We start from the raw sequence: 71,417 nt of genomic DNA, 5'->3' as shown, positions 1-71,417 counted from the left end.
AAAAAAAAAAGCTAAATGTAAAATCAAATTTAACAAGCTGATGCCAATTTAATAAGAAACTGATGGTTAAATTTAAGAAGTAAAACTGGTCTTTATTTTGTCTGTCCTCTATAATCTATTTCATGTTGTCCATGCTTTTAACCAGTTTGCACCAAATGAACTGACCCAAATCTTACACTTCAAAAGTCTGAACCTTTGGTGAATTAGGCTGGAATTATGCGAAGTGTATAATTAACCTTTACCTCCAGACACACAGTATAAGCCATCATAAAAATCATGTCTCTGACATCCTATCCACATTCCTCCAGGCCTTTGTTAAAATGGGTCCTATTCAAGTGCCACTTTTGTGCAATGAACTTAAGTCCACTGAGCTATTCCCAGAATGAGAGCCTTCACCACTATGGACCATGCAGCAATGCTGGGGACACACCCACATACTTCTGAGGCTCTATGCTTGCAAACCTACCTGCCAGAATCCATTTCTCTTCTAGAGAGGGATGAGTTGGTTGCAAGGAACAGAAATTATCTCAGTTAACTTATGTGAAGATGGGTTTATCATAAAAGAATGTTGGCAGCCAACTCAGCTTCCAAAGTGGACTGTTGAAACAATTTATTGAGTCTGGAGCTTTTCCTGAATTAACAAAAGGGAGGAGCCATTAAAGGATAATATAGCTTATTTATTATTTCAATAGCTTCCCAGGCAGAACAGGAAAGAAACCAGACCTCTTTTCTGCACAATAATGGGACCCACTAACTCTGGGGAAAAGGCAAGATGTCCTTCTAATTGAGGAAATATATCCTTTTTCAATATGAGTTTAGACTGTACTCTCTAAAAATTAATGTCTGTTCCTAGGAGCTGTGCATGAGCTAATATAACAACTCTATTAATCAAATGAACTAACCTGAATCCTGCTCACACATATGGGAACAGCAAAAAGGAAATCTAGCCAGGAAAATCTAAACCCGCAACCAACTACAGACCCAGAGGCTCTTCTCCTACCTATCCCACCCCCACCTGCACCCCCATACACACAATTTTGGGAGACATGAGTGGCAAGAGACATCATTTTTAACTAGCCTAAGTACTGAGGATCCTACTTCAACTTGACACATGCAAAATTAAGACACTGGGATAGAGTAGGAGTGATGAATTAGAGAGAGAGAGAGAGAGATCTAAGAAGTAGCATCCCTTTTTGTGAATACGTATGGGATTTTCTCCAAGCCAATTAAAGTTTCTAAGGTACTAAACTTAAAAACGAGGTCCAACTTAAAAACGAGGTCCAAGGAAAGAGAAAACTGTAAATCTAAAAGCCAGGGAGCTTGTGAAGGATCTGAATCTGTAGGTACCATCCGTGTGAGAAGTGAAGAGAAGAATCGAAGTTAGGGGTGCTTTGTTCTCTCCTTGACATTGAAGCACCCTTCTCAAATTGTCTCAACTCTCCAGTCCAAAGTCCCAGACACTCTGATACCCTCACACCACACACCCACTCAGGCTACCCACTTCCCTTCTTTTCACTTTGATTTTTTCTCAAATATCTGGGAGCCAACACCACCTTCACCAATTTTCACAAAGAAATGCACTCTGTAGATTTTGAGAATTAGTCATGGGAAGTGTGACATCAATGTCACAGATTCTATCCCTACACATACACACAAACACACACTTACTTCCTGACTTCCTTTTCTTCCTCTCCAGAGTAATCGGCAAATGTTTTTCCTTTCTCTTGAAGATGTTTGGCCTATTGGTTTAGTCAGATTTTTTGCTGTTGTGACTAAAAGACCAGACCAGCACAACTGTAGAGGAGGAAAGGTTTATTTGAGGGCCCACAGTTTTTGAGGTTCTAGTGCACACAAGGCTGGCTCCATTCCTCAGGGCTCAAGGTGAGGCAGGACATCAAATGGAAGAGTGTGGCAGCTTACTTGGTGATCAGGAAGCAGAAAGAGAGACTCTGCTCACCAGATACAAATATACGCAAGGTTATGCCCCAATTCCCACTTCCACCTTACTACTTCAGCTACCATTCCCCATCAGTGGATTAAATCAGTGATTGGGTTAAGACTCTCACATCCCAATAGTTTCTCCTCTGAACCTTCTTGCATTGTCTCACACATGAGATTTGGGGGCCACCTCACATCCAGACCATGACACCTATGCTCAGTTTCCTTGTTTTATCAGCTTTTACCTAAAATGAGCTTGTCCTGAAAAAACTACAGTATGATCAAATCTGGTAAGTATTATTTCCTCCTTCTCATAAACCTAGGGTCAAATGACCATCTTACAGAATCTAAGGACAAGAAAAGTCTGCAGACTAGACTAAGGTCAGAGAGCCAAGCCTCTCCCTCTGATCCTCTAGAGCCTTCTGACCTTTTATTCCCCTCTCTTTTCTATGTGCCTGCTCCATTCTGCTTCCTCTGAATCTGGGCTTCCTGTGGCTACTTTCCAACAACACATGGTGTTAAAATGGCCATCCTAATTCAGCAAAATGCCTACCACCAAATGATTTCAGTAATTGTGTCTTAATAGAATTTCTTTTCTTTCTCTTTTTTTGTTTGTTTGTTCGTTTTGTTTTGTTCTGATTTGATTTTTTTGTTTGGTTGTACCAGGAGCATGCTTAACCACTGAGCTATATTCCCAGCCCATAAAATATTTTTTATTTTAAGATCTCATTAAGTTTCTTAGAGCCTCACTAAATTGCTGAGACTGGTCTCAATCTTGAAATCCTCTTGCCTCAGACTTTAGTTGCTGGGATTACAGGCATGAGATAACACACCCGGCCTTTTGTAGAATTTCTTGAGAGAGGAAGAGAAGGAACATACAACTGGAAGCCTTGGCTCAGATCTAATCAGCTGTTGCCAGGGGGTGAGGGAAGGAGATAAATATGGTATATACAGTCAATTCTTCCAGAATCTGTGGGCAAGGTAGGTACATGGAAGTTTTCTTGATCGAAGTACCTAGCCTACTTATCCTTAGTTTTTGAAGGATTTGGGACTCTAATAAATTAGACCCTGCCCAAGTTCTGAACCAATTGAGGGGGGAAAGAAAAGCAAACGAATAAGACAAATGAGAGATTAAGATAACATTACTAATAAAGTTGATATTAACAAACATGGCCTACATCATTTATCAAATGGATTTCATAATCTTGAACCCCAAGATTAAGAAGACTAACTCATCTACTCACAGAATGTACAAGAAAATTATAGCTGTCCTCCCCTTTCATTTATATAGATGAATCAATACTGATCACGAATTGATAATTATTAAGGTGGGTTATGAGTATGGATCTTTATACTATTGCATCAGTGTCTCTCCCATTTTAGTACTCTGCACCTAACATCTTTTGGGGAAAAGTTCAATCATCCGCTTATATCTCCTCCTTCCTCTTTCAGACAGAAATATCTGAAGGATTTCTGTTTTTCTTCAAAGTTTAGAAAGTTGCCATAATGCCATCTAGAAAGGTCATTAGGCCTTTTCTAAGGGATTTTTCATTCCCATCCTGTCTGCTCAAATTTTTCTAAATTCAATATCTATTGAGCCCAAAGCTGCTGGCACTGGATTACACCCCAAATACGTGCCTGTCCTGACTTCCAAGACTGGTGCTCTGGAGTGTTGGAATGAGAGAAAAAGGCATTTTTCATTCTGTTCCCTAAAGTGGCTGCAGCTACTACCTCCTGCGAGTAATTCTTTTAGGCTCAAGAAACCTGCTTCCTAGGGACGTTTCTCCCTACTCTCTGCATTCATTCCCACTAGAGAAAGACCGTTCCCAATTCCTGAACTGAAGATGCTGTTAACATTTGGGAACTTGGGCCCCAATTAGTAGGGTAATTACCTTGGATACAAGATTTCCAGCGCTAAAATGAGGAAAACCTGAATGGATGGTCAACTAGCTCAGGCCTAATAAATACCTGTTAGTAACTCAGCCATGATCTTCCTCAAGACAGTGTCTTTTCTTGCCTTCTGATTAGTCCAGGCCTTGAGAATCAGTTCTTTCTGCCACTTGGACATTTCTCCTCCTCCTCTTTCCTCTTCTTCTTCCTTTTCTTCTCCTATACTGGGGACTGAACCCAATGGCACCCTACCACTGAGCTGTATCGCCAGCTCTTTTAAAATTTTATTTTCTTTTTGGTTTTGAGATAGGGTCTCACCAAATCATCCAGCTTAACCATTGATCCTCCTGCCTCAGCCTCCCAAAACTGAGATTATAGTCACATGACACCACAACTGGCATCCACATTAATGTTTTATCTTGAATATGCCCTTTCATAGATTCCTAATTCATAAATATTTCAGGCATAATCTCTCATATCTAATCTGTTTATACAATAACCATGTTACCCAGAAACCTCTGACAATACTTTAAGTACTTTACAATGATCTTCCTGGTCTTTCTCTCCCAAGTCTATTCAGTTTTTCTGTAGCTAGCAAACACATCTGTTGTCTTTAAGGGGTAGGTCCCCATTCACTCATGCTATGATCACTTCCTCCCCAATGCTGAGAAAATGTAGCAGTGCCCTAGATCTGGACCCCTTTTGAGTGAGCTGTTCCAGTCAACTCTGAAATCTAGACTTTCTTATCTTGTTAGATTTACTTGGACCCTTATCGCTATTTCTGAGTTAATAATAACTCAGTCATCTCACACTTATATGAAACCCTCTTTAAAAACAATTAAATGGGGCTGGAGATGTGGCTCAAACGGTAGCGTGATCGCCTGGCATGCGTGCGGCCCGGGTTCGGTCCTCAGCACCACATACAAAGATGTTATGTCTGCCGAAAACTAAAAAAAAATAAATATTAAAAAAAATTCTCTCTCTCTCTTTAAAAAAAATGAATGATTTAAGAAAATAAATAAAAACAATTAAATGCATCTCTTTTTCCTATTTTTTTCTTTATCTATCTTGACATTATCAACACATTGTAAGAGACAGATCTTGAGTCTGAGATAAGCAATATGAATCCAAGGTTATTCTCTCCATGGTTGCCAGCCAGGGCAACTTAGTAAGACCCTGTCTAAAAATAAAAAATAAGAGGGTATAGGTATGCAGTTTGGTGGTAGAGTAGTGCCTCTGGGTTCAATACCCAGTGCTGCAACAAAATAATAATAATAATAATAATAATAATAATAATAATAATAATAATAATAAATTTTTCAAGTAAACTTCAGCCGAGTATGTGACACATGCCTATAATCCTAGTGACTCAAGAAGCTGAGGCAGAAGGATTACAAGTTTGAGGCCAGCCTCAGCAGTTTAGCAAGGCCCTCGGCAACTTAGTGAGACACTGTCTCAAAATAAAAAATAAATAAAAGGGCTGGGGATGTGGCTCAGTGGTAAAGCACCCCTCGGGTTAATCCCCAGTACCAAAAATTTAATAAATAAATAGAGTGAACCTCAGAAATAGAGAGGGGCTTGCTCATCTATAGATCTTGCTGGAAAACTGAGATCTCCCTATTGGAGAAAGCTCCTTTAAATTATCCTACAGAACACATGTTTCTGTGGTCGTCCCAGCTGCCAAAGAAAGAATTAGAGGAACAGAACCAATATGCTCAGTTTGTTCTTCCCAAATTTATCATTCAGCTGTCTTTGACTTCTCCTCTGCAGAGAGAGGCCAGGAGTATTACCTTAGAGGAGCTCCTTCCATGTGAAATGAACTCTTGAGACTGGGGGAAAGCACTTTTCTGTGCAGTGGTCAAATGACTCATCCTAGCCAACACTAGGATACCCTTTTTTTTTTTTTTTTTAATTTTTAATTTTTTATTGTGGGTTGTTCAAAACATTACAAATTTCTTGACATATCATATTCCACACTTTGATTCAAGTGGGTAGGATACCCTTTTCCCTTCCTGTCGTGTGTCATGACATGAGAAATGTAAAATGATTGGTTTCCAATCTCCAATTTAGTGGAATCATTTTCATGATCCCCTAGTGGAAATATCCTTGACTTTGGTAGCAAAATAATCTTGGTGTCAAGAAGCCAATATATTTTTAATATATATTTTTTTAGTTGTAGATGGACGCAATTCCTTTATTTTATTTATTTTTATGTAGTGCTAAGACCAACCCAGTGCCCCACATGTGCTAGACAAGCGCCCCTCCACTGATCTACAGTCCCAGCCCCAGGAAACCAACATTTTGAGAATGACTTTTGAAGTATAATTATGAATGACGACACTCTTATCTTCACTTCCCAACATAGACCTGGGTGTACAGACTTTGGGAAAGAACACTAAAGAGAGCGATTGAGAGAGAGAGAAATCTGACAGAACATAAATCACCATCAACAAGATAAGTTGCCAAGCTCACAAGAAATTGTTCCCCAGCTTTTGTCTAAGCTGAGCATCATTTTTCTGTACCACCAGTGACTTCATGATAGATCTGTATTTGCTTTTCAGGGCTACCATAACAAAGTACCACAAAGGTGGTAGCTTAAAACAACAATTCAATGGATTTAGTCTCTAAGTGTGAAGGATAAACTCCAAATCAAGGTCTCAACAAGGTGCACTGTCTCCAGAGGCTTGAGTGAATCCTTCTGTGCATCTGGTGGCTCCTGGCAATCCTTGGCATTCTTTGACTGGTAGTTGTATCGCCTCAATCTTTGCCTTCATCTTTACATGGCTTCCTAACCTCTGTCTCTATGTCTCCAAATCTCCCTCTACTTATAAGGGCACAACTCATTGGTTTGGGGGGAACCTCCTTAATCCAATATGACCTTATCTTAACCTGACTTCATTGGCAAGAACCCTATTTCAAAATGAGGTCACTTTTAACAGTCACCACAGTCAGGACTTTAACAATATCTCTGGAGAGACATAGTTCAATCCTTCATAGGTTTCATGCTGAAATCAATGAATGGCATGGATATTGGTCCATTTTCTTCTTTTGCTGTGAAATAATTTCTTGATAGAGCTATGATACATTATTTCTAAAAATGAACCCAATTTTTTACCCCTCCCTATATCAATGCCCTTTGAAATGTGATTTTTCAGTCCTTTCCATCAAGAAATAGAGCCTAGCAGGGTGCAGAGGCTCATACCTGTAATTCCAGTGGCTCAGGAAGCTGAGACAAGAGGATCACAAGTTTAAAGCCAGCCTCAGCAACTTAATGAGAACTTGTTTGAAAAAAAAAAAATGAGCTGGATATGTGGCTCATCCCCAGCTAGGTTCAATTCCTGGTACAGGAAAAGAAAAAGAGAAGGAAGGGAGGAAGGGAGGAAGGGAGGAAGGGAGGAAGGGAGGAAGGGAGGAAGGGAGGAAGGGAGGAAGGGAGGAAGGGGGAGGGAAAGAAAGAAAGACTACTTCCTTGCTCAATGAATCTACATTGGCCTTATTGCTTGCTCTGGGTAATTGAATGCAGCAGAAATGGCATTGTGCCAGTTCTAACCTACGACACAAACTTCAGTCTCTCTTTTGGAACCCTGATCCTGCCATATAAATAAGCCCATGCTAGCATGCTGCATGGGAAGAGACACATGGCCCAGTCTCCCATGTCACTGCAGCCATCAGCCAGCCAACCAACACACTTGGGTGAGTGAGGTAATTCTAGACCAGTCAACTCCTAGCCAACTCAGATGGCCCACAGATTCACAGTCAAAGATATATGGTGGTTGTTTTAAACTACTGTTAAGTTTTGGGGTGGTTTGTTACATGGCATTGGGTAACTGATGATAGGAGTTAAGAGATTATGTGATTCTATGGCAATAGATAAGGCCTTTAGTTAGTTCACAGATATCAGCACTGGTAGAATCATGACAATTAGAGAAGAAATACTCAAATTCAGAATAAGTGTCTGTTCCTATGAGGAATTCTGGACACTTACATAATGATGTTTAAAAAAAAAAATCCAACTGGTACCAGTAGCTGGCTGCCCTTACAATGCTGCCCCATAATATGAATTGAGAGTTTGTCAGTGTAAACTGGCAATTTGGGAACTTGGCAATGGCAGCAGCCAAATGAGATTTGGCCTGGAAAATTCCATTATGAATCCAAACCTAATTAACATCCCTGATCCCATTGCCAATTTATTCATGAATCCACTGAGCAAAGATTGGAAAGGTTGGAGAAGGAGGTTTGATTGATGTAGCAAACACATCGTGTCCCAATCCACATCTTCTTGTCTCATCTTTTTCTCCAGGCATTGGAAACCAGCTTCCTGCATAGAGAATCTATCAGCAGTTTGACTCAGCTTCACTTTTTGCCCAAGGAACACTCCTGCACATTCAACCTGAAAGCTAAAGCAGCTAACACCCAGGGGCAAATCTTGACCAGTGAAGAAGAAGCCTGTGATCAGCTAGTGCAAGGAGCACTTTATAGCTATTCTCAGAAGATCCTGGAAGATTTAGCTCAGTTGCTCACAATAGTGATTGACTCAATTATATTCCTAAACTGGCTCTTCCTCCTGCTTCACTGTTCTCTGCCCTCACTCCTGCTCTGGGATCACTTCCCAAATCAATCTCCTCCTCAAAAGTCCTCATCTCAGCCACGGGATGGTGTATGGTGCAGGGAGAGGCACTGAAACTGAAGGCGGAGGAGGATTCCCAGAAGAAGACAACTAACCCCCACAGAGTGAGTCACTCTGCCTACCTACTCATTAAGAATAAAAACCATATGGAAAGCATTCGTGAAACAAGAATATGTTTCATCTCTGTGCCTATTTTGAGAGATTTACCCATAAATACCTTCTTTTAATCTTGTCAATTCTCCAGTCTTGCCCTTCTCAGTCTCTGGTTATCTGACAAACCCATCAGACACCACCCAGAAATCAGTGTCAGTTCATCCCCAGGAAATGTGTCACTCCAGACTGGGAAAATGGGCTTTGCCTCCCCTACCTACTTTTTCCTGGTGGCTGTGTCCTGTGCAGGGGTTCTGCAACTTAGGCTTGAGTCTTCTCCTCTATCAACAGATGGAATTTGAGGGAGGGTGACAGGAACTCTCATTTGCTTTAATGACAGAAATTATAAGGAACACTTAATCACATCTTATTTAATCAATCCCCTATCTGTGGTATTTTTTGTTGTTATGACACTGATGCAATTAATACCATCAAGTAGCCCCCAACTGCCTCAAGAAACTGATATTTCAGTGGAAGAGACCAATACTAAGCCAGTTACTATGAAAACAATTACTTAGTTATAATTGTGATAAATACTATGAAAGAAAGTACTGAGTGTAATGATAATGAATTACATATGTGTCTGACCTCATAAGGTAGAGAGTGAGTCAGAGAAGGTTACCCCAAGGAAACCACATTTACACTAAGACTCGAAGAGTGGGTTGATTGGGCAGTGGGTAAGTAGGTGCAGATGAGGAGAAGGGCCAGTCTGTGAAGGTTTCCAGGAGGAGGGTGCATTGCCAGCATGGCATATAGACAGGTGTGCAGGGTCAGGAAAGGTCAGCCCTTAGGAAACTGCCAGAGGCCCTGTCTGCCTGATCTTTAGAATGAGGTGAGGAAAGGCTAAGGGTGGCAGGATTTGTATGTTTAAGGACTTTGTGTACCACTATGAAGTAAACAGTTGGAGGCTAGTAGAGAAGTTTAAGGAAGGATTTTTCTGAATCTCACTCTAGTGGCTGTTTGGAGGATGACCTGGAGAGGAGTAGGCTGTAAATAAGAAAACTAGTCACATAACCCCTCTGAGCTCCTGTTTCCTTCTCTGAACATGCAGGTGATAATTATTACCTTAAAGATTGCTGCTCTGATTAGCGGTATAAAATATTAAAAGAGTTTAGCTGGGTGCAGTGGCACATGCCTGTAATCCCAGAGACTCTGGAGGCTCAGGCAGGAGGATTGCAAGTTTGAAGCCAGCCTCAGCAATTTAGTGAGGCCCTAAGCATCTTAGTGAGACCCTGTCTTAAAAATAAAAAGGGCTGGGGATGTATCTCCATGGCAAAGCACCTCTGGATTCAATCCCCACCACCAAATAAATACATAAATAAATATTACAAGCATTAAATGTTTAGTAAATGTTAACACTAATTATTTTTCTAAATTCCTCATTCTTCCTTACCCTTCACATCTACTTCAATACAAAATTCTGCTTATTCTGCCTCCTCAATTGCCTTCAAGATTTTTTTTTCTCTTCTTTATCGCCCTTCTAAATTCTCATAAATAAATTCTAACTTGATCAGAGCCCCTTCCCGCATTCCCTGCATCCTGCCCCTCTATTTAACTTACTGAAAATCTTACTGGTTGTTCGTTTGCTATAGGACCATAACCAAAGCCCTACATATGGGTTATAAGGTTCTTACTGATCTTCCCCCATATACATCTGTCATTGTCACTCCTCACCATCCTCCCAGTTCACCCTCACCCTACTTCCTATACCTTAGATATTTTGGACTTCATGAAAATCCCCCAGCACCCCAAGCTCTTTCACATACCCTACATCCTTACTCACACTTTTTTTTTTTTTACATTACTAGGGATTGAACCAAGGGACCCTTACCACTGAGCTACATCTCCAGCACTTTTTAAATTTTATTTTAAGACAGGCTGAACTTGCAATCCTCCTGTATCGGCCTCCTGAATCCTGTGTTTTTAAGCATACACCACTATGCCTGGCCCTATTCACATTTTTGCTTCTGCCTCAGACACCTTCCCTCCTTTGTGCTTCACTCACAAAATCCCTGCTTGTGCTTTTGGACTTTGCCTCAGTGTCACTTCTTTACCTTGAATATTCAAAACCTCCTCAAACTGTTTATATAGTTTATTCCTGGGCTCCCAAATCATTGTGTACATCCCTGTACTACAGTCCTTATCATGTTTATGGTAATTATTTTATTTACATTAAATGTTCACCTCCAAAACTATAGGCTTCTAAACAGTAGTGACCTTACTTAATCACCTTGCATCCTCAGTGCCTAGCATAAATTCTATCATACATGGAATGGGCACTTGATGAACAAATGAATGTATGAATGAATCAAACAAAATCATACTGCATTTGGAGCTAGTCTGAGTTTGGCCTCTAGAAGCTCTGTGTTTAGGGGATTTGCCTTAGGTCATCAAGCCTGATTCTTTCTTGCCTCAAGGGATTCTGGTCAGAGGGGCAAGTAATTTCCTCTGTCTCCCACATCTCACTTGCTTGCACCTGGACCCCACCTTGGGACCTAAGCCAATTGCCCCTCTGAATGTGGAGCTGCAGTGCCATCTAATGGTGACTAGAAGGCCTACATGTCAGGCTGAAGGAGGAAGAGGGAGGAGGAAAGAAGGCTGGTTATTCTAGCCGTGAAATCTCAGCTACTGGACTCAACATTGGGCAGTTTTTTCTACCTATATGAGTCCAAAATTGACGGTCAGGGTCCCTTATTTAGACTTCCCATATACTGAAGACACTTAGTCATATCTCGATGACCAGAGCCCTCTCTTCAGCCCTCCAAAAGCCAAGACCCACTTCCCTGGTCTCCTCAGAAGCTAGTGACCATGACTCAGTGACCCAGTCATCCTCTCAGTCCTCTCAGTACACAGTATCTCACTAAGGACCCTTGAGCACACTCAATAATTTGTGACAGGAGCCTCTCTCCCACCCCTCAGTGGCCAGGGTCCTCACATGGCTCCCTCCATGATCGGAGCCCCTTCCCACATTTTGTAAAAATCTTTTATATAATTAAAGAAAATCTCTATTTTTAAAGATTATTAGTTGAAAAACATATGGGAAAACATCGTGGAATAAACCTGAACTTTATTGGCCTTCTTTGCACATTTTTTTATGGTTTATATTGTTTTATTTTGAATAGCATGTGGAAAGCAACCATATCTTTAAAGTGTTTAGATTTTTAATTCTTGATCCAGACACATGCCTTGGGGACCTGCTGCCCATCACTCAGGATTCCATGGAAGTTCTTTAATTAAGGTCTAGTGAGCATGACAAGAATTAGACAATCCCTTCAGACCACCCAACTGCCTTCCCCTTACCCCCACCCCCATCCCCCAAGAGGTTGTTGGAGCCTCTTGCTTCTGGGATTCTGCCTCCTGCCTTGTCTCTGAGCCCTTTGTCCAGACATAGGCCACAGCTGTGCCTAGATCTCATGAGGAGGTTTCGGCCCCAGGCCCAACCCACCTGCATTAGGAGTGATTAGCTAACCCTCTGAAATGCTTTTGTCACACACTAATCCACATGGACAGTATCACAGATAAACAAACCAACTTCCACTTTACTCCAAATCCTCTGGGAATACAGCAGTGTCCAAAGTAAATATGATTTATGGGGAAAATTGGAGGGTTGAATATAGAAAATTGTGACTCATTATCTCCATTACCATGCCCAGCTGTCCCAGAGCCAACACTCCCTACTCCAATCCCCTGCCCCCCAATTTTGGCCTATGCTAGGATCTCCTGCGCTTGACTGAGCTGCCGTGAAGTCCCTTTAAACATTAACCATTGTTCTTGGTCACCAACTACTCCAAGGCCTGTTTTTTTCCCTTTCACAAACAGAGCCTCCGGCTTTAAGGACTCTTTTCACAGAAACAAAAACATTCCCTGTTTTCAAAGGCATAACAGGTCAATCATTCAGTCCATCCATCTATCCATTCATTTATTCATCCTTTAATACATCTTTACTGAGCTCTACTATGTATTGGGTCCTGTGCTAGGTTTTGGAGATACAATAGTTACTAAAATAGAATCCTTGTCCTTGTGGAACTTACTTCCAAATGGGAAACTAGGATGCTAGGCAAAGTACATGGTTACTTACTTATTGCTAAAGAGTATGATGCATGCTAAAAAGAAGGTGGAGCTCACATGTCCCTAGGCCTGTCATCTCTCCTCTGGGTGATGGAAAAGAAATTAATATAGCATAAATATACTGTCAGTGATTTAAAATCTAGGTGAAGAGACAACTTGGAACACCTTGAGGGAGAGGAAGTTAGAGAAACATCTTTCGAAATAAAATTCTTGAGGCTATCTCAAACTTGTGAGGACTGAAAAAGACAAAATATTCTGGCTAAAGAGGGCCAGGAAACAGTGCCCAGGGGTCAGGGCTGGCACACTAGATTAGTACAAATAGACCAAATAAGAAGGCAGGCTGTGTTTAGGAAATGTAGTTGCAAGGGACTAGAGTGGGGCTCAACGGTACAGCACTTGCCTAACATGTAGGAAGCCCTTGGTTCAATCCCCAGCATGGAAGGAAGGAAAGAAAGAAGTAGGAAGGAAGAAGATATAGTTTCAAAGGATTGCTGGTACCACTGACCAGAGAAAGAAAAAGAAATAGAGGAGGGGGAGGATTTGTTGGAGTCAGAGCAACCAGGCTTCACAGGCAAAATGGGTTATGGGTTTGTTCACTGACTTGTTCAATCACGTATTAGTCAAAGTCAGGCACCGTGTTGAGCAATAGAGACACAATAACCATGTGTCTTTTTTGAACAGAAAAGTTTTCACAGGTAAACAGACCCATGCTAAGACACAAAACTAACTGTTATTAAAAATACCTGTATGAAGCTTAGTGGGGCCCCACTATTGAAGTTATCCCTGTAACAATATCACTCTCACTAATTTGGGAGAGGAAGGAATAGCATCAAGCCATCATTCAGGAACTGCTTCTTCAATGCCTGTGCGACATATGCAGCCGGCAGGAGTGGGCAGATTGCTAACACACCAATGGTCGTGCCAATTTTGAAGCATCGATTGCATTGTGATGTAACAGTTATTTTTACCATTGGCTTTGATTTCCTGCAAAAATTCTTCCCTGGGTCTAGTTAAAATTGGGCTTAACCTTTCCAAATGTGTATGAATATGGATATCACACGTGGGTAGTGGAGAAAAGATTGAGAATGGCCGACACACACGGCTACACATGGCTATGGATGGTTGAGTCACGATCCTCAAACCAGAAAGGAAGCTGAGTAGGAGGATCTAGCAGCAGGGAGCAGCAGGTGTGAATCGGGATTTGTGGCCTGCAGGCAGTCATGACAGGTGTCAGCAGACCTCTCCACTATGGCCTCCCTTGAGATGCCCAGACAAAGTCAGGCCTGGAACCTGGGGGTGGGGGTTTTCCCTGAAAGCCAGGGATGGGCAGGGTCTCCTTGTCTCCTTGTCATAGCATCTGAATGCTATGCTCTGGAAAATCAATCGGTAGTGAACTATTTATATATTCCATTTATATTTTCTATTTTATCATCCTCTGTTCTTCAGAAAAACTTGCAGAAAATGCCTTATATCTATACTTTCTCCAATAAACATGTATCACTTGTTTAATCTTTAAGGTATTTATTAAAAGTCATATTTTTTAAAAGACCTTAAAATGAAAACTCCAGTTTGAGATGAACCAAAGAAAGTTTTGCTCATTTCCTGGCACAGTTGTAAAAACAAGAGCCGTCCAATTCCAGTTAGGAGTAGGGAGCAAGGGTAGGCAGGGAGTTTTGTTAGCCAATCCCAAAAACCAAATGCTGAATGTTTTCTCTGATATAAGGAGGCTGATTCATAGTGGGGTAGGGAGGGGAAGTGTGGGAGGAATAGAAAAACTCTAGATAGGGCAGAGGGGTGAGAGGGGAAGGAAAGGGGCAGGGGGTTAGAAACAATGGTGGAATGTGATGGACATTATTATCCAAAGTACATGTATGAAGACACGAATTGGTGTGGATATACTTTGTATACAACCAGAGATATGAAAAATTGTGTTCTATATGTGTAATAAGAATTGTAATGAATTCTGTGTCATATATAAATTTTAAAAATTAATAATAAAATAAAATTTAAAAGAAAATTCTAAAGCTTAATTAAAATGAAAATGAAAAAAAAAAAAGAAGAAGAAGGAGGAGGAGGAGGAGGAGACAACCCTGAGGCTTGCTGGGGAGGTAGGTAAGCAAAGGGATGGGTGAGCCTGGGTCCTCAGCGGGCTCCCTGCTCCTCTTAGACCACAGAAATCTCCTTCCGAATGCCTCCTGCTAGACCTCCCTGAGGCTTCATGGCGACATAGGGAAGTTGTTTCCATTGCAGATGGATAATGGTGGCTAGAGAGACACCAAGGAGACAGTCCAGATCTAGGCCTCAGAAGCCCTGCAAAGTCAGAGGGGCCTGGGAAGGGCTATGATCACATACACTCGGCCTGCCTATGGGCGCTCAGTGCAGCCTTTTGAAATCAATTTATGGGATTTTTTTATACAGCTGGCCAAATATTTTCCTAGATGGTTTACTCTTTTATTTAATTACTTTTTTTGACATGCTAATGTATAGAATACCATAGCCTAATTGGTTAATCTTTTCCTTTGTGAGCACTTCTATTGCTTCTAAGTTGGAAACATTGCTTCCTTCCAGAGATTTGATAGTGTTTCTGTATTTGTTTGTTTGTTTGTCGGTCTGTTTAAGCTCTCTTGTCCCTCTGGAATGAACTCGGTATACAACTCGGTATGCAAGAAGAGAATCTAGATTATTTTTTTTCTCTGATGAAAAGCATGTATAGAATAAATTCATCCTTTTCCAGTAATTTCTGACCCCACCTTTATGGTGTATGAAATTCATTTATGTCAGGGCCATCTTTTTTCTGGGCAACCTATTGGGTTCCAAGCAAAGATTATTTAACACTTGATTGTGCATTCTGTGTTACTCTCTGCTAATCATACTCTAAATCTAAAGGAGTTTTACTCCTGATTATTCATTCAACAAGACTGAACCTTGGCAATGGTTGATTGTTAGCAATAAAGAATAAGGCAGGTACATTTTCTGCCATCACTATGCACATAATCAAATAAGTTATTATGATAAAGTATGGAAAGTGTTCAGCAGCAAAATGTGCATCTTAGAGGTGCTGAGCAGGAAGTACTGGAGGTCTTCTGGTCTTCTCTCTGACACCTGAAGGACAAGTAGTACTACTAATGCAAAGAAAAAGAGGCAACTGCGTCCTGGGCCAGGCCACTCCTATATTGTTCCAGCCGGGCCCAGTGGCACATACCTGTAATTCCAGTGTCTCAGAGTGCTGATGCAGGAGGCTCACAAGTTCAAAGCCAACCTCAGCAACTAACTAAGACCTTAAGCAACTTGGTGAGATACTGTCTCCAAATAAAAAAGGCTGGGGATAAGCCCCTAGGTTCAATCTCTAGTGCAAAAAAATAAAAATAAAAAACAAAACAAAAAAAAACCTTGTTTCATCAAAAGGGGAGATCCCACTGTGCTCCATGGCAGACATCATGCCAAGATATATGTGTAATACTCATTTAATTACCAGAATCCTTCTCTAGATTGCATTACTTACCCCACCATATAGATGGGGAGACTGAGGTTTGAAGTGTTTACATTACTCACAGACTCGGGGCCCCTGTCACAGCAGGATGAAGCCCTGAAGCATGAACATATCCACTTTGTCCTACTCTCTTTCCCCCTTCCTTGGGGGAAGTTTGCTATCCCTGAAACTTTGTGCTTCCTGGTCTCATGTCACATGCCCTAGACCTAAGTCTTTATAAGGTGAAGTTGACACACCAGAGTTCTTGGACTGGCAGGGGCCTGGGTCAGACCTGGGACTCTCCCAGTCCATGTGACTTTGACCTTTCCATTCTCCACCCAGTCACCTTTATAGCTCAATGAGCTTGTAAAGAATGGGAAAATAAACAAGGAGAGAAATGAATTACAGTAGATAGGGTAGAGAGAGAAGATGGGAGGGGAGGGGAGGGGGGATAGTTGAGGATAGGAAAGGTAGCAGAATACAACAGTCACTAATATGGCATTATGTAAAAATGTGGATGTGTAACCGATGTGATTCTGCAATCTGTATTTGGGGTAAAAATGGGAGTTCATAACCCACTTGAATCTAATGTATGAAATATGATATGTCAAGAGCTTTGTAATGTTTTGAACAACCAATAAAAAAAAAAAGAATCACCAGGACCTTCTGGTTGATATATATATATATATATATATATATATATATATATATATATATATATATATAACTTCAGTACAGTGCAGGATCACAATCTCACTGGGTATCTTTTAGGACTTTACTTCCCATCACTCTGTTCCTTGAAAGCCATGGCCAAGGCCCACCTATATGGTCATTGTCTTTCCATCTTCTGTACCCCTATGCTCTGTTTTCCAGCTTCCTCACTCCCCTGCCATACCACCATGAATATGATGACTACCAGTCTTTATACTAGCACTTCTCAAGGTGTGGTCTAGAGATCAGCACCAGGCCACAAATTGTTTATTACCAGCTCATGATAAGTTCAGAAATTGAAAATCGGTACTCAGAAACTTTTATAGCAATTTGATAGAATAACAGCATGTCATTTGAATATAATAATAAACAGCAAGTGAATATAATACTAGTATCCTGAATTGGATCCTAAAATAGAAAAAGGACATAAGTGGGAAAACTATTGAAATCTGAAGAGTCTGTAGTTTAGTTATTAGTTCTGTGCCAATTTAATTTGTTAGTTTAACAAATTCGTGGTTGATTTGTTAGTTTTAACAAATGTGTTACAGTTATGTAAGATGTTAACATTGGCTGGCCACAAGGGCACACATGCCTGTAATCCCAGCAACATGGGAGGCTGAGGCAGGAGGATGGCAAGCTCAAGGCCAACCTCAACAACTTAGTGTGACCCTATCTCAAAATAAATAAATAAAAGGGATGGGGAATGTAGTTCAGTAGTTAAGTGGCCCTGGATTCAATCCCCAGTTCAAAAAAAAGAAGCAAACATTAAGAAATCTCGGACAAGGGTATGCATCACTATCCTTGACATTTTTTTTTTTTTGTAAATCTAAAACTATTCTAAAATAATTTTTTTTAAAAAAAGTAGATTTTTATTTGATGTCTTTTTGCAAAAACATCAGTGTGCAATGAATTCAATATGGAAATTTTGTAAATGAAACTAATCTGTCACTGGGGATCAGTTACTGCACACTACGGATGAAGTCATAACCCAAAATCCTGTCACTTTTCAAATGTAGGCACATTTGAAAATATAGGCTGGGCACGGTGGCACATGCCTGTAAGTCCCAGCAGCTCTGGAGGCTGAGGCAGGAGGATCACAAGTTCAAAGCCAGGCTCAGCAAAAGCAAGGCACTAAGCAACTCAGTGAGATCCTATCTCTAAATAAAATACAAAATAGGGCTGGGGATGTGGTTCAGTGGTCAAGTGCCTCTGAGTTCAATCCCCAGTACCAAAAAATAAAAAAGAAAGAAAGAAAATATATGGCTTTGTAATGTACCTTGTACTGTCACATCTCAGTATCTTATCACATGCCAGCTGCCACATACCCGCTACTGTCACAGTGCAGGTCCAGGCATGAGCCGAAACAAGATCTGAAAAAGTGCCAGTGTGCAAAGATTGGCAGGACGAGCAGGGTGTGATGGTGCATGACTATAATCTCACTACTTGGGAGTCTGAGGCAGGAGGATCACAAGTTTGAGGGCAGCCTGGGCAACTTAGTGAGATCCTGTCTCAAACTTTAAAATAAAAAGGGACGAAATGTAGAATGCCCCTGGGTTTGATCTCCAGCACAACAGCAGGGGAGAAAAAAGATTGATAGGACAGACCCTGAGTTCTGGGATGTGCTTTCATGAGTATGACAAAGCCCTGCTCTGTGTCTATATCTGGGGTAAGACAAGGCCCTGGAATGTGATGTGGTTCTGGAATGTGACCCGATTCTAGGATGTGAAGTATTGATGAGTTCTGGGTTCTGACAAGTTCTGCTGTGACAGGCATGGACTAATTCCATGTGGGTTTCACAGGGACTGCAACAGAGAGCTCTGGGGAACAGCAGCTCTAATGTTTGGATGGATCCTAGTTTGTGTGGGATCTTTGGTGTAACAAGGCCACTCAATGAACCTAGAAGTAAAAATGTATCTGGGTACTTTAGATTACATTTTTATTCAGGTTTGTTCTGAGTTCCAGGGCTATTGGCAGCCTGCTCTTTCTCCTGGGGCATAGAGCAGACCCAGGACTCCTAACCCAAGGCACAGAATTATCTGGGGCTGTCTTGGGCTGTCACCCCAGAGAATCTGGTCGGGGTTCATTTAACACCTGTGCCCTGCAAAGCCCAGCAGCTCCAACAGCTATCTGAGTCTGCACCTGAGCCTGTCTCCCCTGAGTTTCTTCACCTACTTGCCATATACCTGCTACTGTCACAGCTCCGAGTTCTGAGTTCAGACCTCGTGTGGGACCATAGTGCCATCTACTGGCTAATGTGAGCAATGCTGATCATGACAGTAAATGCAGGACTCACTGGCAGTACTGAGAAGACGTCCCAATCTGAGTTCAAGATTAATAGAGGTGACATCTTCCTCAAGCCCCCAGTGCCCAGGGCCCTCATTCAGGCTTCAGTGATGACAGCCCCTGATCTAGTCCTTTATTGAACACAACCTTTTGGTCAACCTTCTCAGGGATCAGGTCCACTCACTCAGTCCCCACTCCCACCCCCAGTGACCTCTTTTCAGGCCACATAATAACCAGAATCCTTCACTCAAGCTCCACTGTGGTGAGGACTCCTCACTCTAGACTCCCTCAGTCGTCTGGCCACTCAATGATTAAATTCTGGTCTGAGTACTAACACTTAAGTCATTCAAAAACTTAGCACATTCTGAGAGTCTATTGGCTTGACCCTGTGAGGATGTGAGAACGCAAGTTTGATGAGACCCAGAAACTGAAGAGTTACCCATTGTAACAGGGGTTACAGTGCTCCAAGATCTGTGTTTTCCTCTTGACTTCTTTGACATGCAGCTGAACTAGGTCTCCCAGCCCCCATGCTCCACGTATGCCAAGGGAATCTGGGCAGCAGCAGTGCGTATTACTTCCAGGCCTGGTGCACAAACACTGATTCCAAGCCTGGGTTTTCTGCATGCTCCTCCATCATTCATCTCTCCTCCCCCCGCCCAAACACACACACCTCCCTCCAGTATGACATCTCAATTTCAATATTTTAATACCCAGAGCAACTTCAGGAGGCATGATTTGAATGTGACATAACTTCTGTCCACATGGCTCTCTCAGGTCTCTCACCATAGATACACTGGACAGTGACAGGAACAAAAATAAATCTGTATTGTGCTTCATCACTGACGTTTTGAGTTTTTTTTTTAAACAAATAGTATTATTTATCATGACCACTGGGAAAAGAATCATAGTCTTGCAAATCCAAAATTGTTTCCCTAATCAGCTGGCCTTTGCATGGCACTATTTTCTAACTTTGCTCAAATCACTAACCTCTTATCCCTTTGCTAATCATTTGTCTTCATATTAAAGTGATGGAAATCTGTCCACTCAAGGCAGAAAAATCAAAGCCTCATTCTTAAGCTAAAGAACTGGACTATTTCCTTAGACATTTTTTTAGAACTCCAGCTGTCTCCTTAACCAGGTGAGGAGTAGAAAAGATAACTTTCTGTTTATTTCTTCTAAAATTACTCCCTGTGCTGGGTGTAGTGAAACATGCCTGTAATCCCAGACATTGAGGAGGCTGAGGCAGGAGGATCACAAGATTGAGATCAGCCTTAGCAACTTAGAGAGGCCATAAGCAACTTAGCAAGACTCTGTTGCAAAACAAAAAATAAAAAGGGCTGGGGAGATAGCTCAGTGGTAAAGTGCCCTGGTTCAATTCCCAGTACCAGGAAAAAAAATTTAATAAAATTACTTATTGTGTTGTTGGTATGCTTTGTAGTATCAACACATTTCCTACCTTTGCAACAGTGTCCAATCCCTGATGCACATTGTCTGTGAGGTTTACATGACTTCTTGAAATCTAAAGCTATTTCCTAAATTGAAATAAATCTTGAGATCGTATAAGCCTGTCTCTGACCAGCAAGATTTTTGCAATAGGGTTTGGGAAGAGAGAGGGGCAGTACAGAATATTTGAGAGAACATGATTGGTGTTTGGACAACCAGGAAAAGATCCCCAGATTTGATTCCACCACTTACTGGATATGGGACCTAAGTCGTTTAATCTCTCTTAGTTTCTTGAAAACGGAGGATAATTATAGTACCTAGTTCATGCACTTGTGATGATTTGATTCAAATTTCTGATCCTTCCAGTCTTCTTATCTCCATTTTTAACTGCTAAAATATGGGTCCCACTCCAGAATCTGCTCTCATACCCTCTCCAGACTATGTGGATTGAATCCCTGACTTCAGTAATGGAAGAACTCAATCATTTTTCATCCAAAGAAATAGTGGGAAAATGTGAATGTATTACAGGTTAGTTAGTCAGATTCCAGTGTCTAAGGGGAAATAGCATAAATCCAGCAAGGCCAGCCAGAAAGAGGGCAAGATTGGGGACTGAGTGTCAGAAATAGTGTCTAGATCTTATGGTGCTATTTGAAGCTGAGAGTAGAACTATGATTTTGCTAAAATGGCCCAGATTTCTTTTCTTTTATCTGAACCCCTCACTGCTGAGGTTAGGAGTTGACTTTAAAACCAAGGTCTTTCCACCCAGGAAGGGATATAGATACATATATATGGAGAAAAAATAATCACCTCATGATTGCAGCACCTCCTGCAGGACAGGAACCAGGGGTCAAAGTTGTGAGGGTTCTGAAGAATACTAAGAGGAAGAGAGATGGGAGTGGGTTGGGGGTAGGTGTGGTGTTTGTTGGGGGCACACTGGGTGGTGGTGGAGTGGCAAGATTGAGGTGTCAGAGCAGCCTGGAGAAGAGAATGCTGAAGAATTGAAGATAAGGAGAGTCATCAAATGCATGAAATGAGTAAGTGAGAAAATGGAAATAGCATGTGAGAGGAGCTTTTTTTTTTCCCCCTTTGGTACACGGGATTGAACTCAGAGGCACTCGACTACTGAGCCACATTCCCAGCCCTATTTTGTATTTTATTTAGAGACAGGGTCTCACTGAGTTGCTTAATGCCTTGATTTGCTGAGGCAGCCTTTGAATTCAAGATCCTCCTGCCTCAGCCTCCCAAGCTGCTGGGATTACAGGCATGTGCCACCATGCCCAACAAGGGAAGCTCTTTTTCTTTTTAATTTATTTAATTTTTATTCTAATTTGTTATATATGACAGCAGAAAGCATTACATTTCATATTACAATTATAGAACACAATTTTTCCTATCTCTGGTTGTACACAAGGTATAGTCACACCATTCATGTCTTCATACATGAACTTAGGATAATGATGTCAATCTCATTCCACCATCTTTTCTACCCACACGCCCCTCCCTTCCTCTTCCACCCCTTTGCCCTATCTAGAGTTCATCTAATCCTCCCATGCATCCACCCCAACACCACTATGAGTCAGCCTCCTTATATCAGAGAAGACATTCAGCATTTGGTTTTGGGGGGGTTGGCTAACTTCACTTAGCATTATATTCTCCAGCTCCATCCATTTACCTGCAAATGCCATGATTTTATTCTCTTTTAATACTGAGTAATAATATTCCATTGTGCATATATGCCACATTTTCTTTATCCGTTCATCTACTGAAGGGTATCTAGGTTGGTTCCACAGTTTAGCTATTGTGAATTGTGCTGCTATAAACATTGATGTGGCTGTGTCCCTGTAGTAGGCTGTTTTTAAGTCCTTTGGGTACAGACCAAGGAGTGGGATAGCTGGGTCAAATGGTGGTTCCATTCCCAGTTTCAGGGATCATTTCTATAGTTCATTATCGGGGGGAGCTCTTTTCAGACACTTCCCAATAAAGATTGGCCTGCATTTGTTTAGTGTTAATCTGATTTTTTTTTTTTTTTTTTTTTTTGGGTACTTGGAATTGAACCCAGTACCAAAGTGGCAAAGGAGTACTTTACCACTGAGCTATATAAATAAATTTTATTTATTTATTTATTTATTTTTAATTTTTGAGATAGTCTTGCTGAGTTCCTTAGGGCTTCATTAAATTGCTGACACTGGCCTTGAACTTGCAATCCTCCAGCCTTAGACATCTTATATCTTGAGTCACTAGGATTACCAGCATATGGCCAGGGCACCTGACTTTTTTTTTTTTTTTTTTTTTTTTTTAAGATGGGGATCTCACTAAATTACTGAGCTGGCCTGGAATTTGCAAGCCTCCTGCCTCCGTATACTAAGTAGCTAGGATTACAGGTTTGTGCCACCATGCCCAGCTCATTCAGGACTTCCATTGTTATGCTCGAATTCGAATTCAGGACCCCCAAAGACCACCAGAGACCCAAGATCGATGTAAGCAGCAAAGAGGTGTTTATTGCGAGCTAGCTCGGTCCTCCGCGCACACACACAGCAACTGGTGACGCTGAGAGGCCCCGAGCCCAGGGTTTGCAGCAGTTTTATACACTCTTTGGAGAGGGCAGGGACTTCACATACATCATAGCCTCTTTTAGCAAATCATCACATACCGCGGGAAAATCAAATAACAACTCTAAAACATGATTAGCACATTCACTGGCGGGAACAAGTTGGGTAGGGGTGATTGGTCAGTACAAAAGGGGTATTTATTTGAACTGATTGGTTTAAGCCAAGAGGGGTGTACTTGCTGAACTACATGGTTTCCCAACACCATAAACTACTGGGAGGGTCATCTGGCATCCCAGGTATTTCCCTGTCTCATGCTGATTGGTGGCTGCTAGGGGACTGCTATGGATCCCCACCTAGCCTGACTGAGTCAGGGACACCTGGCGCAGCAGATCTCTCCTGTTATTTGTAGATAAACAACTTAGCAGGGTGGGAATGTGCTTAGGAGTGCTCTGTGGGTCTTTCCAAGGACAAAGGCCATGTGCCTTCCTTGGACAGGTTTTGCTCTGAGATAGAGGCTGGTTTTTCACCATAAGATCTCTATGGGATGTGGGGGTGAGGGACACATCTGTAATCCCAGCCACTTGGGAGGTTGAAGCAGGGGGATTACAAGTTCAAGGCCAAGCTGGGCAACTCAGCAAGACCCTGTCTCTAAATAGAAAATTTAAAAGGGCTAGGGATATAGGTTAGTGGCAGAGTGCTCCTGGGTTCAACCTCCAGTATTGACCAAAAAAAAAAAAATCCTGGAAACTCATCATGGAACTTAATATTAACTAAGAAAGGGGGCATAACTAATATAGTCAAATTCCTGAATAGAATAAATGAGGAGGAATATAAAAATACTAGCCCTTTGCAGAAGGAGGAACATTACTCTGCTGGAAAGGACTCCACCACTTGCTGGCTGTGTGATCTTAAGCAAGTTACTTAAATCTCTGTATGTTTCATCATTTGTAAAATAGGGTAAGGGAAGATACATACAATAGTAGAAAAGGCATGTGCCTGGGATCTTTTGAGACCAAAGTATTGCCAGATTGAAAACAACAGAGGCAAGAGGAGCCTAAGAGCTGAGGGTTTCTGCAAGAGAATCATTTTTTTAATGTTTTTTATGGTTTTTTTTTATGTCTTCTGGGACATAGAAAGGGGAAAGAGGGTGGCTACAAATCAAGTAGGCTTTTAATTCATTATAACAAAACAAGGCAATTTCTGTCTGGATAGTTCCTAAATTATCTCTAAAATAGAAGCCTAAATCATTAGATGAGAGGAGGTGGTATGTGGGCAGAGGAATCAGAGATACCAAAACATCTGCAAAGTTATGAAACAATTATTATAGAAAAAGAGAAAGAAGAACAGAAACATCGCCAGACTTGCACTATGTGCCCACATGAGGCAGGGGACCATGACTCACATTATCCCTTTCCACACATTTTTTCTTTTCTCCTACTTGGGTTCAAGAGTAAAAAAGGCATGTGCCTGGGATCTTTTGAGACAAGGGTTCTGCCTGATGAAACCAACAGAGGCAAGAGGAGCCTGGGAGCTGAGGGTTTCTACAAGAGAATCATTACAGTGTTAGATTATTGAACGTATCTTTACATGGACACAAAGCCAGGAGATGGGGGAATGAACAGAAAGAAAAGAAAATACTGGATGTATGATGACAACAGATTGCTATTGCAGAAGGGGTGGGCACCCATCCACGCATACCACCCATGCACACAAACATACTTTCACAGCCACACCCATTTGCTTTCTAGATAAATTCTTGAGTTTGGGCTGAAAAGAACTCCAATGCTTAACTTCTTCAGAGACTAGAGATAGTAAGAAATGTAAACCTCTATTCTAGGGTCTGGATTGCACCCTTATTCAGCCCACGTAACTATGGGCCCCAGCATTCCCTTCCACATAGGTTCCCCATTCTGTATGTCAAAGATCTCCCCATCTGGTTGAGTGGGGATTATGAGTCTCTGAGTCATTGAAAACCAGGTGTCCACATAGGACAAGGTGGTTGGGAAAGCAGTGTTTCAGGACACAGAGAGGTGCCTTTTAGTCTAGATAAGACACAGACAGCTGTGCATGGAAAACCTCCTTCCAGGAATCACTAGAAGATCATCTGCCAACGCTGCTGGAGGCGTGGGGAATCCATGGACTGTTGATAGAAGGCCTGCGGGGGGGGGGGGGGGGGGGGGGGGGGGTCAGCTGCTTGCCTCTTCCTCCTGATGGATGATGTGGGTAGGATGGACTGCTCACTTATCTTGCTGACAACCCCAATGGAACAGTCACTCCTGGTCTGACCGGCTCACTCGGGACATTCCAGCCACCTTATCACTACCACCTCCTCACTCTCAGAGGTTCCTGGCTTCTGGTTTCTCAGAACATGGGTAGAGATTTGAATTACCTGCCTAGCCCGGTTCTGTTGACAGCTATTATAAGGATATAAATTCTATGCCTTGATCCCCACCACCACCACCTTTTTTTATTATTCCCCAAAACTTGTTTGGACATGAACATACACTCAGATACACATGAGCACCACTCAGCATTAGCTACATTCCTATCTCTACAACAACTCTTAAGTTATTCTTACTATGACTATTTCCCCATCTAGAGCAGGGCTCCGCAAACATTTTTCTGTAAACGGCCAAATCACAAACACTTTAGGTTTAAACGGTCATGCTATCACTGCTAAAACTGCTCAACTCTGTCATTCTAATGTAAAAGCAGCTAACAAATGAGATGGCTATGTTCCAATAAAACTTTATTAACAGAAACCGAAAACTTTATTAACTTTATTAACAGAAACCAAAATTTAAGTTTCATATAGCTTTCTTTCTTTTTTTTAACTATCCTATCAGACAACTGTAAGTCTCATTTAATGCCAACTGTAGCATGATTCTGGTTTAGAAATACAAGAATGTCTTGAAATTTAGGAAATACATCATAAACAGCCCAAGTTGGGTATTGATATATTGATCTTATTTACTGTTGATATAAAATAATGACTCTGCTTATGTATTTATTTGTTTATACTAGAGATTGAACCAGGGGTACTTAACTACTGAGCCACCACACCCAACTACTATACAAATATTCAGATAATTCAAAGCTAGTTTTCCATTTTTTTTTTTTTTTTTTTTTTTTGTACCAGGGATTGAACCAAGGGACACTTAACCACTGACCACATCCCCAGACCTTTTTATATTTTATTTTGAGACAGAGTCTCACAGAATTGCATAGGGTCTCACTAAGTTGCTGAGGCTGGCTATGAACTCACGATCCTCCCTCAGCCTCCAAAGCCATTAGGATTACAGGCATATGCCAACGTGCCCAGCTCAAAGCTAGCTTCCTATCCCTGTGGGTGCAGGTCTATTCTGAATTTCATATAATTTTCATGTATCACAATGTATTACTCTTCTTTTAATTATTTTAAACTATTTATACTTTAAAAAAAATTATTAGGGCTGGGATTGTGGCTCAGAGGTAGAGCATTCACCTAGCATGTGTGAGGCACTAGGTTCGATCTTCAGCACCACATAAAGTAAAATAAAGACATTGTGTCCACCTATAATTAAAAAATAAATATTAAAAAATTATTAGCTTACAAACTGTACTCAAAACATGGTGGTGGACCTGATTTGGCCTAAGTACAATTGTTTGCCCACTCCAGTCTAGAAGAAGAACAGGCAAAAAGAAAAATACACACACAAAGAAAAGTGTTCTAAGATAAATCACTTTATTTTATTTTATTTTGACAGTGCTGAAGATTGAACCCAGGGCCTCATGCTTTCTAGACAAACACTGTGTCACTAAGCTACATTTACAACTCTTGCTTTCAAATGTTTAAATATATTAGAAGTTGCTTAGTACTTCATTCTTCAAGTTTTCATGGAAGGGAAGGACTTCAACTCTATTCTCCAAGAGAAAATCTATTAGAGAGCATTTCTGGCTCTTTGTCCTTTTACTCAGCGTATGATTCAATTGATGAGCTAGTGCACAGCAGTTGCCAATGCTGTAAAGAGGTTGCATTGGGAAATGAGTTTCTGCAAGGTCCTAGGCCTCCTGCAGAGAAGACAGATATCAATGAGTGGTTTTCTTGACACTCCTTCCCAACTTCTGACATATGCATATACACACCATGCACACACTTAGAAAATCATAGCACTTGCTCCCTTGCTTTCATGACAATCATGGAATTTTTAGACTTTTATATAGGCTGAAGGTGGGTGTTAGGGTGACGGTCAAAGGCCATGTTCACTAGACTTTTACTTAATCCTTTGGTTACACTCACTGTCTAAACTTAGTACTTTTATCAAAATGTCAAAACATGAGAAGTCCCATTCAACATTCTGTTACATATAACTATCAATACATTGTAAAAACATTCTAGAAGAACACACAAAAAAGAAGTCCTGGTCCTCACCAGGGAAAGATAGGAGTTAGAGATAGAAAGGTAACATCTTTTTATTTAAAGAATACCTTTAAAACTACTAAAATGTGCCAGGTGATGTGATACATGCCTGTAATCCTAGGAACTCAGGAGACTGAGGCAGGAGGATGGCAAGTTCAAGGCCAACCTCAGAAAATTAGCCATAACTTATCTCAAGATAAAATTAAAAATGGGGATGCAGTTCAGTGATAAAGTACCCAATGCTGATCCATAATGGGGAGGGCATGGGAAAATGGAGGAACTTTGATTGGGCAAAGGAGAGGGAGAGGAGGGGAGGGGACTTGGGAGCAGGAAAGATGGTGGAATGAGATGGACATCATTACCCTAGTACACGTATGACTGCACATATGGTGCGACGCTACATCATGTACAACCAGAGAAATGAAAAGTTGTGCTGCAATTGTTTACAGTGAATGAAACTGCATTCTGCTATCATATATACCTAATTAAAATAAATAATTTTTTAAAAAGAAGAAAAATAGAGGAAGTGGAGAAAATAAATAAAGGGAGGCTTTGGAAAGGGAAACAGTATTTAAAGGAGAAGTTTCCTGGGTGCTTTGCGTGGCTATAACAGAATACCTGAGAATGTTCCCTTATAAAGCATAGAGATGTGTGTAGCTCACCATGTTAGAGACTGAAAGTCTAAAATCAGACAGTTCCTTCTGTCTGGTCTGTGGTGAGGACCTTCTGGGTATATCATAATATGGTGATGGCATCATATAACAGAAGAGTGTGAGAGAGTTGATACCACGGGTTACCAGTGACGAGTTCTGCTTCCTCATATGTTGAAGTATAACATTAGAGAAGCACGCCAAAGCAAGCATATACAGCAGGGTTTATTTAAAAAGGGGTATCATAGACTTCTCCCGGGAGAGAGAAGGCAGCCATAGATGGTATCCTGGTATCCCAGGAAGTAAAAGCGGTCTGCCTTTTTTATATGTCCTAGGCTTCCTTTGTTCTTTTGCTCTCTACTCCTTATCTCTCTCCTTCCTGTGTAGGTGATTAGGCCCACGAAATGCTCTGATGGGATGACCAAAATATGAGAAGCAAATGGGCTGGAGGAGCTAAGGTGCAATGATGCAGGGCAGGAAGTGGGGTCCAAGGTGCATTAACTCCCTGTAGGGAGGGACAATCCCTGGGACTGGTGACTTTAACAACCCATTAGAGAAGGAGTAGGTTATCTTGATAAGGTTGGAGGAAGGGCTCTGAAGGCATTAGCATTTCAATCCTTCAGGGGCAGTCTCCATCCACCTCCAGTTTTTTTTTGTTTGTTTGTTTTGTTTTTTATTGGTTGTTCAAAACATTATAAAGCTCTTACAGTTTTTTTGATCCAACTTGATTTACATATCTAGACTGACTGCCTGTCTTTAATGCTGGCTTCAGAGTGACAAGTGACATATGCCAATGAATGAGAGGTCATTTGTCGAGAGAGGAATGACAAGAGACCAGGGAGGGCCAGACTTACTCTTTTATAACAACTACCTCTCCTGGGAACTAATCCATTCTTACCAGGCCTAATCCACTCCACAAGACCAACATTAATCCCTTTATGAGAACAGTCATGACCCAATAACCTCCCAAAGCCTTCCACCATTCAATACTGTTACACTAGCAACCAAACTTCCATCATCTGAACCTTGCAGGGGTGGTGGTGGTGGGAGGGCTGTGATAAAACTATACCCAAACCATAGCACCGTGAAAATGTTAATAAAAGTTACACTACTCACCAAGGATTTTGGAATTGAACATGTTTGGAAAAACTGAATCCGTCCTTGAAATACAGAACAAAAGTAGAGGTTGCCATAAAGCAGCCTGTCACATATGGGTTATTCCTGCTCCTCTCCTCTCCTAAATTGGGATCTCCTGTAGAGCAGAGATATTTATTTTTTGCTAACAGGTTTATCTCCACCTGCTTGATCAGAACTTGACACAGTGGCACAAAACATATCCTGTGTGTGTGTGTGTGTGTGTGTGTGTGTGTGATTGTCTGCCAATAGAAGGTGCTGTTATAGTCTGTTAGATAACTACTCCCCACATCTTCCACAGAGGGTAAAATAAATGATTTTTCAAAGTTCCTCATATTCTTTCCTCTGGCCTCTACCTCCTTGCAGCCACAGGTTCCTCTCTTCTGACAACGGATATATGAGTTGCTGCATAGAACACTGGGGAAAGCTGGGAACTGAGCCTCATGGAGTCAATGACAGCTGGACATGGCAGCATACACCTGTAATCCCAGCTACTCAGAAGGCTGAGGCAGGAGGATCACAAGTTCCATGTCAACCTGGGCAGTTTTTCTTTTCTTTCTTTTTTTTTTTATTTTATACTGGGGATTAAAGCCAGGGACAGTTAATCACTGAGCCACATCACCAGCCCTTTATTATATTTTATTTAGATCAGGGTCTCTGAATTGCTTAGGACCTTGCTAAATTGCTGAGGCTGGCTTTGAACTCGAAATCCTCTGGCCTCAGCATTCCATGCCACTGGGATTACAGGCATGCACCACCATCCCTGGCAACCTAGGCAATTTAGTGAGACCCTGTCTTCAAAAATAAAGAAGGGTTGGGGATGTAGCTCACTGATAAAGTATCTCTGGACTCAATTCCCAGTACCAAATAAAGAAAAAAATTCAATAACAGTCAATAGCACCTCAGATATAGCACCTATTGTGTGTAAGACAATGGTTTATGGTTAGTAAGGAAATAACATTGCCATTCTAAGGTCTAAAGTTTATATAGACATAGTGGGACTGGAGATGTAACTCAATGGTAAAATAGTGCATGTGGAAGGTCGGGAGTTCAATCCCTAGCATTGAGGGGGAAAACACTTCTATAAAACTTACATAGTAACTCTTTATGTTGCATTCCGAATACTAGATACTTCATTATATATATCTTATACATCGGATACTAAAAGACTTCCTCTATCCTACTTATTACTCTAAACAATCCCTCTTTAATTGGCTCCTCACGGGTATGCATTATCTCCACATTACAAAGGAAAAAACTGAAGCTCAAAAAATAACATGCTTTGTCCAGGTCACACATCTAGTTCTGAACCTAAAGCTCCCTTTATCAGAAGATTCTACATACAAAGCATTGGAATTGTCTATCAGGAGATATCTTTTGAATCTGGGGCTTCAATGGATAGATTCTTAGTTTGCTAGTATTCCCTAAAAATTCCACAAGAGGGTGACCTTTCCCTACCAGTTCTAGGCTGCTGGATTTGGAATTATGGCTTTAATTTAGCTTGTGAGCACTTCAAGAGTTGACTGATCACCTGTAGAGAATTTGTATATTTTCTGACACAAGGAACGTAGGTATTCTACGCTGATTCTCAATCAAGTTACCCTAAATTAACTAGAAAGTTACCTGCCCAACCAGGCAGCCCATATTGTCCCTCTGCCAACCACTCACCATGCCTGACATCCAATTTGCCATGGTGGCAGGGGCTGTCTAAGCCTTAGATCTTTAAACAACAACCTCCCTTCCATCCTCCAAGTTCTAGATAATGTTCAGTAACCTGGAAAACTTCACAACAGGTTTCAGAAGTTTGAAAACCCAGAAAAAAATTAAAAATAAGGTATTTCTCATGACTTGCACTTCCAGACCTCCAGAATGCTTTTCATAATGACTCCTTGACCACAGGATATCTAAGTTATATCTACGTCCTTTCCCAAGACGAACATTGAGAATAAGAGTGTGGTGGACACAGTGTGTTGTCCAAATTTGCCTTCAGGAATAGAAGTGTGTGCTTTAGTCAGCTTTTTTCTTGCTGTGACCAAAAAGTTTATCAAGAACAATTAGAAGAGGAAGGATACTCAGAGATCTCAGTCCACAGACTGTCAACTCCACATTTCTGGGCCTGAGGTGAGGCAGAATATCATGGTGGAAGAGTGTAGCAGAAGAAAGCAGTTCAGGACAAGGCAATCAGGAAGGAGAGAGAGAGAGAGAGAGAGAGAGAGAGAGAGAGAGAGAGAGAGAGAGAGAGAAGAAGAAGAAGAAGAAGAAGAAGAAGAAGAAGAAGAAGAAGAAGAAGAAGAAGAAGAAGAGAAGAGGAGAGGAGAGCGCTCTGTTCACCAGGGACAAAATATAAACCCCAAAGGCACACCCCTGGTGACCTTCCTCCTCCATCCACACCCTAACTGCCTATAGTTACCACCCAATTACTTCCTATCAGTGGAATAATGTTCTGATCAGGTGAAGGCTCTCATAACCCAATCATTTTACCTCTGAAAAGTCTTACATTGTCTAGTGCATGCGCTTTGGGGGGCACCTCATATCTAAACCATAAGAGGGTGCTCCTGAAATATGAACCTTGACAATTAGCCCACTGTCAATGTCTCCAAAGTCATACCTGCTTTCTGGGGCATCTCATAACTATGAATGATCAGTTTAGAGGGCAATAAAAGCCCAGTTCCCTTGCCTCCACTTGAAGCAATTTTGAAATGCTGTCTCCACTTCAGAGTATTCTGTAGGGTCAGCTGAGGCCTCTGTAGAGACTATATCAAAACTCATACTCTCTTTCTCTCTCTCTGCCCAATCCTACTTTCTTTTTTTCCTTCACCTGTGGTAATTCTGAGAGTACTCCCTAACAAACCTGTAAATTCCTCTCCATTTTATGATCCTGGGTAACCAGTCATGGTTAGTGCCAGAAGTGATCTGAGAAAGTAGACGATGGGATAGAATTTGGGGGATAGATCACTCACCTCCCAGCTAACCATTATTGGTTAGGTAGAGCTTGCATAGTCACTGGCAAACTGGGGTGTTATAATGGTGGAAAGGAATACATTAGCTAGTTTAATGAATCAGACTTCAAAGAAAAAGTAACTATAAGGATAGAAAAAATGAGAGGCTATTGCTGAGCTCCATCAGCACTTGGGAGAAAAGAACAGAAAGTTGAAAGTAATTAACTGGCAAAAGCATTGGGAAAAGTGATGGTCCACACTAAATAATGTAGAAATGCAGCTGGGTGCTATGGTGTATGTCTGTAATACTAGCGGCTCTGGAGGGCTGGATCAGGAGGATCATGAGTTCAAAGTTAGCCTTAGCAACTTGGTGAGGCCCTAAGCAACTTAGAGAGACCCAGTCTCTAAATCAAATATAAAAAGGTATGAGGATGTATCTCAGAGGTTCAGCACCCCTGGGTTCAATTCCCAGTACCAAGAGAGAGAGAGAGAGAGAGAGAGAGAGAGAGAGAGAGAGAGAGAGATTCTACCACAAAATAAAAAACAAAAAAGAATAAAAGAATAGGAATGTAGCTAAGTGATAAAGCACTGCTGGGTTCAATCCACAGTCCTGCTCCCGCGAAAGAAAGAAAGAAAAAAAAAAAGAAGGAAAGAAAGAAAGGCCATTATTGACAGAAAGAATTTAAAGTCTTAGAAAAGTGGGCATTGAGCTGGGCTGGTGGTGCACACTATAATCCCAGCGACTCAGGAGGCTGAGACAGGAAGATCAAAAGTTCATTGACAGCCTCAGCAACTCACTGAGGCTCTAAACAGCAAGTGAGGCTCTAAACAGCATAGCAAGACCCTGAGTCAAAGTAAAAATTAAAAAGAAAGGATCAGGGATGTGGCTAAGTGTTAACGTGCCTCCAGTTTAATTTCCAGTAACAAAAAGAAAAAGGAACGGGAGGAGAAAGAAAGACAGACACATACTATAAATGGCCAGAAAACCTACCAAGTAACTATGTTCCATGGCTGCAGGATATGTGACTTACTAGCAATAAAGAATGTGTTGTGAAGGGCTGGGGTTGTGGCTCAGTGGCAGAGCGCTCCCCTAGCATAGGTAAGGCACTGGGTTCAATCCTCAGCACCACATAAAAATGAAATAGAGATATTGTGTGTCCACCTACAACTAAACAATAAAGTACTGTGGCACACACTTGTAATCCCAGTGACTCAGGAGGCTGAGGCAAGAGAACAATGAGTTCAAGGCCAGTCTCATCAATTTAACAAGGCCCCAAGCAACTTAATGAGGCCCTGTCTCAAAACAAAATTTAAAAGGAAGTACTGGAACTATAGCTCAGTGGTAAAGTGCCCCTGGGTTCAATCCCAGAACCAAAATATGTAGTGAGAGGAGATCCAGTAGCCCTAAGAACTTTCATAATGGCTGTCCTCTATAGACTGAGTGGTAGAAGTACCACTACTGAGCAGGACTCAATGATAGCAAGAGATGACAGTCCCGCCAATATAGAAGCTAAGTCTCCTGTAACCATCAGAAGCCCCTCTAGAATAGCGTAATAGCATGAACTTACACTTTGCAAGGCTGATGTAACTTCTGCTTCTGTCAAGTGTCCAATGGGACAACAGCAAAAGCAATAGCCAGATCTCCAGTATGGCACCACACCTCGAGAACAACAAGCCTCTGTGTGATGAGTTGACTACATTGGGCTCCTTCTACCCTAAAAGGTGAAGCAATTTCTTCTGGTAGAAATAAAGACATATTTCAGAAATAGGTTCGTGTTTTCTGCCCACTAGGCCTCAACCATCATCATCATCCAAGGGCTCATTGAACAATTAGCATGGGATTCCATCATGTTGAACCAGAGACCTACTTTTCATCAAAGGAGGTACAAAATGGGCATGTGACTATGGGAGCCACTGGTCACATTACATATCGGACCACTCATAAACTGCCAGCCTGATACACTGATGGAATGGGCTGATGAATGTGAAGCTGAAGCACAAATGGAAATGATACTTAAGGTGGACAGAGTGCCATCTTACAGCGTGCAGAATATGCTCTATACCAGCACCCTGTGTTGTGTTCCTAACAGATAGAGTGTATGAGTCCAAAATCAAGTAGGTAAAGTAGAAATGGTCCTCCTATTATCATTCCTGGGAGTGGAATGATATTATCGAACCTGGGCCTCCTCCCCCTGCAACTCTAAAATTATGCAGGCTTAGATGATCTGGTTTCTAGAGGAGGAATATGACCAGCAGGGAAAGAGGTTATGACTGCTGCCTATGAACTTTGAGCTTCTTATGTAAAGAAGCCAGCTGCAAGAAAAAGCCTTACCATCTTAACTGTCCAGTGAATTCTGATTGTCAAGAGGAGGAAGCCTAGCTGTTACGTAAAGGAGATATGTGGAAATGTATTTGGCATCCCACTGGCCCACTTGGGTGCCCTCCATTATTCTCCTGCCTTATTTTGATGGTAAAAAGACAGGTAGGACAACCAACACTTGCCTGTAGTCTTGGCTACTAGGGAGGCTGAGGCAGGAAGATCAGAAGTTTGAGGCCAGCCCAGCAACTTAATGAAGCCCAAAGTTCCCACTCTGTCTCAAAATAAAATTTAAAAAAAAAGAGTAAAATATAAAAAATTAAAAATTTCGGGGGATGTTACTCAGTGATAGAGCGCCCCTGGGTTCAGTTCCCAGTACTGCCAAAACACAACAAAACAACAAAAACATGACTTGAGAAGGGCATGGATACCAGCAGCTCAGACCTCCCAGGGGGAAAAATCTGGGTCACACCATCAGGTAAGCAAGCCATTGAAATCAGCAGAGATGCTAGCCAAGAGTGAAGAAAATCTAGAATGGATAGAAGAAGGAAATGATGAATATCTGTTGCTGTACTGAGATCAACTGCAATAAGCTCTAATTCTTTTCACTGTCTTTTCTGTTTCCTCCATGAAAAGAGACTTATTAGTATGCTAGAGAAAGTACTTGGAGAGCTTACTTAAGAGAATCCAAGTGGCACAAGTGGAAGACTGTGATGGACATGTGATTTGCCACTTGAATCTTCTTGCAGTGGTCTCAAAAGAAAGTTCTCTGCTATCAACCCCTTCAGAGATTTTCCCTCTGAAGGGCAACTAGCCCTCTCACTCCATTTTAGAACTCAGAAGGGTCATCTCACCTTCAGAATTCTGCTAGGGTCCAGTGAGGCTTTTGTGAGATAGCCACACAGAATATATTCCTCTACCCAATTGTCCTTGTACCCAATTCGGCTTCTATCAATCAATCCAAACTCATAAGTTTCAAAAGTAAGGTTGGACCAGGCGTGGTGATACAAACCTGTAATCTCAGTGGCTCAGGAGGTTGAGGCAGGAGGATAGCAAGTTCAATGCCATCCCTAGCAATTTAGCACAGCCTTAAGCAACTAAGCAAGAGATCCTGCTTCAAAAGAAAAAATAAAAGGGGCTGGGGATGTGGCTCAGTAGTTAAGTGCCCTTGGGTTCATCTCTGGTACCAAAACAAACAAACAAAAAACACAAGGCTGGGTGCAATGGCAAACACCAGTAATCCCAGCAACCAGCAACTCAGGAGGTTGAGGCAGGAAGATCACAAGTTCAAGGCTAGCCTCAGCACTTTAGTAACACTATCTCAAAATAAAAAAATTAGAAGGAACTGGAGATGTAACTTAGTAAAGTGTCCCTAGGTTGAATCCTAAGTAACACACACATACACACACACGTGTGCACACACATACACACAAAGAAAAAGGAAAAAAAAAAAAAGCTGCCAAAGTAAAAAAGATACATTATTTGAGGTCTTGAGAATTGCAATTCAAGAGACACAGGTTCAGAGAGCTCTGAATAAGTGTTTCAAAGAAGGAACAAAAAGTGGAAATTATATGCGCTGTTCTAGGTTGTGAAGAAATAGAAGATAAAGAATGTATAAACAGGACGGGTGTGGTGGTGCACACCTGTAATCCCAGGTTGAGACAGGAGGATCACGAGTTCAAAGCTAGCCTCAGCAATGGCAAGGTACTTAGCAACTCAGTGAGTCCCTGTCTCTAAAATAAATACAAAATAGGGCTGGGGATGTGGCTCAGTGGTTGAGTGCCCCTGAGAGTTCAATCCCCAGTACCAAAAAAAAAATATATATATATATATATATAAAAGAATGGAAAGTCCATGAAACAAGAATTCAGTTACCATCTTGATAAGCATCTTGAGTCTCTGTGCACAACGTAATTGTCCAGTTGTTTTGGTCTTTCAGTTACCTGCCTTCAAAAGGATGGAGGTCACCAAAGTTCACATTTCTAGGCAGCTGCTGAAAACATATATAACTTCTGCTTCTTTAATGGCCATCTGACTCTATTTTTGAAAAGCTCTTTCAATGTTGCTTTCATCATAATTTTCTTTTGATTTTCACATCCCTTTCTTTTCCTTCCATAGGTATTCATCCCAAGGGCAATTTTTCTTTTCTTTATTTGGTGCTGATGACTGAACCCAGGAGTCCTCTACTACTGAGCTACAACCTCAGTCCTTTGTGAGAAATAGAAAGTTCAGTGGTCCATTTTCAGAACATAGTGTTTAGTGCTGCATTAGGAATAAAAGCAGGTGGATTGCCTTCCCAAGTGCATGCTAGCCAGGTTCAGTCGCATGCCCTTCTGGCAGAAGTAAAGTCTGCCTTGCCCAACCACTTCTGAGTACATGTTTGATTTCTTGTGGCACTTTAGTATTTCTAACACCTTTTCATATTTTTATTTTTGAGATAGGGTCTTGCTAAGTTGCTGAAGCTGGCCTTGAACTTGCATCCTCCTGCCTCAAACTCCTAAATAGCTATAATTATAGGCCTGTGCCAGCTGCATCTGCATATGATTACTAGAGAATTATGCCATCCAGATCAAAGAAAGAATTTTTGATCACCTACCCAGAAGAATAAGAGCATGTGGTATACAATTATTAAAGGTTCCATCAAAGCAAGGATAGACTGTGAGAACACTGTGTAAAAGAGGACTAGGAAAATGGGAAAGAAGGAAGTAGTCAAGAAATATGTTACTAAAAGAAGTAGTAGTGGTGGAGGAGGAGGAAGAGGAGGAGGAAGAGGAAGAAAAAAATGTTACTAAGGGGGAAAAAAAGAAGTATGTTACCAAGGTGTTGGGCAACAGGTAGAATTTGCAACACTGGGTCATCAATGTCCTTCTACACAATGAGGGACAGAAATTCAGAGCAGTACCAGTTAAGGAGAAATGAGACTACTTGAAATCACTGGCAGGGAAACCAGAAAGGGGATATTACATTTCAGAACAAATATACCATGCACTTAAATGCCTTGTACTTTGTGCACAACATCCCTTCTCCCTCCATTTTCTTTTGCCAAAATTTTAATCCCCAAAGAGCCATTATAAATCCAGTCATACAGTTATGACAAAGAAGTAGCTGTGAGGAAGGAAAACATTTTCCTCCACCCTCTTCTGTTCAGTCCTTAAGGCTTGTGAATTAGAGCGACAAAAGATAGATTAACAAGAGAAAGGGGTTTATTTGTATGCACAGGGAATCAACAAAAGAAGTAGCTGGCTCATTAAATGGTTAAAGTTAGAGGCTTACAAGTCTCACTTAGTAGGGGAAAGGTAAAGGGGAGAAAGGCTTAGCAGAGAGGGAGGGAAAAAGAGGGGGGAAAGGGAGGGAGGAAGAGGGAAGAAAATAGGTTTCTGTAGGAAACACAACAGGTCTTTAAGAGAAATAAAGGGGAGAGAAGAAGTGTGTGAAGTAAAGTATCAGTATCAGTGGTCTTTCTGTCTTCTTTGAGGCCATAAAACTCCCCTGGAGAGGGTATTTATGATTAATTTTATTCTCGATCTCTCTTCTGGGAGTTAGAAGCCTCCCAGAAGAGGAAATTTGTGGCAGTCCTCATTTTTTCAGAAATTAAGAACATTTCATCTGCCAGGCATGATTGGCACACACCTGTAATCCCTGGGACTCAGGAGACTGAGGCAAAAGGGTTGCAAGTTCTAGTCCAGCCTCAGCAACTTAAGCAAGGCCCTAAGGAACTTAGGGAGACTGTCTCAAAATAAAAAAATAAAAAGGGCTGGGGAGGTATCTTAGTGGTAAAACACACCTGGGTTCAATCCTTGGCAGCAGGAAAGAAGGAGGAGGAGGAGGAGGAGGAGGAGGAGGAGGAGGAGGAGGAGGAGGAGGAGAAAGAAGAAGGAGAAGGAGAAGAAGAAGATTAAGATTATTCTTCTGGTGTAACCATGGTCCACTTTTTGCTTTGAATATAGCTGCTCTGCCACTTTTTTTTTTTTTTTTTTTTTTTTTTTTTTTTGGTACTGGAGATTGAACTCAGAGGCACTCTACCACTGAGCCACATCCCCAACCCTATTTTGTATTTTACTTAGAGACAGGGTTTCACTGAATTGCTTAGCACCTTGCTTTTTGTTGAGGCTGGCTTTGAACTTGAGATCCTCCTGTCTCAGCCTCCAGAGCTGCAGCGATTACAGGTGTGTGCCAGGGCACCTGGCTGCCACTACTTTAAAACAGACATATTTCTTTCTCTTCCTCTCCCTCCCTCTCCTAATCTTGCCCCCTCCCCTGTCTTGCAGGTAAACAGGATTACCTTTCTTTCTCATCCTAGGCAGAGTTATCTGTCCTTGAGCACACATTCACCACAGGAATGAAGTAGTTCAGACTTTGGCATCAGAAGGTCTCAGGAATGACTATCTCCCTGGTATGCTCGAATTCGGGACCCCCAAAAGACCATCAGAGACCAAGATTGATGTAAGCAGCAAAGAGGCGTTTATTGCGAGCTAGCTCCATCCTCTGCGCGCACACAGAAACTGGTGATGCTGAGAGGCCCCGAGCCCAGGGTTTGCAGCAGTTTTATACACTCTTTGGGGAAGACAGGGACTTCACATACATCATAGCATCTCTTAGCAAATCATCACACACCGCGAGAAAATCATAAAACAACTCTAAAACATGATTAGGACATTCACTGGCAGGAACAAGTTGGGTAAGGGTGATTGGTTAGTACAAGAGGGGGATTCCTTTGAACTGATTGGTTTGAGCCACGAGGGGCTCAAAACCATGTTGGGAAACCATGCTAAACTACATGGTTTCCCAACATGTTATCAACCACCATAAACTACTGGGAGGGTCATCGGGTGTCCCAGGTATTTTCCTGGTCTCATGCTGATTGGTGGTTGCTAGGGGGTTGCCATGGGTCCTCACCTAGCCTGACTGAGTCAGGGATACTTGGCTCCGCAGATCTCTCCTGTTATTTGTAGATAAACAACTCAGCAGGGTGGGTTTGTGCCTAGGAGTGCTCTGTGGGTCTTTCCAAGGACAAGGGTCACGCCCCCTTCCTTGGACAGGCTTTGCTCTGAGGTAGAGGCTGGTTTCTCATCCCAAAATAACAAGCAAAATACAACTTCCAATAGAGAACATGTGGAATGTAGCCTTCGAATCTTTAAAAAAAAAAAAAAAAAAACTCTGTTCACCCTGATGAAGCACAGCCTCTGGGACAATAGTCCCCAGTGCTTCTCCTCTGCTAGCAAAGCAATAAGCCTTCTTTTTTCCTTTTTCTCAATACTGTGTCCTTGTTATTAGATTAGCATCAGGTACAAGGACCAAGCTTTCGAAACACAGGGGACTTCCAGAGGCTGTGATTCTGCCCATTGGCAGGAACAGGGGGCTTTTAAAGAGGTAATGCAAAGGCTACTTACCACCTGTTCCCTCCCTGGAGCTGTAATTCACTTGTTAATTTGGGAGATAGTCATTTCTGAGATCTTCTGGTACTATCCCTAAAGTCTGGATTACCTTTTTCCTATGGTCGGTGTGTACTCAGAGACAGATAAATCTGCCTAGGATGGGGAAGAAAGGTAATCCTGTTTTCCCCAAGATTAGGGAGGGGGAGAGATTAGGGAGGAGCAGGGAGAGGAAGAGAAAGAAACATGTCCATTTTAAAAATAAGTTGCAGTGGCAGAGCAGCAAAGGTTATATTCAAAGCAAAGTGGACCACTGTTATAAGGCCCTGTTTCAAATATAAAAGATAAAAAGGGCTGGGGATGTGGCTCAGTAGTTAAGTGCTATTGGGTTCAATTCCCAGTGTAAAAAAAAAAAAAAAACCCACCTTTGTCTTTGTTATTGGATTGGCATTGGTGACAAGGACTGAGCTTTCTGTAACATTAACACAGAGCAAATCCCAACTTCTCATGGCAGTGGGGACTTGAAAGACTGATGTCATTATGCTGTCAGTCAAATATCAAGAGGTGAACCTGGATCTGACACTTTGGGTCTCTCTCTCTCTCTCATTTATTTATTTATTTATTTAGTTGTTGTTGTTTGGTTTTTTCCTTTGGTACTGGGGAATTGAACCTAGGGGCACTTAAAAACTGAGCCATATCCCCTGCCCTTTTTATTTTGTATTTTGAGACAGGGTCTCACCAAGTTGCTCAGGGCTTCACTAAATTGCTGTAGCTGGCCTTGAACTTGCAATCACTTGGAGTTGCTGGGATTGCAGGTGAGCATCACTAAGTCCAGCTGTCCTTCTTCTCTGAAAGGATCCATTCTCTCCATCTAACAAATGTATGCCTGTTATTCTGGGCTAATCTTTCTGATTTGATTACAAGAATCAGGGTGAAGGAAGGGAAATTTTTCACAAGCCAGTTTCCTGAAAGGCCCCAGCCCTGTAACAACAGGACTTGCTAGTTCTGCCAGGCCTCATGGTGCAGCCTGTAATCCTGGTGACTTGGAAGACTGAGACTGGAGGATCATAAGTTCGAGGCTCTACACAACTTAGACAGACCCTGTCTCAAAATAAGAAATAAAATGACTAGTGATGTAGCTCAGTGGTAAAGTTACCCTGGGTTCAATCCCCAGTGCCAAAAAGAAAAAAAAGGAAGGAAGGAAGGAAGGAAGGAGGAAAGGACTTGCTAGTTCTGTGGATCTTGGAGAAGTTGTCTAGAAGTCAAACAGATCTGGTTTTTAATTGCTGCTCTGCCACTTAACTTCCCCGTGCCTCAGTTTTCCTATGTGTAGAATGGGACTAATGATCTTTTTATAATTAATTACTTGGTAGGATTGTGAGAATTGAAAATTAGTAATTTTAAAATGCCTCTATTAGTGTTTGGCATTCATAAAGAACTCGATAAATGGGTAATGGGAGACCCAGGGTCTAGTTTATGTTCCTGGCCTTGGTAGCTGTGTGGTCTCCTGTTTCTTATTTACTTCACCATCCCTGACTGAGCCTTACTCTTCTCATCTATGAAAACAAAGCAAATATGTCCCGCGTGTGTCCAGGGTTCCTTCCATCTGGAGAATTCTGAATCAAATGTAATTCAAAGTTTCTCAGTGAAGGTGACTCAACCGTGCAGCTGCCAGGAGCTGGAGGTAGGAAATCGAGGGGCGGGGCCTCCTAGCTAGGGCAACACACTCAGTGGGAGGATCGCTGCCCGCCTACCTCTCGGCGTTTGGGAGTTGGACGCCGGGGTCAGCCGGACAGCTATTTCGGGAATCTGAATGCGGATTCGAGCGAGGAGGTTCCTGGGAGCCTCCGAAGGGCTTCCGCCAGCCTCACTAGATCAGCGAGAGCGCAGGCGGCCTCCCGCGACTGTGACAACAAGGCGGTGCCCCAGTTAACCTCAGAGCGCGTCCGCCAGTCCCAGTGGCCGGCGCGGTTTGGGTCAGGGCGGTGGAGGGCGGGGGCTGGGGGGGGCGGGACCGGGGCGGTCCCTGGCACGCCTCACCCGCCCCGCCTCTGCAGCGTTGACAGGACCACCCGCCACCGCCAGGATCAGCTGCTGGGCACGGGAGGAACAGGAAGGGGTGGAGCTGCTGCTTGGCAAGCTGCTGAGCAATCAGCCGACCACAGCGAAGGGTAATCGGGTGCCCCCAGCGCCACCGGGGCTTGGCCCTAGGTCGGTAGGGGCCTGAAGGGCGAACAAGCCCTGTGTGGGAAGCCCGGCTATGCCCTGCCACGGAGTGTCAACCCGCTGGGGCCATCCCAGGTTCTGCTGGAAGCAGGCACTGGAGAGGACCTCAGGAGCCCCCGGTCTGGGACTCCCGTGGATGGTCCTGAGCCTGGCGCTGGTGCTGGTTCTGCTCCACCCCATGGTTCTCTGGGTCCCTGCCAGAGCTCACCCTCTTCCTGCTCAAGACCATCCTACCAGATTCCATGGCATAGTCCCCCGGCTCCGGGATGCCTTTGGGTGGAGAAATCTCACCTGCCCAGTCTGCAAAGGCCTATTCACCGCCATCAACTTCGGGCTGAAGGTGAGCACTGAAAAGAAACTGTGGTGGAGCCGGTCAAGGGGGAGTTCTGAGGGTGGTGGCTAGGACTGATGAGGTGCCCTCAGGTCTGAATGTATCCCTGTTAGCCTGGCTTCTACAATGCCTTTACTGACTTGGCTTCCTTTTGGGGATATCCATGCCTACTTGCCATTGCTACCCCATTGTAACCTCTGTAAAGGAAAGAGTGGAGACATTGCCTGAGAAAGCCTGCCAGTCGAGCATAGGCCTGAAAGGTTGCTGGCCACTGAGTTGAAGGGGAAGTAATAGCCTGTTATTTCCTGGGACACAGGGGCATTATATAGGAGGCACTGAGGTCTCTTCATCATGTGGCACTGAGTCCAGCCCAGACCCAGTTTGGATATAGAGGCCCACAGGTTTGTGGTCTGGTTGAACTGGTTCCCCTGCCCCATCTGTGACTTCTCACTGTTGGTTCCTTCCACCACAGAAAGAGCCCAATGTGGCACGGGTGGGCTCAGTGGCCATCAAACTGTGCAAGATGCTGAACATAGCACCACCCACTGTGTGCCAGTCAGCTGTCCAGCTTTTTGAGAATGATATGGTGGAGGTGTGGACACGCTCAGTACTGAGTCCATCAGAGGCCTGTGGCTTACTCCTGGGCTCTACCTGTGGACGTTGGGATATCTTCTCATCTTGGAACATCTCTTTGCCAGCTGTGCCGAAGCCACCCCCCAAGCCACCCAGCCCACCTGCCCCAGGTGCCCCTGTCAGTCGGGTCCTCTTCCTCACTGACCTGCATTGGGATCATGACTATTTGGAAGGCACAGATCCTAATTGTGCAGATCCTCTGTGCTGCCGACGGGGCTCTGGCCTGCCACCCACCTCCCAGCCAGGTGCTGGATACTGGGGAGAGTACAGCAAGTGTGACCTGCCCCTGCGGACCCTGGAGAGCCTGTTAAGTGGGCTGGGCCCTGCTGGGCCTTTTGATATGGTGTACTGGACAGGAGACATCCCTGCCCATGATGTCTGGCAACAGTCTCGTCAGGACCAGCTGCGAGCTCTGACCACCATCACAGACCTCGTGAGGAAGTTCTTGGGACCAGTTCCAGTGTACCCTGCTGTGGGCAACCACGAGAGCACACCCGTCAATGGTTTTCCTCCCCCCTTCATAGAGGGCAACCAATCTTCCCGCTGGCTCTATGAGGCAATGGCCAAGGCCTGGGAGCCCTGGCTGCCTGCTGAAGCCCTTAATACCCTCAGGTACTTCAGGTTCATTTAAAGTCAAGAAGGGAAAAGAAAGATGGCTGAGAGTGAAGGGAGAAGGAAACTTGGGGCATTATCTCTGACTGCTCAGGGCTCTTCACTGCTCCTCCCTAATCTGACTCCACCTTCACTTTCTACCCTTATCTCTTTTAAAAAGCTAGAAGCACAACCTCTCCACGCCCTAGCCTGGATTCATGTTGACTTTTTTTTTTTACTTTACTAGGGATTGAACCCAGGGTCATTTAACCACTGAGCTGCATTTCCAGTCCTTTTTGTTTTTTATTTTGAGACAGAGTCTCACTAAGTTGCTTATTACTTAGGGACACAGTAAGTTGCTGAGGCTGGCCTTGATCTTGTGATCTTACTTCCCCAGTCTCCTGAGTCAGTGGGATTACAGGCATGTACACCATGTCTGGCTGTGTTGGCCCTCTAAAATTATTTCCCCTCCTCTTTAACATCCCCAACTTTTCCCAATTTTCCTAGGCTCAGGTCATCTTCTGTCAGAATGGCCTTTTCCCACTCTAACTCACCTTTATCTCTTCCCCCATGCTCCTGGTGCTCCCAACTCTCTGAGCCTTTCTTTTATAAGAGTCCTACAATTAGTGCAGTTTAGTCTTCAGGTAGAATGCAAACTCCTCCAGTGTGGGGATGACCTCATGTGTGCCTCTGCCTAGCACAAGACTGGACTTGCAGGATAGGATTATGAACAAGTGTTGACCATCTTGTTCACTTTGTTTCAGAATTGGGGGGTTCTATGCCCTTTCCCCACGCCCAGGCCTCCGCCTCATCTCTCTCAATATGAATTTTTGTTCCCGTGAGAACTTCTGGCTCTTGATCAACTCCACAGACCCCGCTGGACAGCTCCAGTGGCTGGTGGGGGAACTTCAGGCTGCTGAGGATCGAGGAGACAAAGTGAGGGACAATGGTGGGAATCTTGTGGAGTAGGTACAGCTGAGGGTTGGGGGAGAAGCAAGCTCCTGTCAAACTAGAGCATCTATGGGCTGATTTTCTGGTGTTGTCAACCTGCTTCCTGGGGGTTCAGTTCATGGTCACTCTGGAAAGCCCTTTCTTCTATACCCCCTGGCTAGGGTTGCCTGAGTCCCTGATAACCACCCTTCTCTCTCCCCCAGGTGCATATTATTGGTCACATTCCCCCAGGGCACTGCCTGAAGAGCTGGAGCTGGAATTATTACCGGATTGTAGCCAGGTAGGAAGAAGTGGGTGGGAATAGGATGGTGGGGGTTGAAGAGTCTAAAGATTAGAATTCCCTTGAACATCTCAGCTTCTCTGCTGTTCCATGGGTTGGTGGGGAGGCTACCTCTGAAGAAGCTTGTGAAAGAGCATCCTAAATCCCTAGCTCTTCCTCCCCCACTCCAGACACTTTTGAATATAATTTATGTCTTCTGGCCAGGTATGAGAACACCCTGGCTGGTCAGTTCTTTGGCCATACTCATGTAGATGAGTTTGAGGTCTTCTATGATGAAGAGACTCTGAGCCGGCCACTGGCCGTAGCCTTCCTGGCACCCAGCGCCACCACCTACATCAGCCTTAATCCTGGTGAGTGATGCAGGGGGGAGCCTCCTTATCAGGGTTTTGGTGGGACAGGTGAAGGGGATGGGAGCCAAGGCTGGCAAGGGGAAGGATGTGTGGTCCTCTCTGGACTTGCCTTTGCTTCTTTTCCATTCAGTCAGCCCTCCTTCCTTGCAGGTTACCGTGTCTATCTAATAGATGGAAACTACACCGGGAGCTCTCATGTGGTCCTGGACCACGAGACCTACATCCTGAACCTGACGCAGGCGAACGCACCAGGAGCCAAACCACAATGGCAGCTCCTCTACAAGGCTAGAGAAACCTATGGGCTGCCCAACGCGCTGCCGGCTGCCTGGCACAACCTAGTATACCGCATGCGGGATGACATGCGACTCTTCCAGACCTTCTGGTTTCTCTATCATAAGGGCCACCCGCCCTCGGAGCCCTGTGGTGCACCCTGCCGCCTTGCTACTCTGTGTGCCCAGCTCTCTGCCAGAGCTGACAGCCCTGCTCTGTGCCGCCACCTGGTGCCGAATGGGAGCCTCCCAGGTGGCCAGATCTTGTGGCCAAGGCCCTTGTTCTGCTAGGGCCACAGGACCCATAGTCAGGAATGTTCATGTCTTACGAAAGGAGCAAAAACCTGAGTGCTGCTGTGATTCAACCTGGCAGGAACATGCCAGGGAAGAGCCCATCCTCAGGCCCCACGTATACTGGGAAACAAGACCTTCTTTCCTAGAGCTGGTTTAGCTGGATTTGGGAGAGGGTTTGGCTGCTCCGCCTATGCCCAGGATCCAGACTGCTGTCCTTTCATGGCCATGAAGCTGAGGCCTCAATGCCATGGACAGCCATACAGTAGCTGTCATGCCAGGCCAGGAACCCTGCACCACTGCTGCTACCTGATCCTGCCAAGCTGTTAAAATAAAGATAAAAGAGACTTGGACTTCAGGCTCCTCTATGGCTGCTCCAATTTCTTCTTTCCAAGCAGTCAGGACAAGAGGAACCTGAGAACAAGATTGTAACAGAAATTGGTAAAGGGGGTAATGGTGTATACAGGCACAAGGAGGCACACAGCAGCGCAGACAGACTTTATTAGTGATATCAGTACAGCAGAGGTGCCCACAGAACAGGGGAGGGGGATCCATGCCTGGACCAGTCCCCTCCTTCTGCCCTGCTGGGCCTTATTAAGATGGGGCCTGGTCTGGACCAGTTCTTCCTGTTCCACCTCAAATACTGGGGATGGAGAGCCCAGGACTGGCCTTGCTTCCTGCTCCTCTTGTCTTAAATCCAGTGTTATCATTTCCTTGAAGGGATTAGATCTCTTCCCACCCCAGCCCTTAGGCAGGGAACCCAGGGGTACTGAAGAAGGGCAACTTTGGGGGACCTGAGACCTCAAGAATAGTATCCAGGGCTCCTTCCTGCCCCACACCCTTGAGTTCCCTGGGGCCCAACATGAGCAGGTGGAGGGAGGAGTGGGGCATCTTCATGGGGTCTGGGACCCAAGACGTTTGGGCTTAAGGGAGCCCCACAGCGACTGAACACCCCTGCGGACAGTCCAACCTACACGCCTGGCAACAGACTCTGCAGGAGGTGCTGGGAGGCAGGAGGTGGAGGTCTGGGAGCGGGCATCCAGACACTTCTGGTAGCGGAGCTGCAGAGGCAGAAGGTGCACTCACTTTCCAGTCTGCCCCGTGTAAGGTCCCATCACCACCCTGCTACCCCACTTGCTTACCATGCACGCAGCCTGCACAGCCTCTGAGAGGCTGGCAGCGTTAGGCTCGCACCAGAACATGTGGCAGCAGAAGGAGGCTGGGCCGGCAGCCATGATGAATGCAAAAGTGTGGACATCTCTGCCCACAGCCAGGAAGGAGAGGAAGCGTACCCGACACTCGCCTAGAACTGCCTCTGTCTGGAGGGAAGGAACCCAGTTAAAAAGGAACATCCTCAGACTCAGGCTCTTCCCCTCACCCCTAGATTCCCACCATGGCAAGGCACAACCAGGCCTTCTTCTACCCCAGCTGTTTACCTACCTGCTGGTGCAAGATAGTTAGGGTAGCAGGGGCCACACTGACATGACTTGGGGTCCACTGCTCACGGGTACTGGAGGACAGGACTGACTCCAGAGCCCCATTAATCACATCTACCCCTAGAAGACAGGGACACAAACAATACCACTGAAGGGTGAAGATACCCCAGCTCTGCCCTTGACCTTCAGTCCTACTAAACTTGGGGCCCTTGCTCCATCCCCACTCCACCAACCCACCTATGGCCCTGAGGACAATGCTGTCCAGATGTCCCTTTCTTGGTGCTCTCTTCCTCAATTTGACCCTCTCCTGTTTTTTGTTTTTTTTTTTTTCCTATCTTGAATCCTAGGCTTGTTTTCTTCACTGCCTCTGCCTCTTCCTCCAGCCTCCTAAACTGACTTGCCCCCGCTCCCCTCATTGCCCAAGGCTCTTGTGTGGTGTGTATGTGTGTGTGTGTGTGTGTGTGTGTGTGTGTTTCTAGGGACTGAACCCAAGGACACTCTACCATTAAGCTATACTCCCAGTCCTTTTTGAGTTTTGAGACAGAGTCTTATTAAGTTGCTCAGGCTGACCTGTAATTTAAGCAGGTTAAGTACCTGCTACCTGCCTCAGCCTCCCAAGTTGCTGGGATTAAATGTGTGTGCCACTGCACCCAGGCTCCTGCCCAAGTTCTGCCCTCCCCACCCGAACTCCCTTAGTGCTCACCCATGTTCAGATATTGTACTACTTCACAGAGGGATTTGACTTCTAAATCACCTAGGCCAGTACTCCCAAGAACCACACTTTAAAATTTAAAATTTTTTTGGGGGGTGGGGGGTACTGGGGAGTCAAACCTACAACACTCCACCATTGAGATCCTCCAGCCCTTTTTTTATTTTTAATTTTGAGACATGTTTTTATCAAATTGCTGAAGCTGGTCTTGAACTTGTGATCCTCCAGCCTCAGCCCCATAAGTCAATGGGATTTTGGTTTATGTGCCCGTTTTTTTTTTTTTTTTAAGATAACCATTCATGTATAACTAATTGGAACAAAATTTTTTTAAAAAAGATATCCATTTAAGGAGGGTTTACTCTATCACATTGTGCTAAATCATTATAATGGATTATCTTATTTATGCCCACAATATAATCTTACATAGGGTATTTTTATTACCACCTTATAGATAAAGAAATTGAAACTTATAGACTAGGTAATATATACAAATCACATAAAGGAATAAGGATCTGCCTTTCCCCTACCTCTTTCTTCTTTATATTCTTAGTTTTCAGAACAAGAAGGACTTTCACAATCTTAGTTCTTCTCAAAACCTTTTTTTTTTTTTTTTTGTATGAAGGATTGACCCAGGGGTGCTTTACCACTGAGCCATAACCCCAGCCCTTTTTATTTTTTATATCTGAGACAGGATCTTGCTAAATTGCTTAGGGTCTTGCTAAGTTGCTGAAGCTGGCCCTGAACTTGTGATCCTAATACCTCAACCTCCTGAGTCGCTGGGATTCCAGGCATGTGCCACTGTGCCCATATCAAAAATTTCTCTAGTGTTCTCAATGAACAAGGTGTCTTGACTTTTTTTTTTGGTTTGTTTTGGGGTTCAGGGGATTGAACTCAACCACTAAGCCACATCCCCAGCCCTTTTTAGTATTTTATTTAGAGACAAGGTCTCACTGAGTTGCTTAGCACCTTGCTTTTGCTGAGGCTGGCTTTGAACTTGTGATCTTCCTGTCTCAGCCTCCCAAACTGCTGGGATTACAGGCATGCACCACCATGCCCAGCAAGGTATCTGAATTTTAAATAAGTCATTATTCCATTAAAACACAATGTTTTCCTTCACCTGAAACTACTTTTAAACACTGCCATTTATGCATCCCACTTTTGCTTGAATGCAGCAAGAACCAATCCAGGAGTACACAGCTCAGTAGAGGCATGGGTTCCAGTCCCAGCTGTATTTGTGCACTGACTAAATGGCCTAAGACATCTTCATATAGGGTCAACACAAAAGGTACAAGCCTCTGTGGTCCATGCCCCTTTCAGTGCCTCTAAGTTCCTATTGGGAGCAGATCACATGGCTGCTTTGTGAACAGAAGACAAAGCAACGGATAAATGTCTTCCTTGAAAATCTCCTCCAATCTTGGCCTTGCATATCTTACCTCTGGCTGAATCAAGGCCAAACTCCTCTCCCAAGTGTGCAAGTCTTTCCAAAACAGGCCTCATCTGAGCTGTCAAGCCTCATAATTTTACTGCTCTCTGAGCTTCAAATGACTTATATAGCATTTATTAACATTTAATCTTGGCAAATGGACTGATAGGCAGATGGGGAATATAAAGCAAGAGAGGAGGATGCCCTCGTGGGACACAGACTGTGATGAAGGGAGAAGCCTTTGCTGGAGCGCCCTTACCACATTGGCTGTCTGAGAGTTCCAGATTCTCATCTTTCAGGTTCTGGCTGGGAAGCCTTCACCAGAACAGGGAAAGGACAAGTCTAAGACAACTCTTACTACAATACCTTGTAACTGCTGGAAACTCTTTTTTCACACTGACTGTGGCCATCTCAAGAATAGAGAGCATGTTTGGCTCCTCTCTAAGTCCCCAGTCCTAACACAGAACTTATCTGCTGAAGGAATTCAAGATGCATGACTAAGTCACCCTCAAGGCAGCATGGGCAAACGCACCTAACTGGTAAAACCAAGTAACACAGGAATCTACAGAAGCGTAATCACACAGGTAGGAGTGGATAGACCAGGTCACACTGCAAGGGAGCCTCAAAAACAGGACAGAGGGGTCTGATGTCTATGAATTTAGGTCAACGCAATGGGAAAACTCTAAGTTCACCGAGGTGAGAGGGACATCAAAGTCAAACTGCTGAATATGTAGATAACTATGGGGGTGGAGCCTAGTCTTAGAGTCAGAACATATTGACACGGAAGTGGCAAAAGCAAGGAAATGGCTGGATGCCAGAGTGCACACCTGTAATCCCAGCTTCTTGGGAAGCTGAGGCAGGAAGATTGCAAGTTCAAGGTCAGCCTGGGCAATTTAGCAAGATCCTGTCTCAAAATGAAAAGTAAAAAGGGCTAGAGATATATCTCAGAGGTAGAACACTACTGGGTTCAAACCCCAGTGACAAAAATAAACAAACAAATAAATTTAAAAAGCAATGAATGTGGTATAGAAAAAGGCTGTCAGATTTGATAACAACTCAGGACTAAAACCTACACCCTCACCATCAGTCTCATGCTCCTAATCTCTCTTATCTAGCTGTACTTGTTTTGTTTTTTCCATATCAGTTGTAGATTTCTAAAATACTATATACTTTACTTATTTTATTGTCCATCTTCCTTTGCTATAGAATGTAAGCTACTTGAAGACATGATTTTTTTTAGTTTTGTTCATTAATGTATGCCCAGACCTGGAATAGTACCTGATGTAAATCAGGTACTCAATAATCATTTGCTAAATAAATGAATCATTAATGAATGAACACTGCAGCTTCTAAAGAAGCAATGTTAAAAGGAAGGTTAAAAGGGGAATATAGATAGTCTGACCTGGTAGTACATGCTTGTAATCCCAGCCACTTGGGAGGCTGAGACAGGAGGATCACAAGTTCAAAGCCAGTCCCAGCAACTTAGTGAGGCTCTAGGCAACTTAGTGAAACTCAGTCTCAAAATGAAACATAAAAAGGGCTGGGGATGTGGTTCATTGGTTAAGTAGCCCTGGGTTCAATCTCTGGTACCAGGGGGCGGAAAAGGGAGTATAGACAAAGCAGGAAGTGATCTTAGAAACCACCTTAACCAGAACAGACCTACAGAGCTGAGTAAGGTGGTAGATTGAAGAGTATAAAAAAAAAAAAACAAAAAAAACAGACAAGGGAGTGAGGCTAATAGCTTTAATTAGAGGAGCCAAAAAGGGGTTAGAAGTTGAGGGTGAGGAGGAGGGAACACATGCAAAGGTTTACACAAAGCCTCCTGTTCCTTGAGCATGCTGTGCTCACCTCTAGCTCCAAGTTTTTGTCAGTGAATCCAACTGGAATACCTACTCCTTTACAAATCCAAGCTTTCCTTCAAAACCTCAGTCCCCACCTTTTCAAACAAGGGTTCTCTCTTTCCAAGTAAGGTTTTGGTCATTAAAATCAGCATGTTTTGAAGCAAAGAGAAGAGATTTAAAGATGGCCAAGGTTTGAGTTCTAGGACTACCATTTTTGGCTCTGTGGGTAATTTGAGGCAAATCTTGTTCATTTATCCTTTATTTGTTTATTCATTTACCTCACGTTTATTTCTTCCTTGGTGTCATTTGACACATAACACCTGACACAGACACTCTGGGAAGCGGTCCTTATTTTTCCCTCCCATCTCTTTCCTACTCTCACTATCCTTGGAAGTGTAATCTTCTTCCACCCATTCATTAAATGTTGGAAGGCCCCAAGGGTAGGCCCACACACTTCTCTTTAGCTCTACCATCTAGCTACAGCTACTGCAAGGGCATCCTAACTGAGCTACCTACACTCATCTCTAACTTCTTAACATCTTTCTTCATGGTACAGCCAAAGTGAGCTTTACAAAATACAAATCTACTTATGTCCAGTACCCTCCTGAAATTTTTTCAATGATGTTATGGTTTGGAAAGTGTCCCTTAAAGGTCCATGTGTTAAAGGCTGATCCTCAGCCTATGGCACTATTGGGAGGTTGTGGTACCTTTAAGAAGCAGGGCTGTGGGCTGGGGCTGGGGCTGGGGTTCAGTGGCAGAGCTCTGGTAGAACCCATGTATGAAACAATGGGTTCAATCCTCAGCACCACATAAAAATAAACAAATAAAATAAAGGCATCTACAACTACAAAAAAAATATTAAAAAAAAAAAAAGAAAAGAAAAGAAGCAGGACTAGTATGAGGTCTGCAGGTTGGGGACATGCCCTTTCCCTTTAAGAGGACTATAGGACCTTGGCTTTTTCCTTTCTCTTTGCTTCCTGACCATGAAGTGAATCTTCCACATGATCCTGCATGATATGTTGTTTACTACAAGCCTAAAAGTAATGGAGCCAACTGATCATAGGCTAGAACCTCTGAAAATGAACCAAAATAAGTCTTTTCCCTTTATAAATTGATATCCCACGTTTTTGTTATAGTAATGGAAACTAACAAAAATGGCTCCTTGCTGCCTCCTAGCCTGAAGATGAAATCATTCACCTGGTCCCTGAGGTTCCTCACAGCCTGACCACTGCCCAGCCCTCAGCCTGGCCTTGCTCTGCTAGCCTTCTTTCAGTACTTTCCAAGTATCAAAGTGCCTCCCACTCTGGACCCTCACACACACTGTTCATTCTTCCTGGAATGCCTTTCCCTACCCTGCCCCTACCTCCATCTCATTTTCCTACATTGTTTTCTATTCATGTTATTTACTTCAGTTCAAATGTCACTTTCACAGGGAAGTTTCTTCTGATTCCCCAGAATAGATGAAATTCCTGTCACATCTTGCTACTTTCTTTCCAAGAATAAATAAATTTATTATTACCTTTGCATTTATGTGATTATTTGGTTCCTTGTATTTCTACTGTAACCTCCTGCAAACTCCATGAAGGCAAGACTATATCCATTGTTCTCCCAGTGCCTAATACAGGGCCTAGCACATGGTAAACTTCAAAGGTATTTGTTAAGTGAATAAACCTACTACCTGTACCCCAAGCCCACCAAAGCTTTTGCACAGAATGCAAGGATTGGATATCCTTCTGTGCCTGGCTCAGCACCAGTCAATGACAGGTACCATTAAAGAATAGTCTCCTCAGTTTCTTATCTAGAAACAGGTTTGAATTATAATCCCAACTTCATAGTATTATCAGAAATTAAATGTCATAATATGAGAAAGTACTAGAAAACAGGGTGTTGGTGCACACCTATAATTCCAGTGACTTGGGAGGCTGAGGCAGAAGGATTGCCAAGTTCAAGGCCAGCCTCAGCAACTTAGTGAGGCCCTAAGCAACTTAGCAAGACCTTGTCTCAAAATTTAAAAAAAAAAAAAAAAAGGCCTGGGGATGTAACTCAGTGGCTAAGCACCCCTAGGTTCAATCCCCTATACTAACAACAACTAAAAAGGAAGTACTTGACAACAGTAAAACATGGGCCAATGGTGCTTACTGCTTCTTTCTCTGGATGCTCACAGCCCACAGCTGGTGCTATAATACCAAACCCATCTTCAAACTGCTACCTGTTATCTTCAGTCACCTACTACCTGTACCCCAAACCCACAAAAACTTTTGCACAGAATGTAGGAGTGGGATATCCTTCTGTGCCTGGCTTAGCATCAGTCACATGACAGGTGCTCAGTGAAGGCATGCTGACTATTGCTATAAGTAAGTCACAGGGTACAGCCAAGACAGAGATATGGGGAGATGGGATGAATTCTGAAGGGCAAGGAGACACCAAGTGTGAGGAAAGTCCACTAGAAGAAGCACTGGAAGGTAAAGGGCAGGGGCAGAGCTCTGGGATCAGGTTGATGGTCCCTGGGTAGAAAGGACACACATACCAACAGGTTTAGCAACAGGCACATTCCCCAGGTAATAGACTTGGAACTTCTGTACCAATTCATTCTTAGGTGCTGGGAATTCCACTGTGGAAAGAAGAGGAGAGTCAATTGTGATGGTAGACCTTGCTTAGACCTCATCTCCAACAACCAGGGCATAACCTGGACATTTGCCAAGCCAAGGCCCCATCTCCACTTCTCCCTGTTTTCCTTTAACCAAAATCCCTTCACTATTTGATCCAAAGTACTCAATCTCTTCTTTGGTTGCCCCACCTTTGCCAACAAAGTTGAGCTGGACCTGGTGGGATTGTGACACTGACCTTGGAAAGGGACATCCACAAGTTTAGAGTGGTCCAGAGACAGTCCATTTACCAAGCAGCGAGCATTGCGCCGTTCGGCCATGATCTGAGGAAGGAAGGAATGGACGGGGGGGGGGGGGGGTGTCTATTAGAGCTTCATGGCCATGAAACCCCCCATCCCCTCAGTGACTGCACCCACACCCTTGTAGAGCAAAGGTGGCAGCTGGTCCAGGGAGTGGAGGGGGGCCGTGCCTTAGAGCAGATCTCATGCAGGCTGGTGGCGATGTTCTTGGCAGGTGCCTCACAGCGAAACACGTGGCACTTGAGCATCTGGGTCAGCTTATCACGAGCTACGTAGGCAAAGTCCCTGTTGGGGGAGGGGCACCTCAGTGTCTCCCAGAGCCATCAAGTGCTGAGCCTGGCCACCAACCCACCCACATCCTCCCTGCCCATCACAGTTCCAAAATAGTTTCTGCCCTTGGACGGTGCCCTGTAGGTGCTGCCTTCTGGAGGGAGGGTAGACAGGCAAGCATGCTGAGGAAGGGCATAATGGTCAAGCACAGCAGGGAAGGAAGGGGCAGGACAGAACAGGGGAGCTAGGGTGCTTCAAGGTGTCTGATCCAGGTGAAGGAGGTGGGGATGGTCATGGCAGATAGGGATAGTACCTCTCCCTGGGTCCGGCAGCACAAGAGAGGCAAAGAACAGAGTTAGGGAGGAGGACTTGGACTGATAGATGAACCCCACCCTCAAATCCCAGGCCCTGCTCCCACCTTCCACTGTCCCGCCCAACGCCCCACACGCGAATGCTGATGATGGGCTGGGCGTGCAGCAGTGCCTGGCTCTGGGGTTCCACCAGCTTTAGTGTCTCGTCCTCCAGCTGCAATAGCAGATCCTTTCCCTGCAGGCCCAGAAAGCAGACATTCATCATTAGTATCCCAGCTGGGAAGACAGCTGATTTCTGCCACTTCCAGCTCAGGAGACATCAGCCACAGCTGGGGGGTTTTTGCTTTGGTGTCAGTCCACCCACCTGCGGGCCTCACTCTGGTAGAGGTCACATGTCCTCTCTCCCATAACTCTTTTATCATCCCCAGGCCTCCCCCAATCCCCCCTTGTGCAGGTAAGCTCTCCCATCTCCCACAATTCCCCCACACTCCCGCAGCACCACCAACTCCCTGGCTCAGGCCCTCACCTCCCCCCAACCCCCAGACATGGGGTCATGCAGATTATTTTTGTGGTAGGAGAGCTGACGGATGCAATTGTTGACTGCCACGCTGCTGCGTCCTGGAGCCAGCTCCTCCTCAGTCATCTCCACCCAGCCTAGGGAACGCACGGCGAAACACTGCCAGACACAGAGAGGATTGGGGTAGAAAGTCTGAGCTGAAACTGGAGATGCCCTGGGCACAGGACACAGAATTTCCTGTCAGGTGGGAGGGCATTCTGAACTAAGACTGAGAAGCCCCTTACATAGGCTATGGTCAAGGAGAGGAAGAGCTCAGGGGAGACCCCTGCTGGTACAAGGAAGCATCTAAGACTAGCCTGGAAGGGTTTGTGGCAGATCACTGGCTGGTTGGATTAAAACTGAAGAGGCTCTGTGCTAAAGACTAAAAGAACTCCTAACTTAGGACCTGGAAGCTTCACGAAGACTAAAGATACCCTCGCAGCACAGCATGAAGGGATGACCTGCATACCACACAAGGGGTTCCAGTCTGAAGAATGCGTACTAGTCTGGAACAAACCTTGATTCCTGGGTTGGCATTCCGTGGAGGCAGCTTCTCCTTCTCTTGGGGCAGTGGCTCTGGGCTGGAGGCAAATGGTAACACTTGACATGGTGCCCCCTATGTGGAGTCATCCCAAAGCCCTTTCCAAAGAGACCAACGCATTGCTAGCCCACTATGTCTAGTGATTCACCTGAGGCTCTGAGCTGGGAAGGGTAATGTCCCCTCCTCAGGGTCCTTCAATCCCAGTTCCATTGGGGCCTCCTCACTGGGTTCATCCTTGGGAAAGAGATTGAGGAATCAGAACCAAAATGATGTACCTTCTTCAGCTATCTCTATAGTGAAGCAGGTCCCCTCACCTACCTTCCAAAACTCTCCATCCTCAAAGCCTTCTCCATGGGCAAAGCCTGTCCAGGTGAGCTGGGAGAGGGGATGGGAGAAGTGAGTGGTTTTTTCATCCTGTTCTAGCATCACACACCCTCTCCATCCCTGGTCAAGAAACAATAGGCCATTGAGCCTTACCTGGGACTCCTCTTGGGGACTGTTCCCTTGTGAGGGGGAAGCCTGTCCAGGGGGTTCCCACTGGGTGGTCCCTGTCGGGATGTGCCAATAGTAGGTCCCTGAGGTGTCCTGGACCCTCATCCATCCAGCCGGCAGGTCGGAATCCGTCTCGAAGGCGTTGGGGTTCCAGAAGGAATCTGCCAGGTGGGAGGCTTGGTAAGGGTCAGTCCATCCAAAAAATAGATAGCAGATCCTAAGCTCAGTCCTCTCCCTGAGACCCCATGTTTGAGAATAAGGGGTGGGGGAAGGGCTATAGCACAGCATGGTTCCTGCTTCCTTCTAGAGCCTACAGTATTGATTCACCTCATGGGGGGGCCACCAGCAGGCAACATGGCTCAGGTCTCCTCCTGAACTTTGCTACTGCCTAATGTGGACACATGGAGAGAAGGAAGAAAGCAGGGAAGAAAGAAGGATGGGAGTGAGAGAGAGGCTGGGTGACCCAAATTAAACTCTTATACATCATACATATCCATATCTTGGGGTACACAAAGGTGCACACACCTACTAGCTCCTGCACACATACATGTGTACACACACATATGTTATATACAAACCCTAGCACATACCTATAAATCCACAAACACAAGGGTATGCCAAATATAGAAAATACCAGCACAGACAGCAGGTATCACATACAGGTGCATATGTGTGTGCAGGGGCAAATACACACACCAACTCCATATACTTGCAAAGTGATATATATATAAATATAGCTATAGCTATATATACTAGCCCCTGACACAGGTGTGCAGATTCCACATCTCCATAACCGTACACATTTGTGGATACCACACATATAGGTGGATGCCCACTCAGACACAACACATGTCAGCCACATCACACTCATATCATGACCCCTGCCACATGTAGATGCAGGCAAATACATCATGTACATACATACATACCATGCATCTGTGACATACACTCCTCCTTCACCAGCAGAGCTAACCACTCCCTCCATGGTACCCCTCAGCTCATGCATCTTCCACTTCTGCTCTCTGTGCCAGCCCCACCCCTCATCATGCCCAGTCCTGTGCTACCCCCTCACCTGGGCTGCTGTCCTGAAGGATGATGGCCAGGAAGAAGTCCTGGGAGAACATGGTGCTCATTCCTGGCCCCTCCTGCTTTCACCCTCCCTCCTCACAGCCCCTCCAGCCCTGCCAGCTGGGCTCACAGCCTGGTGCTGGGCTGCAGAGAAAAGCTCATCCCACCCCCTTCTCACCAGGGCAGAGCGTCTGCCAGGCAAGATCCTCCCCCGCCTGGAGCTCACCAGGGAGGGGCCAAGACCACCATACTAGAGAATCTCTTTGGGGTGAGGATGGGAGTAGGAAGTGGGGGTCTCATGAGACCCTAGCCTTTCCTGCTCATACCTGTTCCTCCTGACCCTGGCCACTCTCCCCCAATCCAGAATCTCCATCCTACCCTTCAGCAGTAACTTCAATGCCACAATCAAGCCTAATCTTAGGAACACCAGGAGGCTCAGCCTCTAGGGAATACCCCAGCCACCTAGATCCCTGCAGAGCCTAAAGCTCTCAGCATAAATAGGGTGTGGCTTCAAGGCCCTCAGGGATCCTTCCCCTGCCTAGAACCTGCCCAGCAATTTGAACCCAAGGGTGGTCCTTGAGGGCCTGGACCCTAGCAAGCTTGAGGCAGGGCTTGGGGCTTCCCAGCACCACCCCCCCTCACCTTCCAGGGCCCAGCTAGGCTGCAGCGTCTCCTCGGCAACGGCAGCAGCACAGGACCGGCTGGGAGCGCCCAGACTGCTGACGTGCTTCCCGTTACCAGGGAAACCAGGAATCCTGACTGGTCCAAGAGGCAGCACTGAGGGACAGGCAGTCTCAAGACCCAGGATGCTGGGCATCAAGGCACAGAGGGGCTGGTAGTGGGTGTGGTTACACCAAAGTGTTTGCACACCTGACATGAGGTGTGCAAGGTGCTTCACAATCCTCAGCTTACGAATGAGATACGCCCACAGATGCCCAATGAGGAGGGGCTCTTTTTGCCCATCTATCTGCCTTCTAGGCAGTGATCACTATCTCTCCAATCCCCACATCAGGCTCTGGCACTCAGCTGAGACTCATCAAATGCAAGTTCCTCCCCAGAGACCCTCCATTGCACTCAAGGATTCCCTGCTAAAACCTTCCAGGAACACCAGCAACTAGGAGCCCCTGCCCTCCACAGTGCTAGGGCAGCCCTCTTTATGGAGGATTAGACACTTCTGGAATCTGGGTTCAGTTCACCATCTCATGAGTCACACACATCAATCCATCTGCCTTTCCTGTCAGCCTGTACCTTCCTGCTTCAAAGAGCTTCATCCTTCCGATCTGTCCTGGAGGGCAGCTTCTCCCCCCTTGACCATCTGGGAGGCCCTTCTGGAGCTTGGCACATCTCTCTCCAAGCACAACCCACCAGGGCCTTTGCTTCCACACACATGCATTAATTCCAGAATGTACACTTTCCTGCCTCAATTCATGCAGGCATCCACACATGAATGCAAATATTCATGTTTCATTCCTTCCTTTCTTCCTTCGTTCATTCATAAACACCTTAATAGCTAAGTCAGGTATACTCATGTGCTCAGGATTCAGTGATTTACTTAATCACTGAATGAGTGATTAAGTAAATCACTCTCCATCCCAAATCACTATCACAGTCCAGACTACTAGCATTATTTTTGTTGCTGTTGTTTTTAACCTGGATTACTGCAACATCCTCATAACTGGTTTCCATTTTCCTATCTAGTTTCCACCAATCTGCCCAAGCCCAGCCTACCTCCTCTCAATCATCTACTCCTCCATCAGATATCAGTGTAAAAGTCACTTCTTGAAAATGACCCACTCCCCTGTCCCCCACCACCACACACAGGCAGGTAAAGATTCCTCCTACACTTCCCCAACATTCCAGCTGATCATACATATTGTAGCTACTTCTGTCTCTCCCCTGGACTGTGAGTGCCAAGAGGGTAAGAACACATTTCCTGTGTAGTACACATTCCCAGCATTTAGGACAAGTACAGAACCTGGTATGAACCCAACATAGGTAGTAAAGTTCATTCATTCATTTATCATTCATTCATTTAATTCACTCATTCATATATTTAGGCATCCCATCAACAACTTTGTGAAGATCTTAGTATGCAAAGGAGAAAATAATTTGTGCTCCATCCTATTCCCATTCCTACAAGAACTCAAACCTTTGTGGCTTTCATGGTCATAGCAACAATCACAAGAGTAAGCAGTGACCCAACCCCTTGCTGGGACTGTCCCCACACTTCTACCTTCAATACCCACAATCTCCACCAGTGCATGATCCTTAAGACTCCTCTTGCCACTCCCACCTCCTTACTGAGATTTCTGCCCATACCTGCATACCATTCCCAGTTCTTGAGCACTTCTACCCCACAACTCCCACAGGCTGATAAGTGCAGCTGCTAGTGATCACCTAGAAGCCACTAAGCCTCTATTTGGCCAAGACTCATACTCCCTAGGTTTGCTAGTTAGTCACCTGTGACCTGCAGATTGACACAAGTCTCAGATTCTGTGTGGCCTACACAGTGCTTTTGGGGAAAAAAAAAAAAAAAACAGAATTAGTTGCTAATGTTTAGAAATTTGGATATTTTATATCAATATCTAATTTTCAGTTTCTCTTGAATTGACTCCTTTGAGACTACATTTTACCCGCAATCCTAAAAATAATCAGCTGGAGTGAAACAAAGGCTGTCCCTTCTTAAGGGTTGTAGGTACCAGGCTCAGTGGTACATGCCTCTAATCCCAGATACTCAGGAGGCTGAAGCTGAAGGATCACAAATTGGAGGTCAGCCTGGGCAACTTTGCAAGACCCTGTCTCAAAATATAAAATAAAAAGAGCTGGGAATGTAGCTCAGTGGTAGAGTACCCCTGAGTTCAATTCCAAGTGCTGGAAAAAAAGGGGGAGTGGAACAGGGTGGTGTGGGGTGGAATTGATGACCATCAAAAGCCACTAACTTCATAAAAAGAGATGCTTTTGGTATACTCGATGCCACCTATGAAGTGTTCTTACAAAAACAAAACAAAACTCCTCAAATCTGAATCTGATCCAAGTTCTGAAACTTTCTACTAATTTATATGAAATCTAAGGGAAAAGGAAAATGCTAAACACCACCGCAGGGAATGAGTCTGAAAAGTCCAAAAACCCCACATCAGATAACATGGTTTCTCCAGTTAAAAAAACAAAACAAACCTGAAAAATAAGGAGACAAATAGTGGGAACTTGTAGATTAAAAGAAACTTTAAGAGACATCAACCACAGACCTATTTGGATACTGATTTTACAGTCTGAAGTTCCTAGAAAGCAGGGTCATTTATTATACAACAGGGAGAATGCCGACATTGACTGAGAATTTGATGATAGTAAGGAATTGTTCAAATGTTGTAGATATGATATTGGAATTGTAGTATTTTTTAAAGAGTTTTTTTCTTGCAGAAATGCATATGCAAACATTTACAGATGAAACTGTTTGTTCAAAATAACAGGCTGGGACCCAGAAGTGGGTGGGGGCATACATGTAGCAAAATTAACTATGTATTAGTAATTATTGAAACTGGGTCAAGGGTAAACCAGGCTCATTATTCTATTATCTCTGTTTTTTGTATATACTTCAAAATATCCATACTAAATTTTTCGAAAGGGAATGGTGTGCTCTAAGTTCATCTGAATTGCATGTTTCCTGCAAAGGACCCACAGTTTGGGGTCTGGGTATGAAGTCCACTGCCTGGTGAAAATGGGAGTCTTTCCCTTTTTGTTTTTTTTGCACTGGGATCAAACCTGGGGCCTCATGCATACTAGGCAAGCATTCTATCATTGAGCTGCATTCCCAGCCCCCCAATTTTTCTAATTTTTTTTTACAGTACTAGGGATTAAACTCAGGGGTACTCTACCACTAACATCCCCAACACTCCACCACTTTTTTGGGGAGTGGGGTACTAGAGATTGAAACCAAGGGTGCTTTGCCACTGAGTTACATCCCCAATCTTTGTGTTTTTTTTTTTTAATTTTGAGATAGCAATTGCTAAATTGCTGACGTTGACCTCAAACTTGCAATCCTCCTGCCTTAGCTTCCAGAGTTGCTGGAATTACAGACATGTGCCACCATGCCCAGCCCCCCTAATCTTTACTCCCATTCACAGAATTTCTAGGTTGTAGATATAGTCTGTGATCTTCTCTGTTCCTCAGCTCTGTCCATATCTCTGTGAAATATTAGCAAATGTCAACTAATTTAAGTGTGATACACTTAATGATCAATCTTATAATACTAATATCTATCCCCCACCACACAAAAAAAATAACATAAGTTAATTCTTCCTTTTTTCCCTAACTTTTGGTCAATATCCTATTTCTGGCAAACTATCATTGCAATGGCCATGGTGCTTTGCACAAGGCATGTGGATCATAAACACAAAATACTGCCAGTCTTTCCAAAGAGACTTCTGTGTGGAGGTACTGATTGCTCCCTCCAGACCTAGCCTGCTAAAGCAGCAGGCTGCCAAGCATACCACAGTGCCTCCTGCTGTATGCATTGGTGGCAGAGTAACACAGGACCGAGAGATCAGGCCTAAATTCAGACCAGGTTTAGATCTCAGTTCTGTGATCTTCTAAAAACTACTAAACTTTTCCAGGCATCTTTTTCATCATTTGCAATATGGGCATAAATACAATATCTACATCACAGCATTATTGTGACTATTAAATATGATAATGCTGAGCAGAGGGCCAGTAAGTGCCCAATACCTAGTAAGTGTCCAATAAACTGACTAATCCATATATTAACCATGATGGCATGCATAACAAATAGATCCATCCATCATGGCACACAGGATCAATAGAGGTATCAAACTGTCCACACACTCTCTGGATGAGATAATTTGGGCAAGGACTACTGAGGACCAAGGACATGGATTCCGCAACTCACATCTGGGCTGGCCCTGGCCTCTGTGTAAAGCCTGACCTCAGACCCCATGCCCCCCCACATTCCCATGTCAAATTCTACAAGGTACCTGTGTCCTCTGGGGAGCCATAGGAGGGGCTTCCCTGGGATAAGGTAGCCCAGCTTGAGTCCTCATCACTGGCTGCACTGTTCCGCATACCAAATAGAAGGCTGGCACTTTTGCTGTGTTCCCGGGGGCCATCTGTAAGGATCTGAGGCCCAGGGGGGCCCACACTCTCCAGGGGTTCAGGCAGCCCTGGGGGAGAAGACAAGTCCTCCTCCTCGTCCTCATCCTCATCTTCGTCATCCTCCTCGGCCTCCCCTGCTGCCTTCTCCTCTCCTTCATCTGGCCCTTGCTCTTGGGTGCTGATGATAAGGCCAGGTCCTCGAAGCCCTCGGTTGGCTGCATTGTGGGCTGAGAGCTCCAGCTCAGAGTATAGATGCATCAGACCTTTGGGGCCTAATGGTGCCATTTCAGGCTCCTGGTTGGCTTCTTCTGCCAGGGTCAAGGTCACATTGCGGTTCTGGTCACGGTGGGCTGTGGCAGCCCGCCGGAGCTGGTTCTGGCCCTCCTTTAGCCATTTAGCATTGGCAGGGCCTGGCTCAGGCCCACCACCCTCCCCCATGGCACTGCGCAGGTCCTTGGGTCCCACAGCTGTGGCCTGCAGCTTGGCGTTGAGCAGCTGGTTGTGAGCAGCGTGCAAGGGCAGGGGCAGGCTCAGTGCAGGGCCTCCGTGGCTATTGGCATTAATGGCCGACTGGCTCAATGACGATGGAACAGACATGGCCTTGGCAGATCCTGTGGAGTGGGAAAGGGAGACCATGTTGAGCAGCTGGGCAGAACAGCAACATCCTTGTTTCTGTCTCAGACCTGTGCCCTGCCTCTCATCTCTCCACACTCAGTAGACCAGCACATACTGCTCTGTGTCCCATGAGAATAAGTGGGCTCAACTTCGGTCCCCGCTCCATCACCACCATCACAGGCCAGGACCAACTGTGTTGCCCACTGCATCCCCAAACTCCTCAGCCCTGGTCATCTGGGATAGCACAGTCAGTGCCTACTCTGCCCTCACCGCCACCAGCAGAGCCTCCACACAATGGCTCTCTGTGCATCCCCACCCCCAGCTCATCCAACCCGAGCTTACTGTGCCAGGGACACAGCTGGTATGGGACTGGCTCGTGTGTTTTGGACACTGGACACTTAGTGTCCCTTTCTTCCTGCCACACTGCTATCCTAAGCCCCATCAATGTGAGCTCCCCAGGATGTTTGAATCATTATAAATCTCTGAGCTCAACCAGCTTCCAAGCCCTCCCTATACTAGGGCCTGTGTGGCAAGGGCGAGTAAGTGTAGAGCCAACCTCCAGAGCATGGCAGAGGAAGGACGGTCACAGAGAAAGGGACTTGAGTTCCAATTCATGGTTCCTTTAGCCAAATAAAGTTATATTTTGGTGACTATTTCTATGAAATCTCACCTTGGGCACCAGTTCCCCCTTACAGCTATTAAAATGACCCATGCCTGGGTCACCATAGAAGCCTTTGACCTAAACCCTCCAGCCCTTCAGGTCTTTGCCCAGATGTTACATCCTCAGTGAGCCCTTCTGTGCAGACTACCACTCCCCTCCTCAGCAATCCCACATTTTTCCCATGCTAATTTAGTATTTATTTTATTTAATGATAAATAATTTTGACCCTAATTTAAATTCCATGGTGGTGAGGATTTTTTCTTGCTCCTACCCACACAAATACAGTATGCTTAGTGCCTGAACAGTCCTGGCACAGAGTAGGAAGTCAACAAAAATGTGCTGAATGAATGTATGAGTCTGGCCTCACATCTCCTCCAGGCCCCATTTTAGCATCTCTTCTGCCAGTGTCAGAAAAAATTTGGGTTATGTCTCTGTCTTAGAAATGGTTGGTGATGCCTCCACCTACCTCCATGTAAGTAGCACGTACTGCTCTGTGTCCCATGAGAATAAGTGGGCTCAACTTCTGCCTGTTAGGTAAGAGGATCTTCTATTCTACAAAAACAGCCCACCCTACCCACTTGTTCAGATGCCCTCCTCACCAGCCCTTCACAGACCACATCCCCACCATGGAACCCTCTCATTCTCCCTGACCTTCCACTGCTCTGTTATTCTCTTTCTCTGATCCCCACTATAAAATGTGCCCTCCCAGGACCCTCACTGTTCCCTCCATCTCCCAATTCACTTCTCCCCACCAACCACAACCCAATTATTCCCCATCCTAAGCCCTCACCACAATCCTGACTTCAGCCATCCCTACCTATTACTCTTCTTCCCCAACAGCCTCACACAGAGTTCTCTCCTCCTAACTGACTGCCCTTTCCCCAACACAGTTTCCCCTCACTGACCACCCCAACACACACCACAGTTCTTTGTTTCTGTTTTGTTCTCAATTTCTTATCTCAGTTCCCTAAATCCCTGTTCCTCCACTAAGGAGCTCTTCCCTACTCCCCATTGCCCCAATACTTTCTACCTCCTGTGCTTAGAACAGGTGTTATACTGCCTGAGCCAGGCTCCCCCATCTCTTTAGGTCTGGTGCATGGTCCTGAGGCAGGAGCCACAGCTTCCCTTTCCATGGTTTCTAGCTCCTCAAATCCTAGTGGTGAAGCTATGCATACGTAATAGAATAAATGGAAAACGGTTTCTGTCAATGTGTCTGCCTCACGTGTAATTGTTAATCTGCTCAATGTGGCTCCACCTGGGCAATGAGGAAACTCATGGTCATTGGAATAAAGGAAGAAAAAAAAAATAGCTCTGCCTCCACCCAGAACCACAGTAATCTTCCAAAAATGGAAACCAGATTGTGTCACTCTCTAGTTTAAAAAATTAAAGGGCTCACCACTGCCTTTAGGATAATGTCTGAGCTTATTATCAGGATACCAGAGAGTCCCTGTGAGCCAACCTCCAGGACCTCTCAGATCTCCTCCTCCTTCCTGCCTCCTACATACCTTATACTCCAGCCACATAAACTGTGGCAGATTCTGGAATGTGTCACACGTATGGAACAAAGCCCTGGATCTTTGTTTACATCGTTCTCTCAGCCTGGAATCCTGTCTCCCCTTGTGAGAACCTCTACTTGTATTTCAAAACTTGGCTCATTTCAAAACAGCTCCTAACCAATCTTTCCTGTACTCTCCCCACCCTCCAGTGATTATTCCCTCTTGTGTCCCATAACATCCAGTACCACATGGTATAAAAGTATCTGAGACCATGTCTTATTCAATTTTGCATTTCGATTACCAAGGAGAGTGCTGTAGATCTACAAGAGTGAGCTGTCATGTGGAAGGATGGAGGACACAGACACTGGGTTGGGAGGAATTAGGAACCGGGAAGCTTGAAACTGGCTGGGAATCAACACCAAGAAAGCCTGTGTGGTCCCACAGGGTAGACACGGGCAAGGCAGTCTTAGGGAGGGTACTACAGAATGATGAAGGGACCGCTGAGAGGAGGCTCAGATGGCATAGGAGTCCTGGACAAATGAGGCTAAGTCCAGAAAAAGGGAGACAGGGGAAAATTCACTTAAACCAACATTCTGTCTTACGACTGTTTGAAGGTGGCATCTCCATAAGTTTTAGGAGGTGGAAGAACCCATGACTCTGACAGTCAGAGGGATGACAAGCCCTTCTCTGAAGCAATGGTGAAAGGAGTCAGGTTCTCAGTGGTCAGGCTAGGACCAACTTCTTTAGCACATGCCTTTTGAAGCTAGGAAAGTGAAAAGCCAGGTTGACTTCAGGGCAGCCCTACCAACCTGGTCACTAGGGCAGAAAGTACTGCGAATGGAATGAGGAAGATCTGCTGTAAATGCTAAAGCCTGGACATCATCCCAGGTGGTGTGGCCATCATCATCTCACTTTTTGAGGTCAAAAAGGTGACCAATTAGCCAGGCAGGGTGACTCACACTTGTAATCCCAGTAACTTGGGAGTCTGAGGCAGGAGGATTGCAAATTTGAAGGCAGCTTCAGCAATTTAAGATACTCAACAATTTAGTGAGACCTATTTCTGAAAAAGAAAAAAGAAAAAGAGACCAACTGATCGACTTCTTCAAGAAGGAGCACAGCTCAACCTTTCCTCTCCCACTTTGAGACCTGGAGTCTCTCAAGGTATGGAAAGAGCCAACAGGTTCTAGCTCAAGGCAAGAAGATGGACTGGAACTAAAGAAGTGGTACTAAGCCTAGAAAAGCTACTATTAGACCACAGGAGTAGAAGCTGAGTCTTGTTCTGTCAGGGGTCTTCTACCCTGACAGCTTAGTAGATTCCCTGCACAGAGCTAGGCATAGGGAAGGGTGATGAATAATAAAGAAATAGTTCTCTCCCTGGAGGAGCTCACAGTCTAGGGGAAAAGAGTCACTGAGCAACTCCTTACAATGCAGTGAAATGCCAATATCTGGAATAGCATCTGGCACCTATGTGCACTTCCTATTTATCAAACAAATGATTGAGTGTTGTGACGGGGGAAGAAAAAAGCACCACCAAGCCTGGGACTTACTCTAGCCCAGCATCAGTGAAAGCCTGTCTGAGCCTAGAGCACAACTTTCCTTGGACCACCCCTACCAACTCCCCCTCCTCTCAAAGATCAACTGCTCTTCTAATTACAGAGGAAAGGGAAACCATTAGTTGGGGAACACCCTCAAACATACATCACCAACTTCAGTCCCTATCCTTGTTAATCCAGCTTCCTTTCCTAGAAAGACTCAGTAACAGCTCCTACAAAGGTCAACATGACCCCATGTCATTTAATCCAATGGACACTTGGTCATCTTGGTTGTACTCTCAGTAGCATTTGACCCCGTGAACTCCTCATCTAACTTTCATTCATGGCTCCCACACTCTACATTTCCCAGTTTTCTTCCTACCCTTCTGGTTACTGTTTGTTGGCTTCTTAGACTCCTTTGCTGGCTCATCTTCCTCTACCAGCCATTACAGGCCGAATTCCTCAAAGCTCGTTCTTCTGCCCTTTTCTCTTTCTTATCCCATCTTCAGTTCAGGAATTCATTCATGCCCACAGTTTCAGTTGCTTTCTAAATACTGAGGACTTCCAAATTTACATCTCCATATCAGACTCTTCATCTGAGCTTCAGACATGTACATTAACTTTCTACTCAACAACTCCATTTGAATATTTCAAAGACTGCTCAAACTAATATTCCCACTTGCATTTCTCCCCTAACTGGTCCTCTTTCAGGATCTGGGATTGTGGAATGATATGACCAGCCATCCTGTTGTGCAGATCAGAAGTAGGGGTACCATCTGAGATACAATCTTCCCTCTCATTCCCAATATTCAATCTACACCCAAGTACTGGTCATTTTCTCTTTGAGAAAAATGTCTGGACTTCATCTACTCTATACCTCACTACCATCAAAAAATTAAATCAAGGTCAAGGACTTTAAGGTCAAAAATTCTTTTTTTTTTTTTTTTAAATTGCATCCCCAGCCCTCACCTTTATTTTTTATTTTTTTTAATGTTTATTTTTTTTTAGTTTTCGGCGGACACAACATCTTTGTTTGTATGTGGTGCTGAGGATGGAACCCGGGCCGCGCGCATGCCAGGCGAGTGCGCTACCACTTGAGCCACATCCCCAGCCCCAAGGTCAAAATTCTTAGCATGGTTTAAATAGTCCTGCTTAGCCTGACCCCTACCTTGTCCCTTCTGCCCCCAGCTTTGGTTTTTATCCTCTCTAGCCTCAGTGGTTTTGACTCTTTGAAATTCTCTTCTTCTGTATGATTTCCCTTCTGCCTGGAAGCTTCTTCCTCTACTCTCTTACTACAACCTCTACTCTCTTAGCCTAATGAACCCTAATTCTCCTTTATATCTGTTAGTTCAAACATCATATTCTTTTGACCCTCTCTCCTTATTCCCCAAGCAACTTAGCTTCTGTTTTCGGGTGCTCTCAAAGCACCATACAGCTTCCCTTTGTGTTTATTACATTTGTAATGTTATACTTATTTGATTTCCCTTTCAGCTTCATAAACCCAATCTATTTTGCCTATAATTATATCTTCAGTACCTAACACAGTGCCTGGTGTATATTAGGTGCTCAAATCCTATTTGTTGAATGAGTAAACGTCATATGCTTTTTTTAAAAGATCACTCTGGGTGCTATATTGAGACTAGCTAAGGTAAGGTAGGCAAGAGGCCCTGCTATTAGAGCTGTCAAGGAAAAAAGGGTGGCAATCAAGAGTATGTTTGATAACAGTGGGATGGAGTAAACAATGTATTTGAGAAGCATTTAGGTAATAAACATGACAAAAATTGATGAAATCAGATGTAGAGGTATAAGGGAGAGAGGTTATTCTAGAATGTTGTCCAGGATTCCAGCCTTGGAAACTGACTGGAAAGGAGTCATTTCTGAAAGCTGAAGGAAGAACAGAGTTAGAAGACTGGGATCAACTTGGGATCTGTAGGCTGGGAATTCTTATAGGAATTTCAAAGAGATGTCATGAGGACAGTGGGATACATGAGTCTGGATTTCAGGAGACAGGTCTGTACCAGATACATAAATTTTGGATTCATCAGAATATACATAACATTTGAAACTTTTGAGAGGGAATAAAATTCCAAGAGAGGAAGGGCAAAATGAGAGAAGACAGCTCAAGACAGAACCAAGAGCCTCCTCAACATAAAAGAGAGGAGAGAGCAAAGGAGATTGAGAAGCAGCAGACAATGCCTAGGAGAGAAGACAGGAAAATGTTTCAAGGAGAGTGGACTGACAGCCAACTGAAAGGTAAGGGAGTCAAAGGAGAGCGTCCACTAGACTTTAGTACTCGGAGGTCTCAGATGACCTTGGCGTGGACAGTTTCAGTGGGTGTAAGGACGGAGTGGAGTGGTTTCAAGAATGAATGGGAAGTTAGGAAGTATAAATAAGGTTTTGCCTTGAAGGGTGGAGAGCTGAAACCACAGCTGGAGGGGCTCAGAATGCAAGACACACACAGGCAAATTCAAAATAGGTTCGGATTAACCTCGGAACCGAAGGTGGGAAAACTGCTCCTAATGAATGTTCCTGACAGTGCTAGGCCTCCTGGCTGAGCTGGGGACACAGCCGGCCCCAGGGCACACCCCTCGGTCGCTGAGGGCAACAGAATGCGGCTTGACAGAGCCCTGGCCTGGGACTCCTGCGGGATTCCGTGCGGCCTGCTTCCTACCCCACCCCGTCCCCTTCCCAGCGCTAGACCTCCCCTCCCCCACCCCACCCCCAAAGCCCCTGGCTCCGTGTCCCCTACACTTGCCCCCTAGTTGTCCCAAGGAGCAAGAGGTAAAGATCAGGGGAGCGGGTGGTGTGAGGACCAAAGCGGACCCTGAGAGGGGCAAAGGCGGGTGGTCTGAAGAAGCCCGGGTGGGAGGTCCGCCCTGTCTTGGGGGGTTGGGGTGGGCTCGGGCCTGGCCAGGAGACCTGGGCCGCCACGAGGAAGGGGACTGCAGGGTAGGTCGCCTGCTGGGAGTCGGGATCCGGCCGCTGGGGTTGGGCCCCCGCAGGGGCAGCTCCTACCTGCGCGGCGAGGCCCCAGGCCCAGGTGGCGGAGGTGGCTCAGGCTGCGGGGCTCGGGCTGCGCCGCGGCTTCTCCATCACAACATCCCCCGCCCAGGAGCGCGCAGGCCGCGGGGCCGCGCCCCGAGCGGCGGAGACGCGCGGGGGAGGGGGAGGGGCGCCATCTTGGGCCAGGCGCGGGCACGCGAGCCCCTGTGGGGCTGCACTTGCTGCAGCTTTCCGGGGGCCCCACCCTGTAAGACGCGCGGCCCTCGGTGAGCACCCCGGCTCAAACCCCTTGGCCAGCGGACGTGGCTGCACCGGGTTTCCCGGGACCTCTGGGACCCCTGGCCAGCGCGGCACCGCCCTCCCCTATGGTGCCACAGACTCACCCTGCGCTCCCCTCAGGGCCCTGGCTCCGCACCCACGCAGGGCGACGCACCCGCGAGGTTGGGGCCCGAGCGGCTGTAGCTGTGCTGGGGCCGCCGCGCTGCCGGGAGCGGCTCGCGGGAGGCAGCCTGCTCGGCTCTTGCGGCAACACTCCCTGACGTGCTGGTGGGGAGGCAATGAGGACACCGCGCTGGTGATAATAATAGCTCGTATTTATTGACCGCTTACCCTGTGCGGGGCTCTATGTGCAACCATATACGTGCGTTAATCCTCAAATCAGGCCTGTGCAGTCGCCCCAGTTTTTATTCTTATTTTTCAGAGACTGTAGATACCGAGATTCAGAAAGGTAAAGCGACTTGCCTGCAGTCACAGTTAGTGGTGAAATCAGACTGGAAACTACTCCTGATGCTGAACATAAAACTGTGACACAAGGCCTCGCAAATGTCAATAATAAATTGCTCCCCGGGAGAAATTCACAAGAAGGAAGAGAATTCGAATGAAAAATAAAAAGGAAGGGATGGTGGGGCGCAGTGTTTACTGCGGATCCTAGTGATCAGATCACTGACCTAGAGACCATCAAGGATAATGAAGGGCAATGCTACCCATAGAAATTCTCTAAAGGCTTACTCCCCTACGGCTGAAGTTTAATTTTTTGGATCTTTTACACACTGAACAACTGATTGGAGATGCATCTAAAAGTAAAGGTGTCCAAATCTTCTCTTTTTATTAGTCTTCTAAGGCGTTACACTGAGGTGAAAAAGAACCCTCCCCAAGACACACACACACACCCACATACACACACACCTCAATCTAGGTGCAGCTGCCACTTCATCCATCCCAATGAGCACCACCATCTACTGGTTTGCCCAAGCCAGAAGCTTCAAGGTTGTCTTTGAATGGACATTCACTTGACTTGAGGTGAATGTTTTGACTTTTTATTATAAAATTTTTCAACTATATACAAAAATAACAGTATAATCATATACTCATCATTCATTTTCAACAATTATCAATTCATGGTCAAGAGTTTATTAGTTTATTATAATTGACTCACCTGTGATATGTGAACTATGTACCAGATCCCAAACCAGGGCATGGGGGATCCATGAATCAGATTAAACTGCAACCCACCTGGAGGAGATGACCTCTGACCTGAGTCCTTGAAAAAATGAGTTAGGTTACCCAGGAGAAGAAAGGTGTCCCCATTCAT

The 71,417-nt window shown here is 44.6% G+C and overlaps 2 protein-coding genes across 3 annotated transcripts; one reads left to right on the top strand and one right to left on the bottom strand.

The window, feature by feature from the left end:
* The first annotated feature begins 41,975 nt into the window (after positions 1–41,975).
* Smpd1 (sphingomyelin phosphodiesterase 1) lies at positions 41,976–46,214 on the top strand. The gene is made up of 6 exons (XM_027919938.2): positions 41,976–42,505; positions 42,969–43,741; positions 44,485–44,656; positions 44,875–44,951; positions 45,156–45,301; positions 45,452–46,214. The coding sequence occupies exons 1-6, from the start codon at positions 42,200–42,202 to the stop codon at positions 45,859–45,861; spliced, it is 1,884 nt and encodes a 627-aa protein (XP_027775739.2). The 5' UTR covers positions 41,976–42,199; the 3' UTR covers positions 45,862–46,214.
* A 130-nt stretch (positions 46,215–46,344) lies between these two features.
* Apbb1 (amyloid beta precursor protein binding family B member 1) lies at positions 46,345–70,299 on the bottom strand. Of its 2 annotated transcripts, none has more exons than XM_027919949.3 (14): positions 70,210–70,299; positions 62,402–63,130; positions 56,331–56,506; positions 56,172–56,228; positions 56,002–56,087; positions 55,830–55,893; positions 55,283–55,432; positions 54,864–54,991; positions 54,346–54,460; positions 54,115–54,199; positions 53,798–53,881; positions 47,302–47,417; positions 47,004–47,180; positions 46,345–46,922 (listed from the first exon to the last, which is right to left on the bottom strand). In XM_027919949.3, exons 2-14 carry the CDS (start codon positions 63,114–63,116, stop codon positions 46,755–46,757), a joined length of 2,121 nt encoding a protein of 706 aa, XP_027775750.2. In that variant the 5' UTR covers positions 63,117–63,130; positions 70,210–70,299; the 3' UTR covers positions 46,345–46,754. The 2 variants fall into 2 exon arrangements, with proteins under 2 accessions (XP_027775750.2, XP_027775749.2); XM_027919948.2 differs by lacking the exon at positions 70,210–70,299 and adding an exon at positions 69,839–69,928.
* Positions 70,300–71,417: the final 1,118 nt, after the last annotated feature.

Source organism: Marmota flaviventris, chromosome 9, assembly GCF_047511675.1.
Source record: "Marmota flaviventris isolate mMarFla1 chromosome 9, mMarFla1.hap1, whole genome shotgun sequence".
In the NCBI taxonomy this organism is placed as follows: Eukaryota; Metazoa; Chordata; class Mammalia; order Rodentia; family Sciuridae; genus Marmota; species Marmota flaviventris.
Note: the sequence above shows the minus strand (reverse complement) of the source record. Positions and strands in the feature narration are given on the sequence as shown.

Coding starts and splice junctions, on each gene's coding strand:
- Apbb1 (XM_027919949.3), bottom strand. CDS start 63,116: ATGTCTGTTCCATCGTCATTGAGCCAGTCGGCCATTAATGCCAATAGC. Junction 55,433..55,829: donor ATGCCAACCCAGGAATCAAG/GTTTGTTCCAGA, acceptor TGTGTCTGGCAG/TGTTTCGCCGTGCGTTCCCT. Junction 54,200..54,345: donor TGCATGAGATCTGCTCTAAG/GCACGGCCCCCC, acceptor TTCCTTCCTCAG/ATCATGGCCGAACGGCGCAA.
- Smpd1 (XM_027919938.2), top strand. CDS start 42,200: ATGCCCTGCCACGGAGTGTCAACCCGCTGGGGCCATCCCAGGTTCTGC. Junction 42,506..42,968: donor CCATCAACTTCGGGCTGAAG/GTGAGCACTGAA, acceptor CTTCCACCACAG/AAAGAGCCCAATGTGGCACG. Junction 44,952..45,155: donor TATTACCGGATTGTAGCCAG/GTAGGAAGAAGT, acceptor TCTTCTGGCCAG/GTATGAGAACACCCTGGCTG.